Below are 72,089 nucleotides of genomic sequence, written 5' to 3' on the forward strand. Positions count from 1 at the left end.
TAACAGAATGAGAGAGAAGTGGGAGAGAGATTAACAGAATGAGAGAGAGATTAACAGAATGAGAGAGAAGTGGGAGAGAGATTAACAGAATGAGAGAGAGATTAACAGAATGAGAGAGAAGTGGGAGAGAGAACAGAATGAGAGAATGAGAGAGAGATTAACAGAATGAGAGAGAGAAGTGGGAGAGAGATTAACAGAATGAGAGAGAGATTAACAGAATGAGAGAGAAGTGGGAGAGAGATTAACAGAATGAGAGAGAAGTGGGAGAGAGATTAACAGAATGAGAGAGAAGTTTAACAGAATGAGAGAGAAGTGGGAGAGAGATTAACAGAATGAGAGAGATTAACAGAATGAGAGAGAGATTAACAGAATGAGAGAGAAGTGGGAGAGAGATTAACAGAATGAGAGAGAAGTGGGAGAGAGATTAACAGAATGAGAGAGAAGTGGGAGAAGATTAACAGAATGAGAGAGAAGGGAGAGAGATTAACAGAATGAGAGAGAAGTGGGAGAGATTAACAGAATGAGAGAGAAGTGGGAGAGAGATTAACAGAATGAGAGAGAATTAAGAGATTAACAGAATGAGAGAGAAGAATGGGAGAGAGATTAACAGAATGAGAGAGAAGTGGGAGAGAGATTAACAGAATGAGAGAGAAGAGAGAGATTAACAGAATGAGAGAGAAGTGGGAGAGAGATTAACAGAATGAGAGAGAAACAGTGGGAGAGAGATTAACAGAATGAGAGAGAAGTGGAGAGAGATTAACAGAATGAGAGAGAAGTGGGAGAGAGATTAACAGAATGAGAGAGAGAGTAACAGAATGAGAGAGATTAACAGAATGAGAGAGAAATGGGAGAGAGATTAACAGAATGAGAGAGAAATGGGAGAGAGATTAACAGAATGAGAGAGAAGTGGGAGAGAGATTAACAGAATGAGAGAGAAGATGAATGAGAGAGAGATTAACAGAATGAGAGAGAAAAGAGAGATTAACAGGATGAGAGAGAGATTAACAGAATGAGAGAGAAGTGGGAGAGAGATTAACAGGATGAGAGAGAGATTAACAGAATGAGAGAGAAGTGGGAGAGAGATTAACAGGATGAGAGAGAGATTAACAGAATGAGAGAGAAGTGGGAGAGAGATTAACAGGATGAGAGAGAGATTAACAGAATGAGAGAGAAGTGGGAGAGAGATTAACAGAATGAGAGAGAAGTGGGAGAGAGATTAACAGAATGAGAGAGAAGTGGGAGAGGGATTAACAGGATGAGAGAGAAGTGGGAGAGAGATTAACAGAATGAGAGAGAAGTGGGAGAGAGATTAACAGAATGAGAGAGAAGTGGGAGAGAGATTAACAGAATGAGAGAGAAGTGGGAGAGAGATTAACAGAATGAGAGAGAAGTGGGAGAGAGATTAACAGGATGAGAGAGAAGTGGGAGAGAGATTAACAGAATGAGAGAGAAGTGGGAGAGAGATTAACAGAATGAGAGAGAGATTAACAGGATGAGAGAGAAGTGTGAGAGAGATTAACAGAATGAGAGAGAGATTAACAGGATGAGAGAGAAGTGGGAGAGAGATTAACAGAATGAGAGAGAAGTGGGAGAGGGATTAACAGGATGAGAGAGAAGTGGGAGAGAGATTAACAGAATGAGAGAGAGATTAACAGAATGAGAGAGAGATTAACAGGATGAGAGAGAAATGGGAGAGAGATTAACAGAATGAGAGAGAAGTGGGAGAGAGATTAACAGAATGAGAGAGAAGTGGGAGAGAGATTAACAGAATGAGAGAGAGATTAACAGAATGAGAGAGAGATTAACAGAATGAGAGAGAGATTAACAGGATGAGAGAGAAATGGGAGAGAGATTAACAGAATGAGAGAGAAGTGGGAGAGAGATTAACAGAATGAGAGAGAAGTGGGAGAGAGATTAACAGAATGAGAGAGAAGTGGGAGAGAGATTAACAGAATGAGAGAGAAGTGGGAGAGAGATTAACAGAATGAGAGAGAAGTGGGAGAGAGATTAACAGAATGAGAGAGAAGTGGGAGAGAGATTAACAGAATGAGAGAGAAGTGGGAGAGGGATTAACAGAATGAGAGAGAGATTAACAGAATGAGAGAGAAGTGGGAGAGAGATTAACAGAATGAGAGAGAAGTGGGAGAGAGATTAACAGAATGAGAGAGAAGTGGGAGAGAGATTAACAGAATGAGAGAGGGATTAACAGAATGAGAGAGAAGTGGGAGAGAGATTAACAGAATGAGAGAGAGATTAACAGAATGAGAAAGAAGTGGGAGAGAGATTAACAGAATGAGAGAGAGATTAACAGAATGAGAGAGAAGTGGGAGAGAGATTAACAGAATGAGAGAGAGATTAACAGAATGAGAGAGAAGTGGGAGAGAGATTAACAGAATGAGATAGAATTGGGAGAGGGATTAACAGAATGAGAGAGAAGTGGGAGAGAGATTAACAGAATGAGAGAGAGATTAACAGAATGAGAGATAAGTGGGAGAGAGATTAACAGAATGAGAGAGAGATTAACAGAATGAGAGAGAAGTGGGAGAGGGATTAACAGAATGTGAGAGAAGTGGGAGAGAGATTAACAGAATGAGAGAGAAGTGGGAGAGAGATTAACAGAATGAGAGAGAGATTAACAGAATGAGAGAGAAGTGGGAGAGAGATTAACAGAATGAGAGAGAGATTAACAGAATGAGAGAGAAGTGGGAGAGAGATTAACAGAATGAGAGAGAGATTAACAGAATGAGAGAGAAGTGGGAGAGAGATTAACAGAATGAGAGAGAAGTGGGAGAGAGATTAACAGAATGAGAGAGAAGTGGGAGAGAGATTAACAGAATGAGAGAGAGATTAACAGAACGAGAGAGAAGTGGGAGAGAGATTAACAGAATGAGAGAGAGATTAACAGAATGAGAGAGAAGTGGGAGAGGGATTAACAGAATGAGAGAGAAGTGGGAGAGAGATTAACAGAATGAGAGAGAAGTGGGAGAGAGATTAACAGAATGAGAGAGAAGTGGGAGAGGGATTAACAGAATGAGAGAGAAGTGGGAGAGAGATTAACAGAATGAGAGAGAAGTGGGAGAGAGATTAACAGAATGAGAGAGAAGTGGGAGAGAGATTAACAGAATGAGAGAGAAGTGGGAGAGAGATTAACAGAATGAGAGAGAGATTAACAGAATGAGAGAGAGATTAACAGGATGAGAGAGAAATGGGAGAGAGATTAACAGAATGAGAGAGAAGTGGGAGAGAGATTAACAGAATGAGAGAGAAGTGGGAGAGAGATTAACAGAATGAGAGAGAGATTAACAGAATGAGAGAGAGATTAACAGAATGAGAGAGAGATTAACAGAATGAGAGAGAAGTGGGAGAGAGATTAACAGAATGAGAGAGAAGTGGGAGAGAGATTAACAGAATGAGAGAGAAGTGGGAGAGAGATTAACAGAATGAGAGAGAAGTGGGAGAGAGATTAACAGAATGAGAGAGAAGTGGGAGAGAGATTAACAGAATGAGAGAGAAGTGGGAGAGAGATTAACAGAATGAGAGAGAAGTGGGAGAGAGATTAACAGAATGAGAGAGAAGTGGGAGAGGGATTAACAGAATGAGAGAGAGATTAACAGAATGAGAGAGAAGTGGGAGAGGGATTAACAGAATGAGAGAGAAGTGGGAGAGAGATTAACAGAATGAGAGAGAAGTGGGAGAGAGATTAACAGAATGAGAGAGAAGTGGGAGAGAGATTAACAGAATGAGAGAGAGATTAACAGAATGAGAGAGGGATTAACAGAATGAGAGAGAAGTGGGAGAGAGATTAACAGAATGAGAGAGAAGTGGGAGAGAGATTAACAGGATGAGAGAGAGATTAACAGAATGAGAGAGAAGTGGGAGAGAGATTAACAGGATGAGAGAGAGATTAACAGAATGAGAGAGAAGTGGGAGAGAGATTAACAGGATGAGAGAGAGATTAACAGAATGAGAGAGAAGTGGGAGAGAGATTAACAGAATGAGAGAGAGATTAACAGAATGAGAGAGAAGTGGGAGAGAGATTAACAGAATGAGAGAGAAGTGGGAGAGAGATTAACAGAATGAGAGAGGGATTAACAGAATGAGAGAGGGATTAACAGAATGAGAGAGAAGTGGGAGAGAGATTAACAGAATGAGAGAGAAGTGGGAGAGAGATTAACAGAATGAGAGAGAAGTGGGAGAGAGATTAACAGAATGAGAGAGAAATGGGAGAGAGATTAACAGAATGAGAGAGAAATGGGAGAGAGATTAACAGAATGAGAGAGAAGTGGGAGAGAGATTAACAGAATGAGAGAGAAGTGGGAGAGGGATTAACAGAATGAGAGAGAAATGGGAGAGAGATTAACAGAATGAGAGAGAAGTGGGAGAGAGATTAACAGAATGAGAGAGAGATTAACAGAATGAGAGAGAAGTGGGAGAGAGATTAACAGAATGAGAGAGAAGTGGGAGAGAGATTAACAGAATGAGAGAGAAGTGGGAGAGAGATTAACAGAATGAGAGAGAAGTGGGAGAGAGATTAACAGAATGAGAGAGAGATTAACAGAATGAGAGAGAAGTGGGAGAGAGATTAACAGAATGAGAGAGAAGTGGGAGAGAGATTAACAGAATGAGAGAGAGATTAACAGAATGAGAGAGAAGTGGGAGAGAGATTAACAGAATGAGAGAGAAGTGGGAGAGAGATTAACAGAATGAGAGAGAGATTAACAGAATGAGAGAGAAGTGGGAGAGAGATTAACAGAATGAGAGAGAAGTGGGAGAGAGATTAACAGAATGAGAGAGAAGTGGGAGAGAGATTAACAGAATGAGAGAGAAGTGGGAGAGAGATTAACAGAATGAGAGAGAAGTGGGAGAGAGATTAACAGAATGAGAGAGAAATGGGAGAGAGATTAACAGAATGAGAGAGAAGTGGGAGAGAGATTAACAGAATGAGAGAGAAGTGGGAGAGAGATTAACAGAATGAGAGAGAAGTGGGAGAGAGATTAACAGGATGAGAGAGAAGTGGGAGAGAGATTAACAGAATGAGAGAGAAGTGGGAGAGAGATTAACAGAATGAGAGAGAAGTGGGAGAGAGATTAACAGAATGAGAGAGAGATTAACAGAATGAGAGAGAAGTGGGAGAGAGATTAACAGAATGAGAGAGAAATGGGAGAGGGATTAACAGAATGAGAGAGAGATTAACAGAATGAGAGAGAAGTGGGAGAGAGATTAACAGAATGAGAGAGAAATGGGAGAGGGATTAACAGAATGAGAGAGAAGTGGGAGAGAGATTAACAGAATGAGAGAGAGATTAACAGAATGAGAGAGAAGTGGGAGAGGGATTAACAGAATGAGAGAGAAGTGGGAGAGAGATTAACAGAATGAGAGAGAAGTGGGAGAGAGATTAACAGAATGAGAGAGAGATTAACAGAATGAGAGAGAAGTGGGAGAGAGATTAACAGAATGAGAGAGAAGTGGGAGAGAGATTAACAGAATGAGAGAGAAGTGGGAGAGAGATTAACAGAATGAGAGAGAAGTGGGAGAGAGATTAACAGAATGAGAGAGAGATTAACAGAATGAGAGAGAAGTGGGAGAGAGATTAACAGAATGAGAGAGAAATGGGAGAGGGATTAACAGAATGAGAGAGAAGTGGGAGAGGGATTAACAGAATGAGAGAGAGATTAACAGAATGAGAGAGAAGTGGGAGAGAGATTAACAGAATGAGAGAGAGTTTAACAGAATGAGAGAGAAATGGGAGAGAGATTAACAGAATGAGAGAGAAGTGGGAGAGAGATTAACAGAATGAGAGAGAAGTGGGAGAGAGATTAACAGAATGAGAGAGAGATTAACAGAATGAGAGAGAAGTGGGAGAGAGATTAACAGAATGAGAGAGAAGTGGGAGAGAGATTAACAGAATGAGAGAGAAGTGGGAGAGAGATTAACAGAATGAGAGAGAAGTGGGAGAGAGATTAACAGAATGAGAGAGAAGTGGGAGAGAGATTAACAGAATGAGAGAGAAATGGGAGAGAGATTAACAGAATGAGAGAGAAGTGGGAGAGAGATTAACAGAATGAGAGAGAAGTGGGAGAGAGATTAACAGAATGAGAGAGAAATGGGAGAGAGATTAACAGAATGAGAGAGAAGTGGGAGAGAGATTAACAGGATGAGAGAGAGATTAACAGAATGAGAGAGAAGTGGGAGAGAGATTAACAGAATGAGAGAGAAGTGGGAGAGAGATTATTATACCCCTGCGGATGGCAGGATCCTGACATACTCTCTGTGCAATATACACTCCCCGGAGTTCTGTTTGTGTGCACGTGTAGGCGTGTGTGCTCAAACCAGTTTTGATTGCACCTTCCATTCCTTAAAGAATGTTCACCTACTTTTCACCACCCAGTTCAAAACTCTTCCCCATTTGTCTAATGCAGCATCAGTGAAATTTCAATCAAATTGTTTGTCTACTGGGATATGGAGAGGTCACTAAAAAAGAGAATAAGAAAAACTCCATGAGCCCTCGGCAGTGCTAGCGCTGTTATTTACTCATTCTCTATAGATATAATTCAGATATAGGCCATTGTCAACACATGATTTCATTCCTGATTTAAACTGATCATTCTCTCTCTTCTCTGTCTCCATACAGTATCAAGCTATGCATCACTCAGTACTGGCATCACTAAGTACTGGCATCATTCAGTACTGCCATCACTAAGTACTGGCATCATTCAGTACTGCCATCACTAAGTACTGGCATCATTCAGTACTGGCATCACTCATCCGTTTATGTTCTCTCTGTTTTCCCTGTGACTGACTGTCTGTCTGTTTGTCGGTCGCTCTGTCTGTTTGTCTGTTTGTCTGTCTGTCTGTCTGTCTGTCTGTCTGTCTGTCTGTCTGTCTGTCTGTCTGTCTGTCTGTCTGTCTGTCTGTCGCTCTGTCTGTCTGTCTGTCTGTCGGTCTGTCTGTCTGCCTGTCTGTCGCTCTGTCTGTTTGTCGCTCTGTCTGTCTGTCTGTCTGTCTGTCTGTCTGTCTGTCTGTCTGTCTGTCTGTCTGTCTGTCTGTCTGTCTGTCTGTCTGTCTGTCTGTCTGTCTGTCTGTCGCTCTGTCTGTCTGTCTGTCTGTCTGTCTGTCTGCCTGTCTGTCGCTCTGTCTGTTTGTCGCTCTGTCTGTCTGTCTGTCGCTCTGTCCATCTGTTTCTCTGTCGGTCGCTCTGTCTGTTTGTCACTCTGTCTATTTGTCTGTCTGTCTGTCTGTCTGTCTGTCTGTCTGTCTGTCTGTCTGTCTGTCTGTCTGTCTGTCTGTCTGTCTGTCTGTCTGTCTGTCTGTCTGTCTGTCTGTCTGTCTGTCTGTCTGTCGCTCTGTCTATCTGTTTCTCTGTCGCTCTGCCTGTCTGTTTGTCACTCGGTGTGTCTGTCTGTCTGTCTGCCAAATACATCAGTGTCTGTTCTATTTGGGTTATTTTGCAGCTTCAAATAACACCCCCCCCCCCCTCTCTCTCTGTCCTTCTGGTTCACTCTGTCTCTCTCTCTCTCTCTCTGTCCTGGTTCACTCTGTCTCTCTCTCTCTCTCTCTCTCTCTCTCTCTGTCCTTCTGGTTCACTCTGTCTCTCTCTCTCTCTCTCTCTCTCTCTCTCTCTCTGTCCTTCTGGTTGGTCTCTCTCTCTCTCTCTCTCTCTCTCTCTCTCACTCTCTCTTTCTCTGTCCTTAATGTTCACTCTCTCTCTCGCTCTCTCTTTCTCTCTTTCTGTCCTTCTGGTTCTCTCTCTCTCTCTCTCTCTCTCTCTCTCTCTCTCTCTGTGTCCTTCTGGTTCTCTCTCTCTCTCTCTCTCTCTGTCTCACTCTGTGTCCTTCTGGTTCACTCTCTCTCTCTCTCTGCCTCTCTCTCTCTCTCACTCTCTCTTTCTCTGTCCTTCTGGTTCACTCACTCTCTCTTTCTGTCCTTCTGGTTCACTCTCTCTCTCTCTGTCCTTCTGGTTCACTCTCTCTCTCTCTCTCTCTCTCACTCTCTCTGTCTCTCTCTCACTCTCGCTTTCTCTCTCTCTGTCCTTCTGGTTCACTCTCTCTCTCTCTGTCCTTCTGGTTCACTCTCTCTCTCTCTCTGCCCTTCTGGTTCACTCTCTATCTCTCTCGCTCTCTCTCTCTCTGTCCTGGTTCTATCTCTCTCTCTCTCCCTCTCTCTGTCCTTCTGGTTCACTCTCTCTCTCTCTCTCTCTGTCCTTCTGGTTCACTCTCTCTCTCTCTCTCTCTCTCACTCTCTCTGTCTCTCTCTCACTCTCGCTTTCTCTCTCTCTCTGTCCTTCTGGTTCACTCTCTCTCTCTCTCTGTCCTTCTGGTTCACTCTCTCTCTCTCTCTCTCTCTGTCCTTCTGGTTCACTCTCTATCTCTCTCGCTCTCTCTCACTCTGTCCTGGTTCTATCTCTCTCTCTCTCCCTCTCTCTGTCCTTCTGGTTCAGTCTCTCTTATTTTATATATTTTCTCTCTCTTTGCATATTTCTCCCTGTGTATTTCACTCGCTTTCTCTCCTTTTCAAGAGACTAGAAAAACATGTCTGCTTGTATGCCTCCCAGCCATGTTGGAGACATCTCTCTCCCTCCCGCCCGCCCTCCCCTCCCTCCCCCTCTCCCCTCTAACTGAGTTGTTCTGTGGTTATGTAAGTCTTCAGATCAGTGTGTCACCATGGTTGTCAAGGGAGACAGAGAACAGAGGGGCTATGGAAGAGGGTTAGGAGAGAAGTGAGAGAGAGAATGAGAGCTGGAGGATAGAGAGAAACGAATGAAGGATACAGATGAGTGAAAAGAGAGATGTATGATTATGCTATAAAAGTTGGAACAATATACATGATGTAATATCAGTAACTGAAATGAAACATCTAAAGGAGATAGAAGACAGAAAGATGAGATAAGGACAAGAGTTGCATAGAAGAGAAGATCAGAGATATTAAATAAACATGAAACAATCTTTTTTTTAAATGCAGAAGGGATATATAGAGGAAGGAAATAGAGGGAGGTGGAGAATAACTACCTGTTGGTGTAGGGAAAACAGAGAGAGTGGAGGAGAAAGTCACATATAGAGAGAGTGGGAAAAGGACGAGAGAAAGACACAGGTATAGATAGGGCTGAGGGTTGTGTGGCTGCAGGCTCCACGCACTCCAGTGTTGCTCCTCTAACCTACTTTGATTTATCTGCCTTTGCCCTGTTTCATAACTAAGCTGCCAGAACCTTGCATCACATAGCACAATCCCCACTCAGCTCTAACACTGTGAATGGCACCGAATCAGAAGGAATCATCACAACATAATGTTTTTCTTATCATAACGCTGCCCATTTTACCGTAATGTTGTGCGTGTGATACACGTGCAGAACAAACTGCCTTGCAAAAACAAATGCTGATTTATGAAAAACGAAGGTAAAAAAAAACTGTTTTTAAAACCCACATGACTAAATGAGTTAAAGTGTTAATTGTTGTCGTTCTTTACAGTGGATCATAGATACATCGTTATGTTCGCACCATTCTGAAAAGTTCCCATCTCCAATCCTCCTTAAAACTCGATCCCGCGTGCGCGCGGCCGCGAGAACTACAAGGGGACCTCCGGAGTGAGTTCGTCCACGCTTTGAGAAGTAGGTTAGCAGGGTAGACTGGGAACCTTGCAAGAACCTTGGAACCTTGCAAGCCAAGCTAAACCACCGTGGGAGTATTCTGTCAAGAAGTTACCGAAATAGTGCATCGAGACAAACGGGAAAACATGCAATTTGAATTGTCGAATTTCTTTGCATTTAATTAACTGTCGTAAGACTCTCCTCGCTGATTTTTGCCTTATTTTCTGAAAAAATATTTTCTAGTTCATTAGGCTAAAGAAGTTTTTTTTTACGTGCCAGCAAATGCTGGTCTTTCAACAGTTTTACAGATATTTGTATTCAATTTACAACCCACATGAAGTCAAATTCATTGATCCAGAAACGATAAATATTCAACATGAGAGGTAAATGAATTACTATCATTCATATTCAAATGACCATACTTTGTAGACTTTTCAATGTCACATATATCCTATGTTCATTTTGCCGAGAAACAATGCATCGAAAGCTATTGAAATGTAAATTACTTTAGCTAAAAGTGCAACTGCTTTCCTTTTCAAGTGCGTAGGCTCTCACCTTAATCTCTCATGTTGCTTCAACCTGTCTGGATAATCTGGCTACTCTTGCCAGGTGCACCACTGCCTCCGAATATTATAGGAATTCCTTGGCTGTAGGCTGGAGAGTTTTCTGTAACTAATGAAAATGCTATAATGCTATATATATATATATATATATATATATATTATAGGTTAAATGTGTGAACAATGTTGGAAAGGGTTGTAAAGTCTGATTAATTAGGCTGTTATACACAATTTATTGGTATACAGCCTGAAACATGTTTGTGCAAAATCGTTTAAATGTTCCTTACAAGCCTGAATGTTGAATAAAATTACATTTGAACTTACATCTCATGCTTAATACGGGCAAAACTAAATATATGTTGTTTTCAAATTGTCATAAAATTGTCTCAAATTGATTACAATTTCACTCATTGGATAGTTATATAATTGAACCAGCCCTGCATACAAATACCTTGGTATTTGGATTGACGATGATTTAACATTTAAAAAACATATGAATGAGCTTGTTAAGAAGCTAAGATTTAAATTGAGCTTTTTTTCTTTTACAGAAACAAAGCTTACCTCTCTAGTCAACAGGAAGCAGATTTACAAATGAACCCTGCACAAAGAGACCTTAGTCTCAATATGACTTCTCTGTTGAAATAAAGGTAAATCAACTATACTGGTTGTCTATGCGGGCTGTCTTTCAGCTGCTCGAAATTTGAGACAAAATATCCACAGGAAAGTATTGTTTACTTGACTTTTTGGGGGGGATCTTTGGTTTTCTGTCATTAATAGCAATTGAACCAAGCATAACATGACAATGAAAATGGAATATTCTGAATCAGGCAAGGGTTGATTTAAAAAAAAATTCTTACTTTTTTTTGAAGATTGAAATCTGAATCAAATTTTTCTTTAACACTAACAAAAAATGCTCTCCATCCTCCCCCTGATTCAGAATATACAATTTTCATTATCATAGAATGCTTGATTCAATAGCTTTTAACAAGAGAAAACCGAATACCCAATAAAACATTTTTTTTAAACTTTACATTAGTGCCTAACCAACAAAATACCTACCAGCTCACTAAAAAGTCAGGTTAACAATACTTTTCTGTTGATATTTTGTCTCAACTTTTGAGCAGCTGAAGGACAAGCTGCACATACAACTGGTAAAGTAAGTTCAATGTAATTTTATTCTTCACATGCTTTGTAAACAACAGGTGTAGACTAACAATGAATTACTTACATAGGGGCCCTTCCCAAAAAATGCAAAAAGAGAAAGAAATAATAGAAAAGTGAAACACGTAATAATAGATACACAATGAGTAACGATAACTTGGCTATACACAAGGGGTACCATTTATATAACTAGAAGTAAAGTGACAGATCGTAAACGGCAGCAGCAGCGTATGTGATGAGTTACAAACTTTATTGCACAAAGGGTCAATGCAGATCCGGGAAGCTATTTGGTTAGCTATTTAACTAACTAGCAGTCTTATGGCTTGGGGCAGAAGCTGTTCAGGGTCCTGTTGGTTCTAGACTTGGTGCATCGGTACCGCTTGCAAAGCTGTCATCAAGGCAAAGGGTGGCTACTTTGAAGAATCTGAAATATGAAGTATATTTTGATTTGTTTAACACTTTTTTGGTTACAACATGATTCCGTATGTGTTATTTCATAGTTTTGATGTCTTCACTATTATTGTGCAATGTAGAAAATAGTAAAAATGATGAAAAACCCTGGAATGAGTAGGTGTGTCCGAACTTTTGACTGATACTGTATATATCGTGAATCACCCATAGACCATATTGCCCTCCTCTCTATTGGCTGTCTCATTGTCATCAGTGATTATTTTTTTTGTATTAAACTTTATTTAACTTTATTTAACTAGGCAAGTCAGTTAAGAACAAATAACTTATTTACAATGAAGGACTAGGAACAGTGGGTTAACTGCCTTGTTCAGGGGCAGAACGAAAGATTTTTACCTTGTCAGCTCAGGGATTTGATCTAGCAACCTTTCGGTTACTGTCCTGCTTCCGGCGCCGACAGAGATGGCCGCCTCGCTTCGCGTTCCTAGGAAACTATGCAGTTTTTTGTTTTTTTACGTGTTATTTCTTACATTAGTACCCCAGGTCATCTTAGGTTTCATTAGATACAGTCGAGAAGAACTACTGAATATAAGATCAGCATCAACTCACCATCAGTACGACCAAGAATATGTTTTTCGCGACGCGGATCCTGTGTTCTGCCTTACAAACAGGACAACGGAGTGGATTCCATGCAGCGACCCAAAAAAAAACGACTCCGAAAAAGAGGGAAACGAGGCGGTCTTCTGGTCAGACTCCGGACACGGGCACACCGTGCACCACTCCCTGGCATTCTTCTTGCCAATGTCCAGTCTCTTGACAACAAGGTTGATGAAATCCGAGCAAGGGTAGCATTCCAGAGGGACATCAGAGACTGTAACGTTCTTTGCTTCACGGAAACATGGCTCACTGGAGAGACGCTATCCGAGGAGGTGCAGCCAACGGGTTTCTCCACGCATCGCGCCGACAGAAACAAACATCTTTCTGGTAAGAAAAGGGGCGGGGGCGTATGCCTTATGGCTAACGTGACATGGTGTGATGAAAGAAACATACAGGAACTCAAATCCTTCTGTTCACCTGATTTAGAATTCCTCACAATCAAATGTAGACCGCATTATCTACCAAGAGAATTCTCTTCGATTATAATCACAGCCGTATATATCCCCCCCCCCCAAGCAGACACATCAATGGCTCTGAACGAACTTTATTTAACTCTCTGCAAACTGGAAACCATTTATCCGGAGGCTGCATTCATTGTAGCTGGGGATTTTAACAAGGCTAATCTGAAAACAAGACTCCCTAAATTTTATCAGCATATCGATTGCCCAACCAGGGGTGGAAAGACCTTGGATCATTGTTACTCTAACTTCCGCGACGCATATAAGGCCCTGCCCTGCCCCCCTTTCGGAAAAGCTGACCACGACTCCATTTTGTTGATCCCTGCCTACAGACAGAAACTAAAACAAGAGGCTCCCACGCTGAAGTCTGTCCAACGCTGGTCCGACCAAGCTGACTCCACACTCCAAGACTTCTTCCATCAAGTGGACTGGGATATGTTTCGTATTGCGTCAGATAACAATATTGACGAATACGCTGATTCGGTGTGCGAGTTCATTAGAACGTGCGTTGAAGATGTTGTTCCCATAGCAACGATTAAAACATTCCCTAACCAGAAACTGTGGATTGATGGCAGCATTCGCGTGAAACTGAAAGCGCGAACCACTGCTTTTAATCAGGGCAAGGTGTCTGGTAACATGACCGAATACAAACAGTGCAGCTATTCCCTCCGCAAGGCTATCAAACAAGCTAAGCGTCAGTACAGAGACAAAGTAGAATCTCAATTCAACGGCTCAGACACAAGAGGCATGTGGCAGGGTCTACAGTCAATCACGGACTACAGGAAGAAATCCAGCCCAGTCACGGACCAGGATGTCTTGCTCCCAGGCAGACTAAATAACTTTTTGCCCGCTTTGAGGACAATACAGTGCCACTGACACGGCCTGCAACGAAAACATGCGGTCTCTCCTTCACTGCAGCCGAGGTGAGTAAGACATTTAAACGTGTTAACCCTCGCAAGGCTGCAGGCCGAGACGGCATCCCCAGCCGCGCCCTCAGAGCATGCACAGACCAGCTGGCCGGTGTGTTTACGGACATATTCAATCAATCCCTATACCAGTCTGCTGTTCCCACATGCTTCAAGAGGGCCACCATTGTTCCTGTTCCCAAGAAAGCTAAGGTAACTGAGCTAAACGACTACCGCCCGTAGCACTCACTTCCGTCATCATGAAGTGCTTTGAGAGACTAGTCAAGGACCATATCACCTCCACCCTACCTGACACCCTAGACCCACTCCAATTTGCTTAACGCCCAAATAGGTCCACAGACGATGCAATCTCAACCACACTGCACACTGCCCTAACCCATCTGGACAAGAGGAATACCTATGTGAGAATGCTGTTCATCGACTACAGCTCGGCATTCAACACCATAGTACCCTCCAAGCTCGTCATCAAGCTCAAGTCCCTGGGTCTCGACCCCGCCCTGTGCAACTGGGTACTGGACTTCCTGACGGGCCGCCCCCAGGTGGTGAGGGTAGGCAACAACATCTCCTCCCCGCTGATCCTCAACACTGGGGCCCCACAAGGGTGCGTTCTGAGCCCTCTCCTGTACTCCCTGTTCACCCACGACTGCGTGGCCACGCACGCCTCCAACTCAATCATCAAGTTTGCGGACGACACAACAGTGGTAGGCTTGATTACCAACAACGACGAGACGGCCTACAGGGAGGAGGTGAGGGCCCTCGGAGTGTGGTGTCAGGAAAATAACCTCACACTCAACGTCAACAAAACTAAGGAGATGATTGTGGACTTCAGGAAACAGCAGAGGGAACACCCCCTATCCACATCGATGGAACAGTAGTGGAGGGTAGCAAGTTTTAAGTTCCTCGGCATACACATCACAGACAAACTGAATTGGTCCACTCACACAGACAGCATCGTGAAGAAGGCGCAGCAGCGCCTCTTCAACCTCGGGAGGCTGAAGAAATTCGGCTTGTCACCAAAAGCACTCACAAACTTCTACAGATGCACAATCGAGAGCATCCTGGCGGGCTGTATCACCGCCTGGTATGGCAACTGCACCGCCCTCAACCGTAAGGCTCTCCAGAGGGTAGTGAGGTCTGCACAACGCATCACCGGGGCAAACTACCTGCCCTCCAGGACACCTACACCACCCGATGCTACAGGAAGGCCATAAAGATCATCAAGGACATCAACCAACCGAGCCACTGCCTGTTCACCCCGCTGTCATCCAGAAGGCGAGGTCAGTACAGGTGCATCAAAGCTGGGACCGAGAGACTGAAAAACAGCTTCTATCTCAAGGCCATCAGACTGTTAAACAGCCACCACTAACATTGAGTGGCTACTGCCAACACACTGTCAATGACACTGACTCTACTCCAGCCACTTTAATCACGGGAATTGATGGGAAATTATGTAAATATATCACTAGCCACTTTAAACAATGCTACCTTATATAATGTTACTTACCCTACATTGTTCATCTCATATGCATACGTTGATACTGTACTCTATATCATCGACTGCATCCTTATGTAATACATGTATCACTAGCCACTTTAACTATGCCACTTGGTTTACATACTTATCTCATATGTATATACTGTACTCGATATCATCTACTGTATCTTGCCTATGCTGCTCTGTACCATCACTCATTCATATATCCTTATGTACATATTCTTTATCCCCTTACACTGTGTATAAGACAGTAGTTTTTTTTTTTTGGAATTGTTAGTTAGATTACTTGCTCGTTATTACTGCATTGTCGGAACTAGAAGCACAAGCATTTCGCTACACTCGCATTAACATCTGCTAACCATGTGTATGTGACAAATAAAATTTGATTTGATTTGATTTGATTTTTCAATGGACAGCATTCTCGCGTAGGTGTTCCTTTTGTCCACACGGGAAGGAGCAGTGTGGATGCAATCGAGATTGCGTCATCTGTGGATCTATTGGGGCGGTAGATGAATTCAAGTGGGTCCAGGGTGTCTGGGAGGATGGTGTTGATGTGAGCCATGACTATCCTTTTAAAGCATTTCTTGGCTACATATGTGAGTGCTACAGGGTGATAGTCATTTAGACAGGTTACATTGGCGTTCTTGGGCACAGGGACTATGATGGTTTGCTTGAAACATGTAGGCATTACAGACTGGGTTCGGGAGAGGTTGAAAATGTCAGTGAAGACACTTGTTGGCTGGTCAGTGCATGCTCTGAGTATGCACCCTGGTAATCTGTCTGGCTCTGCGGCCTTGTGAATGTTAACCTGTTTTGCAGCTAACCCCCTACTTTTTTCAATTTCCGCCTGAAGACATACCCAAATCTAACTGCCTGTAGCTCAGGCCCAGAACAAAGGACATGCATATTCTTGGTTTCATTTGAAAGAAAACACTCTGAAGTTTGTGTAAATGTGAATTGAATTGTAGGAGAATAAAACACAATAGATCTGGTTTAGATAATACAATGAAAAAAACATACGTTTTTAATTTTTATTGTTGTATCATCATCTTTAAAATGAACAAGACAAAACAAACATTCAGATAGGATGATGGGGACAATTTCAGTGAAAAACGTAAGAGGGCAACAGTACTTGTGCAAAGTTTCAGAATGATAACTTCCAAAATGTGTGTGCTACATGACATTTATCATGACATCACCCAGGTGTCCCACATAAGTAGCACAAATGTACCCAAGTGGCCAAATTGGTGAAGTTATACATTTTGAATGGAACAACTATATACAAAATACCAAAATGGTATTCAAACACACACCCCCCCAAAAAAAATGGAGAAAAAACATGAAAAAATATATATATACATTTACAAACACTTTCAATATTTGGAAGACCATCAGTCCTCTACACAATATTGTGCTGCTGATGCCAGGTGCCATAGCAGTCTCTTTCTGCTGTAAAGCAGAGGGTCACCAAGCATGTGGTGCAGGTGATGGGGGACTTCATTTAGCAAAGAACACAGCGACGCCTCCATGCTGTGGCCTTTTGGCCCTGAGGCACATCCATAATAAATTTGGGCAGATGAACACCACTTGTGGCAGGAGCAGAAGGGACAGAGGTAGAGGGGCCAGAACGTGGTGCAGTGGTGCTGTAGCCAGCAAGCTCCTTGATGAGCAGCTATCTGAAGGCTAGCAGTGAGATGGGGGGCTTTCCACAGCTCTTAGCCATTTCCTTGTGTAGGATGAATGCATTCACCACAGCAATGTCGATGAAATGATAGAAGAAGGTCTTGTACCATTTCATCGTCTTATGGAGAATATTATAATAGCCTATCAGCGCATCTGACAGGTCCACACGTCCCATGCTCTTGTTGTAGTCCTTTATTGCAGTTGGTCCATGCCCCAGTACTGGCTTAAGCAGGGGGACACGTCTGGCACTGCAGGATTTGAGTCCCTGGTGGTGTAGTGTGTTACTGATGGTAGGCTTTGTTACTTTGGTCCCAGCTCTCTGCAGGTCATTCACTAGGTCCCCCCGTGTGGTTCTGGGATTTTTGCTCACCGTTCTTGTGATCATTTTGACCCCACTGGGTGAGATCTTGCGTGGAGACCCAGATCGAGGGAGATTATCAGTGGTCTTGTATGTCTTCCATTTCATAATAATTGCTCCCACAGTTGATTTCTTCAAACCAAGCTGCTTACCTATTGCAGACTCAGTCTTCCCAGCCTGGTGCAAGTCTACAGTTTTGTTTCTGGTGTCCTTTGACAGCTCTTTGGTCTTGGCCATAGTGGAGTTTGGAGTGTGACTGTTTGAGGTTGTGGACAGGTGTCTTTTATACTGATAACAAGTTCAAACAGGTGCCATTAATACAGGTAACGAGTGGAGAACAGAGGAGCCTCTTAAAGAAGAAGTTACAGGTCTGTGAGAGCCAGAAATCTTGCTTGTTTGTAGGTGACCAAATACTTATTTTCCACCATAATTTGCAAATAAATTCATAAAAAATCCTACAATGTGATTTTCTGGATTTTTTTTCTCATTTTGTCTGTCATAGTTGAAGTGTACCTATGATGAAAATTACAGGCCTCTCTCATCTTTTTAAGTGGGAGAACTTGCACAATTGGTGGCTGACTAAATACTTTTTTGCCCCACTGTATATAGAGTACAGGGAACATAAGGTTGGATATATTGTTATAGACCTGCTAGATCTACTGTCTCCATTTCACTTTGGCCATTGTTGTGGGCCTGCCCTCCCCTCAACAGCCTCAATAGGCTATTTCATGTGGGGTGGGTGGGGTGGAGCGGCAGACACACACATCTCGGCCATGCTCCCTCTAATCCACAATATGTATATATACACACACAAACATAGGCTATGGGTCATACACATACATACAAACATACCCCCACCCATAATGTATAGCCAACGTGTACTTTACACATTTCATTACATTTTTATATATTGCTACTAAAATGTAACAAAATCACAAATAATATTTTATATTATTAATTTCAAACACCGGCATTAGCATGAGAAGAACTTACCAGTTCAAACCGATGTCCTCTCCGTTCAAAAAAATATTCCTCCATTTGGGAATCAAAGCTATGCTAGCTAAATGAATCGTCCTCCAACAATCTCTGTCTCACTTTCCCAATCAATTTCTTTTAAAATTGTGTGTACATCTGTATATCTAGACTTAGATTTAGCTTTCCCTGACTTAGTCGCCATACTGATTGATATATAAACAGCTGAAGATGCGCTTTACCAAAATAGTGCTGTGCGTAACATGCGCTCCTTCCAGTACGAATCTTCAATGGTGAATGACCCTCTTTACGCCGGAGTTTACTACATGGGTTGGTCTTCCAACACATAACCATTTCATATTGCCATTTACCTCTACCCATTGGGTTAAAATACAGTCAATCAATGAAACAGCGGTCATATCATTGGTGCACAATGATGTCATTACTTGTTGTCTTCAAATTGGTTTCTTTCAGTCAATACGTCCCGCGAAATGACCCATCACGTTTGGTTGTGTTACAAACAACCAGTTGATTGCAATGAAACCAAACATGACTAGAAAAGTCACGTTTCGTGTGTGTATTTACATCGAATGTGTCGTTGAAAATTGAATGAGACGGAATTCACGACACAAGATGTTTCGTGTTAGGCTACAGAAATTGATTTTATCAAACAAAAGACCATTCATTGTGTAACAATGAGCATTGGGATTGCAAACAGAGGAAGATCATCAAAGGTAAACTATTTATTTTATTGCAATTTGGTTTTACCTTTTTTTAACTAGGCAAGTCAGTTAAGAACAAATTCTTATTTTAAATGACAGCTGAGGAACAGTGGGTTAACTGCCTGTTCAGGGGCAGAACGACAGATATGTACCTTGTCAGCTCGGGGATTTGAACTTGCAACCTTCTGGTTACTAGTCCAACACTCTAACCACTAGGCTGCACGTGTGCTGGTTGAGATAGTTTTTTTATGGGGCTGTGTCCTCAGATAATCACATCGTATTCTTTCGCAGTAAATCCTTTTTTAAATCTGACAACGCAGTTGGATTAGCAAGATTCTAGGCTTCCGAAACATGTGAGACACTTGTATTTTCATTCATATTTAATATGACTATTTATGTAGCGATCACCGTATGTTGACGAATTTAATCCTGCTAACGGGTTCGGTCCGCAGAGATGTTAAAGATCTTACTCACAGCGGCTATGGAGAGCGTGATCACACAGTCTTCCAGAACAGCTGGTGCTCTTATGCATGGTTCAGTGTTTCTTGGCTCGAGGCATTTAGCTTGTCCGGTAGGATTGTGTCACTGGACAGCTCGGGAGTGGGGGAGGGGAGGGAAAGAAGGAGGGATGAGAGCGAGAGGTAGGGAGAGAGACAGCCAAAATAGTTTACATGATTGAAAAAAATTCACAAACAGAAAGATTGTGATTAAAAAGTTCTGATTTGCGGCAATGTTCAGCTATTGCTACTTTTGTTGCTGATTGTCTTCTCACGATGCCGCCTCTAAAATTGCAACACGAGAGGGAGGGAGAGAGAGAGAGAGAGAGAGAGAGAGAGAGAGAGAGAGAGAGAGAGAGAGAGAGAGAGAGAGAGAGAGACTCAGCCAAAATAGTAAACATGATTGAAAAAAATGAACAAACAGAAAGATTGTGATTAAAAGGTTCTGAATTGCGGCAATGTTCAGCTACTGCTACTTTTGTTGGTGATTGTCTTCTCACGATGCCGCCTCTAAAATTGCAACAATATTACTGCAATCAAAAGGCATACCAAGACCTGTTACAGTTACAGTTTGCGGCTGTCACAACAATGTAACAACATAGTAACTGATAGACATATATTGCTACTGTAGCATATAAAATGTATATTTTCTTTTATGAATTATAGTATTTAGTGTTTGTTTGGATTGAGGGCTTTTGGCATAGTGAGGGTACTCTGTTCCTAATCTGTTTGTAGAGCGAGGGAGGGAGGGAGGGAGGGAGATTTTTTGGGCTTATAGAGGGTAGTTCCACTGGCTGGCAGGATATTGAAATGTAAACAAGCCCAGTTCTTTGGCTCACTGGACTGAAGTCTCTTGTTTGCTGAGACCTAAAGAGAATTCCTTTTTGTTTTTTGTTTGTATAGTTTTTTTAACCTTTTGTTTGTCTATGGAATCACTTTGGCAAAGAATTTATTTTGCACCTTTTTTTATTGTTAATAGTTTTGTTGCGTGTTGCTCTTCCTCTTTTTGTGATTAGTGACTAGTTTTTCACTCTTTTACATGTCATTAACAATCTATCACCAGCACAGCTTCACACCTGTGCAGTAACCCCCCTCTAATGGATTTTAGTACTACGTGGTAATATTTCATTCCATGTCAGATCAGAGTTGATTTAAATACTTATTGCACAGCCAAAGTGCAAATAATAATTTGTTTTGTGAGTGGAGAGTGAGTGGTAAACTGACCTCCATTAGGAAAGGATCTGTTACACTGTCCTTCACCTTGTGTGACACAACAGGCAACAACCTCCTAGGGACTTGACTAGAGGGGCCTTGTATGCAGCAATAACTGCTCATTATGTTTCATGTAATGTGATACTGTTTGGTTTGCCTACAGAGGGGTGGTCTAGTAGGCAACACTATCTCTGTTTTCTATGGCCTCCTGCACTGATTTGAAAACACAGGAAATATGCAAGCAATATGAATACCTACTGGGAGTTGGCTTTTACAAGTCCAGTTCTTTCCCATCAGTGTTGGTTGAGGGAAATGGAGAGGAGAAAGGGAAGGAAGCCACTTCAGACAATTGGGACACACCCTAATGTTGAATGATTAATTTGCAATAGAATTCCACTTCCCTCAGATCAAAGCTTTTCACAGGCATTACATAACATTTCATTTAACATGCCCTGCCCAGAACTGTAAAAAGAAAGAAGTAAAAGCACAAAAGTGGTTCAAGATTGTTACTGGAGTTTAATATGTTTATTGAGCGCACTCAGCCTGTCTCAGTTGCCTGTGTGTATTGTACTCATAAGCCTAAGTTAAATGTGTGAGTGTTAAGAGTCAATGAGTATGTCATCTTCTCAGAGTAGACCTTTGGTCGACATAGATTGTATTATCTCGCTCGCTCTGTCTCTGTGTGTGCACTTGCGTGTTACTATGAAAAACAAAGTGAAATGTGGCTGGCTGGGTCAGTCAGGAGGATCAGTCACCAGTGAAAGGGAATTGGTCTGGCAGCCAAAGTTGAGTGATGATGTCACCAGTCTGTCAGTCCCTGATGACACCCAACTCTCACCAGTCATCCAGCTCCGCGTTCAACACCATAGTGCCCACAAAGCTCATCACTACTCTAAGGACCCTGGGGCTAAACACCTCCCTCTGCAACTGAATCCTGGACTTTCTGACGGGTCGGCCCCAGGTAGTAAGGGTAGGCAACAACACGTCTGCCACGCTGATGCTCAACACTGGGGCCCTTCAGGGGTGCGTGCTTAGTCCCCTCCTGTACTCCCTGTTCACCCACGACTGTGTGGCCAAACACGACTCCAACACCATCATTAAGTTTGCTGACGACACAACAGTGGTAGGCCTGATTACCGACAATGATGAGCAAGCCTATAGGGAGGACGTCAGAGACCTGGCAGTGTGGACAACAACCTCTCCCTCAATGTGAGCAAGACAAAGGAGCTGATCGTGGACTACAGGAAAAGGAGGGCCGAACAGGCCCCCATTAACATTGACAGGGCTCTACTGGAGCTGTTCGAGAGTTTCAAGTTCCTTGGTGTCCAAATCACCAACGAACTATCATAGTAAAAACACACCAAGACAGTCGTGAAGAGGGCACGACAACACTTTATCCCTCTCAGGAGACTGAAAATATTTGGCATGGGTCACCAGATCCTATAAAAGTTCTACAGCTGCACCATCAAGATAATCCTGACCGGTTGCATCACCGCCTGGTATGACAACTGCTTATGACAACTGCTCATCATCTGACCGTAGCGCGCTACGGAGGGTAGTGTGTACGAACCCCCCCCATTTGTTTTTACTCTGCTGCTACTCGCTGTTTATTATCTATGCATAGCCACTTTACCCCTACCTACATGTACAAATTACCTCGACTAACCTGTACCCCTGCACATTGACACGGTACCGGTACACCCTGATTATTGTTATTTTATTGTGTTACTTTTTATTTATTTTTTTACTTTAGTTTATTTTAACTCTTTCTTGAACTGCATTGTTGGTTAAGGGCTTGTAAGTAAGCATTTCACAGTAAGGTTTCACCTGTTATATTCGGTGTATGTGACAAATACATTTGATTTGATCTTGTAGTGGTTACCACAGCATTTCTCAGTGCTTTATAATGCAAAACTGATTATTAATTATTTTGCAGAACATGGCATGCTTTAAAACAAGATGCAGTTCTGTAGATAAGGCTTCAGATGGCCATCTTATTTTATCTCTCGAGTCTGAATACATATGCAAATATTTGTTATGGCTGAACTGTTACAAATGGAGGTCTGTGTTATTCTGATCTTCTGACTTGTCTTAAACTGGGGACAAGAACATAATTAGTTGAAGCAGAAGCTCAATTTCAAAGAGAGTTGTCAGATTAGATAGCAGATATGATACTGCCATACAGCTGATAGTGCATAGTCCTACTGGCACCAAGCCAGCTACTGTACCTAGTGGCTTTATGGGTGTGTCCTTCGGTTGTCTTTCATTTCATCCATTACGTAGTGTTTATCAAGTCTTCACTCTTTCACTCATGCTTATCGAGCTGAAGAATATCAGTTTTCATTAGAGCACTTTCGGCAGTGTAGCCTAGTGGTTAGAGCATTGGACTTGTAACCGAAAGGTTGTGAGTTCAAATCCCCGAGCTGACAAGGTACAAAATCTGTCGTTCTGCCCTTGAACAGGCAGTTAACCCACTGTTCCTAGGCCGTCATTGAAAATAAGAATTTGTTCTTAACTGACTTGCCTGGTAAAATAAAGGTAAAAAAAAAAAAAAAATGTTTAGAATTAAGATTTTTATTGTATCATTATTTACATATTTATTTGCTGGATATTAAGTAGACAGCTGTGCATTTCGGAGGCTCAAAGTCTAGTTGAGTTCCACCTTAAAACCTGGGGTAGAGAGCCCTATTCACACAGTGTGAAAGCGCCTGACTACCCCCTGCCTACCCTCCCCTCGGTGAGAAAGTGTGTCAGTAGGACAGAATTGCATGACAGGCTACCGCGCCTGACCGATATCCCACACAACCAACCCCCGACAGGCCCTGCCCGACCCCAGCCAATGGGAGCTGCAGCGGCAGAGAGGAGGCGGGCGGTAGCTAGAGTGACCTCCCTGAATGAGTATGTTTATGAAATGGTCACAGACAAGAGTTATACAACTGAGCGGAGTGTTTATGAAATGCTCGCAGATGAGGGTTATATAACTGAGCGAGTGTGTTTGTGAAATGCTTGCAGACGAGTTATATAACCGAGCGGAAGATTGGAGAGAAAAGAGAGGGCAGAAGGCAGGAGATGCTTTTCCATTACATGCCTGCAGCTAGGGCTGGGCGATATGGCCTAAAAATCATGTCGGACGATTTACATACACACATATATATATATTATATTATATATTGTTTAATGTTTTGTCCAAATAAGCTTTGTTGTACAATTAAAGGTAAAATCACAGCATTTCAAACGGTCAGTAATAATCTAATGAATACAGGACTTGTGAAATTATACATAGGCTAAATTATAAACCTTTCACAACCATAAGACCCACTAATAATGCTATTATTTTATCAACATAGTTTAACCTGCTTTTTTTGCAATAATCGTTGATCTGGCTTTAAAGTCAGTCTATGATAATGCCATTTTTGTTACAAGTTTAACCAGAACCATGCATTATGCAGGCATTATAGAAAATGAACACAGGTGTCTTGAATAATCTCTCAAATACAAACCCACGTGCTAGTGAGTAGCCAGCTAATATTTATATGAAAAGTTTAGTCAAATTGGATTTATTTGCTAGCTAACTTGGCAGAAGTAGCTAACTAGGCCTTTTAATTGTTATGAACACACCCTTTCTACCTGTCTCCAACTGTTTGAGTAGCATGCTAGCCTGTCCACTTTGTTCAGATGTTGAAATCAAATGCCCTACCTTATTTCTCAGAATGCCAAATCAAATTGTATTTGTCACATGCGCAGAATACAACCGGTGTAGACCTTACAGTGAAATGCTTACTTACAAGCCCTTAACCAACAATGCAGTTTTTAGAAAAATAAGTGTTAAGGAAGTATTTACTAAAATAAACAGAAAAAAAAGTTAATTAATTAATTAAAGAGCAACAATGAAATAACAGTTGTGAGACAATATACAGGGGTCACCAGTACAGTCAATGTGCGGAGGCACAGTTTAGTCGAGGTAATTGTGGTAATATGTACATGTGGGTAGAGGTAAAGTGACTAGGCATAATAAACAGAGAGTAGCAGCAGAATAAAAATGAGGGGGGGGTAGCCATTTGATTAGCTGTTCAGGAATCGTATGGCTTGGGGGTAGAAGCTGTTAAGAAGTCTTTTGGACCTAGACTTGGCACTTCTGTACCGCTTGCCTTGCGGTAGCAGAGAGAACAGTCTATGACAACAACGTAGATAATTGTGTTTTAAAACCTGGATTCTTGCAATACAGGTATTTTGAATATCGCGCAAAAACATCCATTCTAATTCATGAAATATATCGCCCAGCCCTACATGCAGCTGGCCCAGTTGCTCTGTGCATTTTCTTCATTACTTAGAGGAGAGAACAGCAGACATTTACCCTTTTTTCATAGAGAGAGTGGGGAAAACAAACAAATTTAAGTGACGTTCTCCAACATGTAATGCCACAACAACAATGCATTAAATCTCTGAGAGGTAAATGAGTTTCCATATGTCTGCCTCTCAGAGGACTACAGATCCCATGGTTTATATGTCTGCCTCTCAGAGGACGACAGATCCCATGGTTCATATGTCTGCCTCTCAGAGGACTACAGATCCCATGGTTCATATGTCTGTCTCTCAGAGCTCTACAGCTCCCATGCGGGACTACATATCCCATACTTCATAAATTACACAGATTCGTTATCTCTGTCTTTGGCACAAACATTAAATAGACTGGCAGATTGAGCAGTGATAGCGTATCACACAAATTAGTTGGTTGTTTCTGTCTCTGTGTAGTACTATGGCTGCTGTGAAGTAAAATAGCCAACCGGCTCCGTCTGTTTAAACGAAAACAAGTTTTTCTTTCTTCACATATGACTGCCCTCCATTTTAGGCCCTTATATGGGCCCCTTGTATGTGAGAGGGAAAGATAGTGTGTGAGGGGACTGGGTTTCTGACACATGACTCTGTCTATTTCTGGCTTTCACCTCACTGGGTCCACAGACAGACTGACAGCATGAGAGACACACGGCCAGGTTCAGTTTCAAAGTCACTTCAATCAAATCATTTCCCCACTCTTTTTTATTGCATACTACGTTTACTTGTATTATTCTCTGTGCTGCGGCAATCTGTGTTAGTATGAAATATGGCACATAGATAAAGCATGATTAAAGTCAATATTTGTCCATTTGAATACCTTTCATTCTGCTGCTATGACACTCAGAGCATGCAAGGCAGAGCCAAACTGACAGCCTGCCTCTCACTTCACAAGATGTTGATCATAGCCACATGCCAGGTGGAAACCTGTTGCAAATGCCAATATTCAATCAATCAAACTGTATTTATAGAGCACATTTCTTACAGGGGATGCATTTCAAACTGCTTAAAAAATAAACTAGAGAAGGTGAGAAAGATAACGCTAAAGGTTTTCTAAATGAGACAAATGAAAATAGTCCTCCCTCCGTCGTATCAGAATCTTCAGGTGCTAGCCCTGCAGTGTGTCTATATAATGTATGTGTGAACGTTGCAACACATTATGCAATGAAATCTGGTCGTGATCTGAGCTCTTGGCCGTGCCCAAGAGAGATTGGCCTCAGCCGGGGTGTTACTCAATAGTGAGAGTTGTTTGTGTGCGGCCATATTAGTCCCAACTCATATCCTTATTTTGAGATCTACTAACTGTAGACTTGGCAGGGCAGTAATATTTTTATGGATTCTCATTAGCTTTTAATACAGGTTTAATAACTCACTTGATGGGTTGAGCTTCACAGCTTTTGTAATATACCCCCCTCTCTCTCTCTCTCTCTCTCTCTCTCTCTCCAGCTCAAATAGAAGTAATACCCTGCAAGATCTGTGGGGACAAGTCCTCAGGTATCCACTATGGGGTCATTACCTGCGAAGGTTGCAAGGTGAGCTAGTAGTAGTTGGGTTTCTTCTTTACCTTCTTCATGTGTTCTTTAACAATATGAAACAAAGACAAGCTGCAATTGAAAATATCCTTAGTTGTGATCTATGAAATAATTATTTCATTTTGTAACATGTAGGTTTATGATAGTGGAATTCTATACATTATGTAATCATTTGACTCATCCTTTGTGTAGGGGTTCTTCCGCCGCAGCCAGCAGAACAACGCCATGTACTCGTGTTCCCGCCAGAGAAACTGTCTTATTGACCGAACCAACCGCAACCGCTGCCAACACTGCAGACTGCAGAAGTGTCTGGCTTTGGGCATGAGCCGGGACGGTGAGTCACACACACACACAGACGTGCGAGGAGCCCAGAGGAAAAGTCATGACAGGTAGTCAACACTTATTTCCACACAGATATACTGTAGATACAGTGCATTCAGAAAGTATTTAGACCCCTTGACTTTTCCCACATTTTGTTACGTTACAGCCTTACTCTAAAATGGATTAAATAAAAATGTCTATATAAGGTCCCACATTTGACAGTGCATGTCAGAGCTAAAACCAAGCCATGAGGTCGAAGGAACTGTCCGTAGAGCGCCGAGACAGGATTGTGTCGAGGCACAGATCTGGGGAAGGGTACCAACAAATGTCTACAGCATTCAAGGTCTTCAAGAACATAGTGTCCTCCAGCATTCTTAAATGGAAGAAGTTTGTAACAACCAAGACTCCTAGAGCTGGCCACCCGGCCAAACTGAGAAATCGGGAGAGAAGGGCCTTGGTCAGGGAGGTGACCAAGAACCTGATGGTCACTCTGACAGAGCTCCAGAGGTCCTCTGTGGAGATGGGAGAACCTTCCAGAAGGACAACCATCTCTGCAGCACTTCACCAATCAGGCCTTTATGGTAGAATGGCCGGACTCAAGCAACTCCTCAGTAAAAGGCAAATGACAGCCCACTTGGAATTTGCCAAAAGGCACCTAAAGGGCTCTCAGACCATGAGAAACAAGATTCTCTGGTCTGATGAAACCAAGATTAAACTCTGGCCTGAATGCCAAGCGTCACGTCTTGAGGAATCTCAAGTTCATCACCTGGCCGGCACCATCCCTACGCTGAAGTATGGTGGTGGCAGCATCATGCTGTGGGGATGACTAGTAAGGGTCGAGGCAAAGATGAACGGAGGAAAGTACAGAGAGATCCTTGATGAAAACCTGCTCCAGTACACTCAGGACCTCAGACTGGGGCGAAGGTTCAGCTTCCAACAGGACAACGACCCTAAGCACACAGCCAAGACAACGCAGGAGTGGCTTTGTGACAAGTCTCTGAATGTCCTTGAGTGGCCCAGCCAGAGCCCGAACTTGAACGCAATTGAACATCTCTGGAGAGACCTGAAAATAGCTGTGCAGCGACGCTCCCCATCCAACCTGACAGAGCTTGAGAGGATCTGCAGAGAAGAATGGGAGAAACTCCCAAAATACAGGTGTGCCAAGCTTGTAGCATCATATCCAAGAAGACTTGTGTCTGTAATCTCTGCCAAAGGTGCTTCAACAAAGTACTGAGTAAAGGGTCTGAATACTTATGTAAATGTGATATTTAGCATAAATGTCTAAAAACCTGTTTTTGCTCTGTCATTATGGACTATTGCGTGTAGATTGCTAAGGGTGGGGGAAAACAATAAGGCTGTAACGTAACAAAATGTGGAAAAAGTGAAGGGGTCTGAATACTTTCCGAATGCACTGTATATAGATAGATATATGTACATTCTGATACTTATCTTGTCTCCCTCCAGCGGTGAAGTTTGGCCGTATGTCTAAGAAGCAGCGAGACAGCCTGTACTCGGAGGTTCAGAAGCACCAGAAGAACCAGGAGCTTCTGAACCAGGAGGTTGTGAACCAGGGGTGTCTGAACCAGGGTTTGTCCCTGACCAGGGAAGATGTGGCAGGGGGAGACAGCGAGGGGGACAGGCACAGGGAGCTCAGTCACTCCTACAGCAGCGGCGGCTCCAGCTCCACACTGAGTGACCTGGATGACATCCCCGACCTGTTTGACCTGCCCTTGACCCCGGAGGAGGCCCACGAGTACTGCAGCCTGGAGCTGCTGGGAGGCCACGGCGGAAGCACCGGGAACACCTCAAACTCTTCATCATCGTCATCATCCTCTAACAATTCGTCCAATCAGAACTCGCCGCAGCAGAATCTGCTGGATGTCACAGACGCCAATGGAATCAAACATGAGTACCAGATGTTGTCGCACACACAAGCTGCGCTGCTGGAGCCACTGGCCAATGACTGCACTCTTATGGATATAGGTACGAAATCTATTACTATCTCTACAACTGACATCACCATCAAAATTGTCCCGTTTCTGTTTCAGAGCGTATCACCCAGAGTGTGCCGTTTCTGTTTCGGGGCGTATCACCCAGAGTGTGTTTCTGTTTCAGGGCGTATCACCCAGAGTGTGTTTCTGTTTCACGGCGTATCACCCAGAGTGTGTTTCTGTTTCAGGGCGTATCACCCAGAGTGTGTTTCTGTTTCAGGGCGTATCACCCAGAGTGTGCCGTTTCTGTTTCAGAGCGTATCACCCAGAGTGTGTTTCTGTTTCAGAGCGTATCACCCAGAGTGTGTTTCTGTTTCAGAGCGTATCACCCAGAGTGTGTTTCTGTTTCAGGGCGTATCACCCAGAGTGTGTTTCTGTTTCAGAGCGTATCACCCAGAGTGTGCCGTTTCTGTTTCAGAGCGTATCACCCACAGTGTGCCGTTTCTGTTTCAGAGCGTATCACCCAGAGTGTGGTCAAGTCCCACTTGGAGACGAGTCAGTACAGTTCTGACGACCTGAAGAGGCTGACATACAGTGGGATTCAGTACTCACCTGAAGAGACCCGCAACTTCCAGTGCAAGGTGATGACACACACACACACACACACATACTGCTACTCACTAATGTCTTGCATTATTGTTGTATTAAATTACGATTTCTCTATTTCTCCCAGTCTGAAGAGTTTATGTGGCAGCAGTGTGCCCACCACATCACCAATGCCATCCAGTACGTGGTGGAGTTTGCCAAACGCATCACTGGCTTCATGGACCTGTGTCAGAACGACCAGATAATTCTGCTCAAAGCAGGTTCGTACCTTTTATACATGCACACATCCAGATTACACGTACCACTCAAACCACTTTAGGACATGCACACACTGATTGTTGTGAATGCTCTTTCTTACACACACATATACAAACAAACATGGATCAAACCCTATAACATTCAAGCACATTCCTGTAGTGAGTGAAGAAATTGCAGAAGTCCTTTATCTTGTCCTTCTTTTTTCCAACCTTCTTCCTTGTGCTCTTTTTGTTTTTTTACAAACCACACATCACTACTCCGACCATTTCAACTAAACCGTCTCTGAAACATCCATTTCACTAAACCGTCTCTGAAACATCCATTTAACTAAACCGTCTCTGAAACATCCATTTCACTAAACCGTCTCTGAAACATCCATTTAACTAAACCGTCTCTGAAACATCCATTTCTAAACTAAATCCATTTCGTAAACCGTCTCTGAAACATCCATTTAACTAAACCGTCTCTGAAACATCCATTTTTCAAAACATCCAAAAACCGAAACATCCATTTAACTAAACCGAAACATCCATTTCACTAAACCGTCTCTGAAACATCCATTTAACTAAACCGTCTCTGAAACATCCATTTCACTAAACCGTCTCTGAAACATCCATTTAACTAAACCGTAAACATCCATTTCACTAAACCGTCTCTGAAACATCCATTTCACTAAACCGTCTCTGAAACATCCATTTCAAAACCGTCTCTGAAACATCCATTTCACTAAACCGTCCATTTCTGAAACATCCATTTCAAACCGTCTCTGAAACATCCATTTAACTAAACCGTCTCTGAAACATCCATTTAACTAAACCGTCTCTGAAACATCCATTTCACTAAACCGTCTCTGAAACATCCATTTAACTAAACCGTCTCTGAAACATCCATTTCATTTCAAACATCCATTTAACTAAACCGTCTCTGAAACATCCATTTCAACTAAACCGTCTCTGAAACATCCATTTCACTAAACTAAACATCCATTTAACTAAACCGTCTCTGAAACATCCATTTCACTAAACCGTCTCTGAAACATCCATTTAACTAAACCGTCTCTGAAACATCCATTTCAAAACTAAATCCATTTAACTAAACCGTCTCTGAAACATCCATTTCACTAAACCGTCTCTGAAACATCCATTTCACTAAACCGTCTCTGAAACATCCATTTAACTAAACCGTCTCTGAAACATCCATTTCACTAAACCGTCTCTGAAACATCCATTTCACTAAACCGTCTCTGAAACATCCATTTAACTAAACCGTCTCTGAAACATCCATTTAAAACCGTCTCTGAAACATCCATTTAACTAAACCGTCTGAAACATCCATTTCAACTAAACCTTCTCTGAAACATCCATTTCACTAAACCGTCTCTGAAACATCCATTTCACTAAACCGAAACATCCATTTAACTAAACCGTCTCTGAAACATCCATTTCAACTAAACCTTCATCCATTTCAAAACCGTCTCTGAAACATCCATTTCACTAAACCGTCTCTGAAACATCCATTTCACTAAACCGTCTCTGAAACATCCATTTCACTAAACCGTCTCTGAAACATCCATTTCACTAAACCGTCTCTGAAACATCCATTTCACTAAACCGTCTCTGAAACATCCATTTCACTAAACCGTCTCTGAAACATCCATTTAACTAAACCGTCTCTGAAACATCCATTTCACTAAACCGTCTCTGAAACTAAACCGTCTCTGAAACATCCATTTCACTAAACCGTCTCTGAAACATCCATTTCACTAAACCGTCTCTGAAACATCCATTTCACTAAACCGTCTCTGAAACATCCATTTTCACTAAACCGTCTCTGAAACATCCATTTCACTAAACCGTCTCTGAAACATCCATTTCACTAAACCGTCTCTGAAACATCCATTTAACTAAACCGTAAACTCTGAAACATCCATTTAACTAAACCGTCTCTGAAACATCCATTTCACTAAACCGTCTCTGAAACATCCATTTAACTAAACCGTCTCTGAAACATCCATTTAACTAAACCGTCTCTGAAACATCCATTTAACTAAACCGTCTCTGAAACATCCATTTCACTAAACCGTCTCTGAAACATCCATTTCACTAAACCGTCTCTGAAACATCCATTTCACTAAACCGTTTCACTCTGAAACATCCATTTCACTAAACCGTCCATTTAACTGAAACATCCATTTCACTAAACCGTCTCTGAAACATCCATTTAAACTAAACCATCTCTGAAACATCCATTTCACTAAACCGTCTCTGAAACATCCATTTCACTAAACCGTCTCTGAAACATCCATTTCACTAAACCGTCTCTGAAACATCCATTTAACTAAACCATCTCTGAAACATCCATTTCACTAAACCGTCTCTGAAACATCCATTTCACTAAACCGTCTCTGAAACTTCCATTTCACTAAACTGTCTCTGAAACATATTTATACCATTCAACAACCATTATATCTGCACACACACGTTGTTTTGACGATAACTCAATTAATGTTTGAAACCCCCTTTTGATAAATTCTTGATAATCCTTATTGCCCTGCTGACTTTCAAATTGTTCAAATGACTTACATCTGCTATCCTCCAATCTGGAATGTTTTACTTTCCGTTGGGTGTTTTTTCTTCTGCATGTCGTAACATCTTCTGTGCTCTCGGTATCCCCCTCTTCCACTCACTCCTCTTTCTCCATTTCTGTGGCTCTCGATGGTTGCCTTTGCAGGCTGTCTGGAGGTGCTGTTGATCAGGATGTGCAGGGCGTTTAACGCTAACACCAACACCATGTTCTTTGATGGCAAGTTTGCCTCCGCCCAGCTCTTCAAAGCCCTCGGTAAGCACCTCAGATAGGTTAGCCTACCCCGTATCTGATACAGTATTTAGAATGTATAGAGCTGATACTGTTAACTACTCCAAATACAATTCATTGGAATATGATGTGTGCATATCTAATATTGGGATGTTTCTCTGCAGGTTGCGATGACCTGGTCAGTGCCGTGTTTGACTTGGCCAAAGGACTCTGCCGCCTGCAGCTAACCGATGAGGAAATGGCTCTGTTCAGCGCCGCTGTCCTTCTGTCCCCAGAGCGACCATGGCTGACCGACAGCCAGAAGGTCCGGAAGCTGCAGGAGAAGCTCTTCCTGGCTCTGCAACACAGTCTGCACATGAGCGGGGCCTCCGACGAGAAACTAGACCAGGTAGAAGGGATCCAGATTTTGTCAAATTAACGTCAGTTTTACTTTTTGTAGCAGGTTTGGGGAACAAATTTAGCAGGCTAAGAGAATTAGGTTAAGTTTAGGAAAAGGGTTAGGGTTAGCCAAAATGCCCCAAAATTCTACTTTTGAGGTTAGATTGATAAAAGCTAGATCCCTTCTAGCCATAAGCGGGAATACTCAGCACACAGCACAATGACAAAACACAGCCCACAGGCTCTAGCCATGACCCAGTTGTCATTGGCTGAGATCCACCATATGGGAATCACTGGTGTAGCATACGTCTCCTCTCCAAGCACTTTATGATACGGTCCTCTACAGAATATTCCAAACAGCTGCATAAGCATATTTTATGGGGCCTTAAGGCCCTGTGCTGTAGAGTAAACCAGTGGTTCCCCAACTCCAGTCCTCCAGTAACCCAAACAGTGCACATTTTTTGTTGTAGAGCCGGACAAGCACACCTGATTCAACTTGTCAACTAATCATCGAGCCCTCGACAAGTTGAATCAGGTGTTTGTCCAGGGCTGCAACTAAAATGTGTACTGTTGGGGTTCTAGAGGACTGGAGCTGGGAAACGCTGCTGTAGACATTCTTTAAATCAAACTAAGACAAACAGTTAAACAGTCTAGTGTTGTAAGCCGGATCTATCCCATGCAGCTTAGCTTACGTCCATACACATTTCATGCGTTCTCTGGATTTCTTCCATCCCACCATGTCCATAGATATTGAGTGTATTTTCCTGACTTGTCCCGGTGTCTTCTTCTCCTGTAGATGGTGTCCAAGCTGTTGATGATGAAGTCCATCTGTAATCTCCACGTCAACAAGCTGGAGTTCTTCCGTCTGGTTCACCCCGAGACCGCATACAGCTTCCCACCACTCTATCGGGAAGTGTTCGGGAGTGAGATCTCTCTACCCGACTCTACAAACAGCTCCTAGAGAGAAATATGGAGTGAATGTGTTCGAGGCAGGTTAAGAAAAGTGTGGAGATATGGAAGCGAAAGGGGAGATTGAGCAAGGGATATAAATATTGAACTCAGAAATAACCAGCAGTTAACTAGACAATCCAGGACTTAAAATACTCTGTTTCCCAGCATGCTGTGGCGTTATTCCTCCACTATCCTAGCAGGCCATGCACCTTACACTACAGACTTCACCTTCAGGGTCCTTTTGTACCGTAGCACTTTTGACAAACTAATGGGCAATATGCATATTCTACAGTGTGAACATAGATCATTTAGCATTAGAACATCGATGCTCCCCAACCCTGTCATGAATGACAACCACCAATGCACCAGCCAGAACCACACACCGAATGTACAGTGGGGCAAAAAAGTATTTAGTCAGCCACCAATTGTGCAAGTTCTCCCACTTAAAAAGATGAGAGAGGCCTGTAATTTTCATCATAGGTACACTTCAACAATGACAGACCAAATGAGGGGAAAAAATCCAGAAAATCACATTGTAGGATTTTTTATGAATTTATTTGCAACTTATGGTGGAAAATAAGTATTTGGTCAATAACAAAAGTTTATCTCAATATTTTGTTATAAACCCTTTGTTGGCAATGACAGAGGTCAAACGTTTTCTGTAAGTCTTCACAAGGTTTTCACACACTGTTGCTGGTATTTTGGCCCATTCCTCCATGCAGATCTCCTCTAGAGCAGTGATGTTTTGGGGCTGTCGCTGGGCAACACGGACTTTCAACTCCCTCCAAAGATTTTCTATGGGGTTGAGATCTGGAGAATGGTTAGGCCACTCCAGGACCTTGAAATGCTTCTTACGAAGCCACTCCTCCTCCACACTCCTCCGCGGTGTGTTTGGGATCATTGTCATGCTGAAAGACCCAGCCACGTTTCATCTTCAATGCCCTTGCTGATGGAAGGAGGTTTTCACTCAAAATATCACGATACATGGCCCCATTCATTCTTTCCTTTACACAGATCAGTCTTCCTGGTCCCTTTGCAGAAAAACAGCCCCAAAGCATGATGTTTCCATCCCCATGCTTCACAGTAGGTATGGTGTTCTTTGGATGCAACTCAGCATTCTTTGTCCTCCAAAGACGACGAGTTGAGTTTTTACCAAAAAGTTATATTTTGGTTTCATCTGACCATATGACATTCTCCCAATCTTCTTCTGGATCATCCAAATGCTCTCTAGCAAACTTCAGACGGGCCTGGACATGTACTGGCTTAAGCAGGGGGACACGTCTGGCACTGCAGGATTTGAGTCCCTGGCGGTGTAGTGTGTTACTGATGGTAGGCTTTGTTACTTTGATTTCTTCAAACCAAGCTGCTTACCTATTGCAGATTCAGTCTTCCCAGCCTGGTGCAGGTCTACAATTTTGTTTCTGGTGTCCTTTGACAGCTCTTTGGTCTTGGCCATAGTGGAGTTTGGAGTGTGACTGTTTGAGGCTGTGGACAGGTGTCTTTTATACTGATAACAAGTTCAAACAGGTGCCATTAATACAGGTAACGAGTAGAGGACAGAGGAGCCTCTTAAAGAAGAAGTTACAGGTCTGTGAGCCAGAAATCTTGCTTGTTTGTAGGTGACCAAATACTTATTTTCCACCATAATTTGCAAATAAATTCATTAAAAATCCTACAATGTGATTTTCTGGATTTCTTTTTTCATTTTGTCTGTCATAGTTGAAGTGTACCTATGATGAAAATTACAGGCCTCTCTCATCTTTTTAAGTGGGAGAACTTGCACAATTGGTGGCTGACTACTGGCTGACTACTGGCTGACTACTTTTACTGTACGTATTAACACTCTGGGACAGTTTGACTGGTTGAATTAGAATCATTGTAATGCTATGATTCTACTCAACAGACCCGGGGTTCTTTAATTTATAGTCGCAAAGACACAGTTCTCAGTGGTACCCATATGTAGATTGCATGTATGTTGGACATGTATGTACTCACCAGCCCTAAGAGACCAAGATTATCATTCAGTTATTCCTCTGTTACAAATGAGGATATAAACAGGTATGACATGCCACACTACTTGGTCATGGCCTTATTGGTCAATTATTCTTTATTGATCGTCTCCCTACAGGTTTATAGCAAACTCACAGAATGGTCACACACTTACAGACATAGGCACTTGTTCTGACAGTGTTTGGTGCTGCCCTTTGTAGACTTAAAAAATGCAATGAGAAACCTCAGTCGCTCACCTTCTTCCCATGAGAGAGAGAGAGAGAGAGAGTCAGGTTTCCATGGCAACACCCACCCCCATAGCAACCCAATGGGGTTACGCAATGTATGTCATTTGACCATTCGGGAGGCTGAACACTCTTTGCATAGTGAACACTGCCAAGGTAGGCAGCCCAATCACACGAATGCAAAGGAGGGTCTCTAGTAGAATGGCCCAACATTGTCAATGAAACGGATTCTTGCCTCATGAGACCACGCTGGGTGAAAGAAACAGCAGAAGACAGAACATAAGAAGAGACGAGGATACTTTATGAACTCTGAATAACAAAGAGACTTGAGGAGAACAGCTCCTCTGTGAGAGTCCCTAACCAGCAACATCCAGCCAATAGGAATAGTCTCCCATTCACTAATGCCTTGTCTTTGGGTTACAGTTAAATTGTCTGTGTGTAAACTCTCTTTACTGGTTGGATCAACTGTATTATTTTTGTACATTGCTGTTTCCGTGTCATCTACTCCTCACCAAATGTCAAAGATCTTTCCTATCCAGGATCCCACTGGGCGAGCACAAGTCTAAGGCTGGACCCAGCTACCAGCTACCCGCCTGAGTTAGACATAATTTGTATAAGGTTTATGAGTCAGACAGGGCATCTCTTAACCCTTTGAGGAGCATGGACAGACAACATATCCTGATTCTATTTGTTCTTATTGAACTGTAAAGTTCCACAACAGAATACAGAGAATAAGGTTATATGAACTCACTCCACAAAGGGCTAAAAGTGACTCGTAGCCACTCAGGGAGCTAGCTCTGTTCTGTCATTCTCTCTCTACTAGCAGTGTCTTCTACTATTAGTGTTTTCCTCTCACCTTGCAGCTAAGACAAGACCCATAACCTTGATCACTGTGTTCGTTAATCTTTGTTTTCATGTTACTCACACAGTGTCAGAGATCTTTCCCCTTTATTCTCAATATTATAACACAATCTGAATTTTACAAGACACAATCTAAAAAATATACATATTTTTAGAACATGTTATTCTTGGGATTTAATGTTGCTTTTGTTGTGAGTGTTATTTCTGTTGGTCTTTGATCTTTTTCCTCCTGTTATGTCATCACATTTTTGTCTTGTAAAATAAGTGATCTATTTTTTTAAAGAAAACCTTTTTTTTTTTAAAGAAACTTTTTTTCCTCTCTATTCCCCTTAAGACAAAATGTACAAAATATACCACAGGTATATTGTCAGTCAAAGAGTAAATAAGTTACTCAGCTCAATGTATATTCTTGTATGTTGGGATACTTTACATGTGCTTTAAAGAATATAATAAAAGTATTTCTTTTTCTTTTGAATATGTGAAGTGTCTGTCTAAAAATGTTAACTCTCTCATCACACACTTGGTTTATTTCCATAAAAAAGGATAATACCACTTACAGCATACAGAATAGTATGGAAACATTATTTGCCTAGATACCCCTTCATTTCATAATCATATACTTGTTTCTGGGTAATAAACCACATACAGTGCATTCGGAAATTATTCAGAACCCTTAATTTTCCCACATTTTGTTACGTTACAGCCTTATTCTAAAATGGATTTAAAATATAATCGCCTCATCAATCTGCACATAATACCCCATAATGACAAAGCAAAAGCTTCTTTTTTAATTTTTTAAATGTAGTAAAAATAGAAAACTGAAATATCACATTTACATCAGTATTCAGATCCTTTACTCAGTACTTTGTTGAAGCACCTTTGGTAACGATTACAGCATCAAGTCAGGGTGGCAGGTAGCCTAGTAGTTGGGCCAGTAACCAAAGGGTTGCTGGATCAAATCCCTGAATCTGTTGTTCTGCCTGTTAGGCCGTCATTGTAAATAATCATTTGTTCTTAACTGACTTGCCTAGTTTCTTTTTTTTTTTTTTTTACTATTCATGGGTATGACCCTACAAGCTTGGCACACCTGTATTTGGTGAGTTTCCCAAATGTAATCCATTTTAGAATAAGGCTGCAATGTAACAAAATGTGGAAAAAGTCAAGGGGTCTGAATACCTTCCAAATGTACAGTACATTGTGCATAACCATAGCTACAAGAACAATATCTGAAAGGAACAGATAGACGGCAGTATTATTGTGATGGCTCCCCCTAGCTTTCCAATAAGCTAAGCGGAGTTTCTGCCATATTTCTCTCATGGATCCAGTCCATCCAGATCTGTGAACACCACTGAAGTGGTAGGAGCAGGATGATAGGGCTAGAGACCAAATGGAACCGTGCCTAAAATCGAATCAAATGTATTTGTCACATACACAGTTTACAGCAAGTATAAAAGGTGCAGCCAAATGGTTATGTGCTAGCTCTCTCAACAATGCAGTACGCTAATCAATAATCAACAATCAATAATAACAATGAAAAGAGTTGAGAGTCTCATGTATAACACAGTAGCCTGGTCCCAGATCTGTTTGTGTTTTTTCAAACTCCATTGTCATTGTTTTGGCATGACATTTCCATAAGGAGTTGGCTAGAGAGCAGAGTCAGACTGGGACCAGGTTAAGAACACGCCACACTCCGAACTGCAGAGTGGGACCTGGATCATTCAGGATGGCACCACATTGTAAAATGTATCGCGCTGAACAGACATGATTCTCTGCAATTAGAAAAGGTATGACATCAGCACCATACATTTTTGTATATATTCTGCAGCATTGTAAATATTGTACCTCTCTGAATAAGGCTCTAATGTTGCCAAAAACATTCACGCCTTGGGAAAGAAAAAGGAGCCGACTGGGAAAAATCCATTGTCTTCAGCAGAGCTGTCACTGACTGCCACCCCTGTGGCCCACAGCTAGTCCCTTCCCCGGTGTCTCCTTTCCTTCTCCGGCAATGCTGTAGGGGGAGGGGACTGGGTAAAGGTGAAAGAAGATTCCTGGTGGCATCCACCTTTTATTTGAAAATACCGGTCCTCTCACAGATCTGCAGATAAAGAAGATAAGATTAGGAGAGAAATCGAATGCCTCTGAAATACAATAAGGTCCAGTTTCCTGGACACAGATAGTCCTGGACTAAAAATGCAATTTCAATAGAGATTTTCAGTCCATGACTAGGTTTAGCCTCATCTGTGTCTGGGAAACTGTCCAGATGTCTTCAAAAATAAATGGCCTGTCATCACATGGGGACATCACTGAAAATCAATCAGAGCAAATCAATTCAGATAGAATACCTTATCCCCTGACTGTCTATAGGCAAGCAGGCATGCAGGCAGGCCTACAAAATCTGTTTCCAATCTATAACTTATTTTCCCCATTATGCCTCACTTAATCTGCTTGAAAAATAGCAGGAACTGCAAATCCAGTTTATATACACTGAACAATAATATAAATGCAACATGTAGAGTGTTGGTCACTTGTTTCATGAGCTGAAAAAAAAATAGCAGGAACTTTCCATACATACAAAAAGCTTCTTTCTCTCAACTTTTGTGCACACAATTGTTCATATCCCTGTTAGTGAGCATTTCTCCTTTGCAAAGATAATACATCACCTGACAGGTGTTGCATATCAAGAAGCTGATTAAACAGCATAATAATGATTACACAGGTGCATCTTGTGCTGGGGACAATAAAAGGCCACTTTAAAATGTGCAGTTTTGTAGCACAACACAATGTCACAAGTTTTGAGGGAGCGTGCAGTTGTGGCATGCTGACTGCAGGAATGTCCACCAGAGCTGTTGCCAGTGAATTGAATGTTAATTTCTGTACAATAAACTGCTTCCAACATCGTTTTAGAGATTTTGGCAGTACCTTCAGCTTCACAACCACAGACCACTTGTAACCACGCAATTCATGGGGGGGTGCTGAGGAGTATTTTTTGTCTATAATAAAGCCTTTTTGTGGGGAAAAACTCTATCTGATTGGCTGGGCCTGGCTCCCCAGTGGGTGGGCCTATGCCCTCCCAGGCCAATTTATGGTTGCACCCCTGCCCAGCCAAGTGAATTCGATAGATTAGGGCCTTATGAATTTATCTCAATTGACTGATTTCCTTATATGAACTGTAACTCAGTAAAATCTTTTAAATTGTTGCGTTTATATTTTTGTTCAGTATAGCAGAAGCTACTATGCCTTGCAGGAAGTAGACTGGTTGCCAGGCAAGTTCCCCTCGCAAAGGAAAACTAGCTTGAAGGAGAGTATGATCCACTGTTGAGGACTAAACTCCACGGTGAAGGAAGTTTAGTCCGCTACGGAGAAAACGACGCAGAAGAGAAACTTCAGCAATTATTTAAAAGTAACTTGCAAGAAGCTTATATCCTGCATCAAAAATGTCAGTCGCAGGCTTCAAGAAACAATTTTACAAAGCAAGCCAGGTCAGTGAACAACTTTTTACTTCGGCAAATGTTGTTGTATGTTAGCTAGCTAAATTCGCTGGAAAGCTAGCGACGTTAGCATTACTTGTGCAATATAGCTAACTAGTTAAATGTGCCTTTTGTCAAGGAAATATCTGACCCAAATGTTTTATTTATTAGCTAAATTATTTAACTTTTACATTTGTCTAATGGCTAACTTCAGTGGCCTGAAAAGTCCTCGTAAAGTTAAATCTGCATAGCTCCAGTGAGTTGGCTATGCTAGTAGCTGTCAGTTCAGCACATAACGTTACTTTGTCGTGTCGTAATGAGATTGACACATTGTTTCAATTTACTATAAAAACAGTGTTTGAAAACAGCACCATTGTTTAAACAAACTAACGTTAATGGGTTTCGTATCAGAACGTTTACATGATTCACTTTAAATACTTCCCCCCTCTTTCTGAGTTTAGCAAAACATTTTCTTCCTTGGAGGAACGGATAAATCGGTGTAGACTAGAGGGGAATTAATCTAGCTGTATGTGATAAACCCTTTTCATTTGAGCTCAGGATGATCTCATTTCATGGACATTGTATTACGATAACACATAGTACCAGTCAAAAGTTTGGACAACTACTCTTTCCAGGGTTTTTATTTTTTATTTATTTTAACATTGTAGAATAACAGTGAAGACATCAAAACTATGAAAAAACACACATGGAATCATGTAGTAACCAGAAAAGTATTAAACAAATCAAAATATAGTTCTGATTCTTCAAAGTAGCCACCCTTTGCCTTGATGACAGCTTTGCACACTCTTGGCATTCTCTCAACCAGCTTCATGAGATCTCCTGGAATAGATGTCAATTAACAGGTGTGCCTTGTTAAATTCATTTGTGGAATTTCTTTCCTCCTTAATGTGTTTGAGCTAATCAGTTGTGTTGTAACAAGGTAGGGGTGGTATACAGATGATAACCCTATTTGGTAAAAGACTGAGTCCATATTATGGTAAGAACAGGTCAAATACGCAAAGAGAAATGACAGTCCATCATTACTTTAAGACTTGAAAGTAAGTCAATCTGGAAAATTAAGAACTTTGAAAGTTTCTTCAAGTGCAGTTGCAAAAACCATCAAGCACTATAATGAAACTGGCTCTCATGAGGACTGCCACAGGAAAGGAAGACCCAGAGTTACAGCTGCTGCAGAGGATAAGTTCATTAGTTACCAGCCTCAGAAATTGCAGCCCAAATAAATGCTTCACGGAGTTTAAGTAACAGACACATCTCAATTATCGACTGCATTAATTAGGCCTTCATGGTCGAATTGCTGCAAAGAAACCACTACTAAAGGACACCAATAAGAGACTTTCTTGGGCCAAGAAACACAAGCAATGGACATTAGACCGGTGGAAATCTCTCTCTTGGTCTGATGAGTCCAAATTGAGATTTTTGGTTTCAACTGCTGTGTCTTTGTGAGACGCAGAGTATGTGAATAGATTATCTCCGCATGTCTAGTTCCCAACGTGAAGCATGGAGGAGGTGTGGGGATGCTTTGCTGGAGATGCTCTCAGGGATTTATTTAGAATTCAAGGCACACTTAACCAGCATGGCTACCACAGCATTCTGCAGTGATACACCATCCCATCTGATTTGTGCTTAGTCCCACTATAATTTTGTTTTTCAACAGTACAATGACCCAATACGCATCCAGTCTGTGTAAGTGCTATTTGACCAAGAAGGATAGGGATTGGGTGCTGCATCAGATGACCTGGCTTCCACAATCCCCTGACCTCAACCCAATTGAGTTGGTTTGGGATGAGTTTGACCACAGAGTGAAGGAAAAGCAGCCAACAAGTGCTCAACATATGTGGGAACTCTTTCAAGACTGTTGGAAAAGCATTCCAGGTGAAGCTGGTTGAGAGAATGCCAAGAGTGTGCAAAGCTGTCATCAAGGCAAAGGGTGGCTACTTTGAAGAATCTAATATCTATATATATATATATATATCACTTTTGGTTAATACATGATTCCATATGTTTTGATGTCTTCACTATTATTCTACTTTGTAGAAATTTGTTTAAAAAAAATAGTAACTATTGAATGAGTAGGTGTGTCAACTTTGGACAGGTACTGTATATAAGTATCTGTAGTTTGACCTATCTGTACCGCCTTCATTGTCATATCAATGTCATGAATAACAACATAGAATGCACCTCTGAAGTTACTCTCACTTGGCCGTTTTATTAGGAGGGATGCAGGGAAGGTTTGGTGTTTCTGGGAGGGAGATGGACATTCCATTCCCTCCAGTGCCACCACACTGGTCTCTTCCTTTCCCCCTCTCCCATTCCCTTCACCTGTCCATCTTCATGAGAAGTGAAATGTGTTTGGAGTGATTGTGCCAATTTGCAGATGAGTCCATGATTGATGGTTCCATAGCTAGGCCTACCAGCCATGGCAGGTGTATTCCTCACTCGCACACTGATTAGCACCTACTCGCCAGATACAAACATGCTTATTACCTTTATGTGGAATGTATCACCTGTTTCGGAAGTACTTAACGGGTGTAAAAGAAACACATGAAACTAGATTCCTTACATACTGGTCTTGGGGGAAAAAACTGTTGGGAGGTTCTCTTCTCTGCAATGTTCAACCAATCCAGTAAATGTGGAGGAGGAGTTAAGATAAGTGTCGCCTTGTTAACGTCCAAATGCGGATGTTTCGTCACAGGCTCTATTTTTTTTCATATCCCCTTGAAAACCGGAGGCTAGGAAGTACTAGTGGTGTAACACAAATAAAAGGGTTGTTATTGCATTGGATGGATCTGAGATACATTATAGCCTTTGCAGATACTACTACAATCCGCATTTGGCCACAAGTGAAGTAGTTACAGAACCGGTTGTAAGTAGTCCTAAGGAAGTCATCTGACAGCTTTGAGAGGCCAATTTGAACCGTTTCTATTTGATCTTTAGTAGTAAATACTCTCGAGGCCTCCATAATTAGTGATGTAACACAATGTGTTGTGTGTGTGAACTGGAATGGCCTGACTGTCCCACTCACCTCACTACTATAAAATAGTCTGACTGGTTTTTGGGTAAATGAGCACGAAGGCACCTAGTAGGCAAGGCCTAGTCACTCTCAAACCCCTGTCATTAAATATCTCTGGGAGAAATCAGGGTGTGGGTGTCTGAGTGTACTGACCCTTATTATGAGGCCATCTGTTATGTTATAGGGGCCTGTTTTGGAAATAGGTCAGTCTATTGGTGTGTTGCTCACACAGCTGTGAGTGATTGTTGGGTGAGTTGTTCTCCTGGCTCTGGTGTGCTTTGGAATCCTGGCAATGTTGCAGTAGTGCCCAAACCGGATTCCTGGGTTGTTATTAAGCCAGGAGAACAGACTCGGTCAACAGCCTGCCGGTAAACACACACTCACTTCCTCACATGGGATTATCTAATGGGATGTTCCACTAATTTGGGGCCTTTTTTGAGAAGTGTTAAAAAAGAGCACATGTTCAACTTCATAAACACATTTTCCCATCTCGAGGTTAAAAAATAAATACAAATAGGGATGCACGATATATCGGCGAACATATCGGAATCGGCCGATATTATCTTAAAAATGCCTAAATCGGTATCGGCCCGATGTATAGTTTAACGCCGATTTGCAAAATCGATGTCAAAGCTGACATGCATAACTCTAGGTACATGATGCAACGTAAAATTTTGCACTACACTTGCAACACAGTATTCCTAACCTAGCCCACAATGTCTGCTGTGTGGATCAAGCAGTCATTTGGAAAGTAAGAACATCTCAGCGAGACAACTCAAAAGGTGAAAATCCATTAATGGCAGGATAATGGAATTCATTGCCCTTGACAATCAACCGTTCTCTGTCGTGGGTGATGTTGGCTTTCGCGACTGATCGAGCACCGGTACACACTAACGTTACCAAGTGCGCCATTTTCAGATGTTGCCCTACTAGACTTACACAGTAATAGCGTCACTGCCACTAGCTTCACGACATTCTATGGAACGTTGTTTAGGTCGTGTCAAAGATGCACGTCAAATAACACTATCTGACGCGTTAAATAACAGTTCTATTACAGAATGTTGTGTTCTAAATTTGCTCTTGCAAGCCAAGTGCCACCGCTACTATCAGTAGCTCTATCAAAGCTGTACAAAAGTCTGCAAACACTGGCCACGAACAATGTGTTTACAATACAGCGTTGGTAATAGAGCATTATTTGTTTGGCCGCAACTTCTGGGGTAGCTAGCTAGCACCAATACAATCAGCCTGAAAACAATGACCAGTAGAAATTGCAGTCATTTTCATTATTCTTAGCAATGATTTAGGAGTCCTTGTGTTTAAGTATTAGCTAGATAGTCACTTGTTGTTCACCTATTGAAATTGAACTTCAGTTCATGAAAATAAATAGCTATGCTGCTACTTAACCCTGTTGCCCAAAGCTAACGTTATAAGCAGCCAGCTAGCTTCATCTGGCTTGTGAGGCTCGACCAGAACGGGTTATGTGTTGTGAAGCTAGCCACAATAAGGATTAGACACAATAGTGGAATTTGAGTTTTGTCTTCAAAATAAAAGTACCTCTTAGAAAGTAATGTAGAAGGTTACAATTGGTGGAATCATATTTAGACTAGATCATGTTAAACAAGGTTGGAATGCGAAGCAATGAACTGGGGTATCAGTCTACTCGGTGACACCCACAGAACACAACTGTGAAGAGTTTACACAAATATTTGTGTTGTAGTTTTTATCACGGGACTGTGACTGTGTGAAATCACCTCTCCAGTCAGCCTATTGTGTGTATTGACCTTCATGTTGCACTGTACAGCTTGCCCTGGGGTACAATGAAATGGGGTATTGGTCTAGTCAATACCCAAGCTATTTTTTTCCCAACGTCCTCCTCAGTTATCAGACTCCAACATCCATGCAGTATTGTTTTTCCTCAGGAATAGTGTTCAATACACATAGGTAGACAGTAAATGTGGCTCAATTCAGTTGTTTCAGAGTCCCGCAATAAGAGCTACAACGCTAATGTTATCTGGGTGTCACTGAGTAGACTGATACCCCGTGTCATTGATCCATAGTTAAGGCTGGTCAGTGAAATAAGTATGCCCCCAATGCAATTCTAAAGTATAATACATCCAGTGTGATTTGAACAGATTAACAAATAGTCTTTTGTTGATTTTATATAACATTCCAACCTTGTTTAGCATAATCTATTCAATTGTGCCATAATTCTACTATTTGTATTCATTTGCATCACTGTCAATTGCATACTTTTATTTTGAAGGCTAACTGCAAAGTCCGCTATTGTGGCTAATCCTTATTGTGGCTAGCTTCACATAGATGGGTCCGACCAGCATTAATCAAATAAGAACTGTCTTATAAATGAGGGTTATTTTAGATGACACCTAGCTATATAGTTACTGAAACAGATTGTTTTGCTATGTTTTGGGGGAAGAACATTGTTTGCATCCATGAGCTTAGCTAGCTTTTTTTTATGACCAGGACTGTAGGTGCGCGGGACAACTTTACCAGCGTCATAGCATACGTATCAACAAATCATTATGACGTATGAAATACGAGTGATAGTGTAATCAATGTGTAATAACTACGTAAAAAATTATGAACTCGTTAAATTATGTGACGTGCTGTCATATTCAGGTCCTGATTGGTCAACCAGCTTATTTGACACGTCAAATAGTGTTATTTGACATGTATCTTTTTTGACACGCAAAGACCCAAACTGCGTTCCATAGAAATCCTGGTTGTGACGACTGAACAAATGAACAACGAAACAGCACAGCAGGTAAGTGAAAGGAATAGGTTTTGATCATGTTTTACTGGTAATGGGGACATGCATAAATGCCAACAAAATAACTTTTTGTGTGTGTGTGTGTGTGTGTGTGTGTGTGTGTGTGTGTGTGTGTGTGTGTGTGTGACTTTAACTAGGCAAGTCAGTTAAGAACAAATTCTTATTTCCAATGACGGCCAAACCCAGACGACACTGGGCCAATTGTGTGCCGCCCTATGGGACTCCCAATAACCGCCCGGTGTGATGCAGCTTGGATTGAAACCAGGGACTGTAGTGATGCCTTCTGCGCTGAGATGCAGTACCTTAGACCTGCGCCCGCGTGTGTGTGTGAACACTTTAACTGTACTAGAATGCTTAAAAGGCCGCTAAAATGTTAAATATCGCTATTGTTTTTTTTGGGCAAGGAAAATATTGGTCTCTGCTAAAAATGTAATATCGGTGCATCACAAAGAAAAAATGGCTGTCGTAATTGCCAAATAAAGAGTGTTGAAGATTTATTGTTAAAACAGCCATGAATCCCCTTGTAACAGGGGGAATGGAAGCATGTTGTGTGCAACCGGGAGTGGCAATTGAATGCAAGCTTCACCCAAAAAATGAAATGAACATTTTGAGCCTGTCTAACAGGTTGACGTGTTATGTTTGACCCACTCAGTATTCCACCAGAAAATTGCCAAAAAGAGTAGAACCATCTGAACTGATTTTACTCTGATTTGGCTCTTTTTTTTTATTTTAATTTTTTTTTTATCATAAGGAATAGTTTTAACATATTGAAACAAGTTCAGTTGACGTAACAGGGTTGACCTTAAAATGAGGGACAGATGTCAAATGAATCCCTAATCACAAGAAATAAAAGAGAAATCACAAGAAATCACTGTCAAAGCAACAAAATAACTAGGACTTTACAGTAACCAGGTTTCCATCCAACCTTTTTATGTGAGTAAAATACATGACAGCCCTAATGGGAACAGCAAATTTGTCGGTAATCTTTCCAAATGTTGACAAAACATAACGCTAGACAAGGTAGGATCTTTTTGTATTCTTTATAATAACCATATGTTGGGGCGGCAGGGTAGCCTAGTGGTTAGAGTGTTGGACTAGTAACCGAAAGGTTGCAAGTTCGAATCCCCGAGCTGACAAGGTACAAATCTGTCGTTCTGCCCCTGAACAGGCAGTTAATCCACTGTTCCTAGGCCGTCATTGAAAATAAGAATTTGTTCTTAACTGACTTGCCTAGTAAAATAAATGTTCAAAAAAACATGCAGTTTATTAGGCTACAGATTACATGTTATGATGAACTTCACAGCGTGCTGAAAGTGCACGGTGATGAGCTTGATGCTGCTTTACATTAAATGTTGAGGGTAGTTTTCTGGTGACATGATGAGCGATGCTTGGCTGCTGTTTGACAAATAAAAAGGATGTTTTGTCTGTAATAGGAATCTCATCATGTAGCCAGCACTGTGTCTGCCAGCTGTTGGTTAGAGCGCACGCGCAAAGACCAGAGTGGGCTCATTCGCTATACATAAAATGAATAATTTATACGTGACAAAACAAGTTGAAAATGCGATTAAAAACCCATTTAACTTGTATTCAATGATTCGGTACATGGGAATTTAACCGCAAAACGTATTATGTGCACCACGTCATGCTCTGCGTTTTATCCACAAACAAGTCGATTTGATAAACTCATCTCTGGTGGGAAAAGGAGGCATGAGGACTGCAACACGTGTTGTTCATCTTGCTACTCGGGCATTAAAATCAGTGGCCTTTTCAATTGCTACATTTTGAACCGCTGAGGGGATACGGCCACATTTGAATGAACCGCTGAGGGGATACGGCCACATTTGAATGAACCGCTGAGGGGATACGGACACATTTTGATGAACCGCTGAGGGTATACGGCCACATTTTAATGAACCGCTGACGGGATACGGCCACATTTTAATGAACCGCTGACGGGATACGGCCACATTTGAATGAACCGCTGAGGGATACGGCCACATTTGAATGAACCGCTGAGGGGATACGGACACATTTTGATGAACCGCTGAGGGTATACGGACACATTTTGATGAACCGCTGACGGGATACGGCCACATTTTAATGAACCGCTGACGGGATACGGCCACATTTTAATGAACCGCTGACGGGATACGGCCACATTTTAATGAACCGCTGACGGGATACGGCCACATTTTAATGAACCGCTACGACATTTTAATGAACCGCTGAGGGTATACGGCCACATTTTAATGAACCGCTGAATACGGCCACATTTTAATGAACCGCTGAGGGGATACGGACACATTTTGATGAACCGCTGAGGGGATACGGCCACATTTTAATGAACCGCTGAGGGGATACGGCCACATTTTGATGAACCGCTGAGGGGATACGGCCACATTTTGATGAACCGCTGAGGGGATACGGCCACATTTTGATGAACCGCTGAGGGGATACGGCCACATTTTGATGAACCGCTGAGGGGATACGGCCACATTTTGATGAACCGCTGAGGGGATACGGCCACATTTTGATGAACCGCTGAGGGGATACGGCCACATTTTGATGAACCGCTGAGGGGATACGGCCACATTTTGATGAACCGCTGAGGGGATACGGCCACATTTTGATGAACCGCTGAGGGGATACGGCCACATTTTGATGAACCGCTGAGGGGATACGGCCACATTTTAATGAACAGAAAGGAAAAACTCTGAAGCCGCTGAACTGAGTCGTATGAACACACACACCAGAGAGACATGTTGATTACATGAAAACAAATACCACAAATATATTCCCACTCCCAGGCAGGCCCACCTCCTAGTTATGTCATGTAGCATAATGAGGACGACAGCTGTCAGTAGCTGGTCCTCATCTTGTACCTCTTTATAGAATATCTCCTGCACCCAAAATGTAAACAGTACCAGCACCCAAAATGAGTACCGGAACTTATTTGAGTCCAAGTCGAGCACTGACAAGAAGTAATCGGGTAGGCTTATTTTATGTTTCCACAAGATCAGAGCATGACATTTCTCCCTTTCATGTGTGTGGTTATTGAAAGGAAGAGCGCTGGAAAGATTTTTCAAATACATTGAGGAACTATTTATCTTTTTCAATGGAAGTAAAAACAGACCTTTTGTTTCCTGTTTTGAGGTGAAAACATTTATTTTGAGATGCTCCACATGTCATTAGTGGTGGTGCGTTAAGCCAATCAGAAATACTATCAGATCCCCAAAATGGGCAAATTTATATGCCCACCACATTAGAGAGCAGACCAGGTAGCCTATAAGTTTAATCAACATTGACAGGAGCGCTCCAAACAAAAGACAATGACTAAATTGAATTGACAAAACTCCTAAATGGTATGAAATAAACTAAAACTTGTTTCTAACAGGTGTTGCATTTGGCGCTATGCACAATGAGAACGGTAAAAGGAATAATAATATATTGAATGCATTAACAGAAAATATCTTAACCAAACAAACATTGTAGATGACAAATTATAAGAATTAACGGTAAATGTACGACTGGTGATATATGTAATGGGGAGTTGATCTACACGAACAATCAAATGCAAACAATTCACACAATGAAGTTATGAAACAATGAATGAGCACCAATTGGCGGGAGAGAAGGCATTCTGGAGAGAGAAGTGCATTGTGAATCTGGGCGCTGCATGGTCAATCCGACATCTGCATTGGCCATGCAGCATTTATGGTGATACGGCCTCTGCAGAAGTCAGGGCATTCATACTTCTTGCGCTCCATGGAGCAGCGCAGAGCTGTTGTGAAGGAAGTTTTCATGGAAATTAATTTGTGTTTATACAGGATGATTTGAACTCTGCATGCCTCAAGAGGCTCCACAATTGGTCATACCCTCCATATGGATCCACTGGTCACATTTTCACATCAAGCATAAATTGACTTTTAGTCTAGGCCTCCGCAATGGATTAGTTCACTGAGATAGGTAGGTGTGTGTGTGTATATATCTCACACACTACCGTTCAAAAGTTTGGGGTGACTTAGAAATGTCCTTGTTTTTGAAAGAAAATGTATTTTTTTGTCCCTTGTCCCACTCCCTTCACAGTGCAAACTGGCTCTAACGAGAATGGAAAGAGGGGTGGGAGGCCCTGGTGCACAACTGAGCAAAGGGACAAGTACATTAGAAGACCAGCATCCCAGAGTCGCCTCTTCACTGTTTACATTGAGACTGGTGTTTTGCGGGGTACTATTTAATGAAGCTGCCAGTTGATGACTTGTGAGGTGTCTGTTTCTTAAACTAGATACTAATGTACTTGTTCTCTTGCTCAGTTGTGCACCGGGGCCTCCCACTCTTTATATTCTGGTTAGAGCCAGTTTGCACTGTTCAGTGAGGGAGTAGTACACAGCGTTGTACGAGATCTTCAGTTTCCTGGGAATTTCTCGCATGGAATAGCCTTAATTTCTTTGAACAAGAGTAGACTGACGAGTTTCAGTAGACATTTCTGTGTTTCTGGCCATTTTCAGCCTGTAATCGAACTCACAAATGCTGATGCTCCAGAAACTCAACTAGTCTGAAGAAGGCCAGTTTTATCGCTTTAAACAGCACAACAGTTTTCAGCTTTTCTAATGATCAATTAGCCATTTTAAAGTAATAAACTTGAATTAGCTAACACAACGTGCCCTTGGAACACAGGACTGACGGTTGCTGATAATGGGACTCTGTATGCCTATGTAGATATTCCATTAAAAATCAGCCGTTTCCAGCTACAATCGTCATTTACAACGTTAACAATGTCTACACTGTATTTCTGATCAATTTGATGTTATTTTAATGGTAAAAAATGTGATTTTTCTTTCAAAAACGGACATTTCTAAGTGACCCCAAACGTTTGAACGGTAATTTATATTAACGCTGCAAAAAAAAGAAACGTCCACACAGTCAACTGGGTTTATTTTCAGCAAACGTAACGTGCACATATTTGTATGGACATAACAAGATTTAACATCTGAGAAATAAACTGAACAAGTTACACAGACATCTGACTAACAGAAATGGCATAATGTGTCCCTGAACAAAGGGGGGGGGGATCAAAAGTAACAGTATCTGGTGTGGCCATCAGCTGCATTAAGTACTGCAGTGCATCTCCTCATGGACTGCACCAGATTTGCCCGTTCTTGCTGTGAGGAGATACCCCACTTCCACCAAGGCACCTGCAAGTTCCCGGACATTTCTAAGGGGAATGGCCCTAACCCTCATCCTCCAATCCAACATGTCCCAGATGTGCTCATAACACTAACATTCCTGTATTGCAGAAAATCATGCACAGAACGAGCAGTATGGCTGGTGGCATTGTCATGCTGGAGGGTCATGTCAGGATGAGCCTGCAGGAAGGGTACCACATGAGGGAGGAAGATGTCTTTCCTGTAACGCAGGTCCCGCAGGTGTGGAGTTCAGATGTACCGATCCTGTGCAGGTGTTGTTACACGTGGTCTGCCAATGCGAGGCCGATCAGCTGTCCGTCCTGTCTCCCTGTAGTGCGCTCTTATGCGTCTCACAGTACGAACATTGCAATTTTTTGCCCTGGCCACATCTGCAGTCCTCATGCCTCCTTGCAGCATGCCTAAGGCACTTTCAAGGGGATGAGCAGGGACCCTGGGCTTCTCTCTTTTGGTGTTTTTCAGAGTCGGTAGAAAGGCCTCTTTAGTGTCCTAAGTTTTCATAACTGTGACCTTAATTGCCTACTGTCTGTGACCTGTTAGTGTCTTAACGACTGTTCCACAGGTGCATGTTCATTAACTGTTTGGTTCATTGAACAAGCATGGGAAAACGGTGTTTAAACCCTTTACAATGAAGATCTGTGAAGTTATTTGGATTTGTATGAGGTATCTTTGAAAGACAAGGTCCTGAAAAAGGAATGTTTATTTATTTTTTGCTGAGTTTATTCTACTGCTCGACTACAAAAAAAAAGCTTGGTCGACCAAGAGCCTATCGACCGAACAATCGACCTGCCGACTAATTGGGGTCAGCCCTAACAAAATCGCAATAAAATAAAATCGTTCTCCATCACGAGGTCCATGCATCATTTCACTTCTATATGCTACTGTTCTGTTTAAATTAGGAACGGCTTTGTTGTCCTGTGCAGAATGCATGTAAAAGACTTGAACTTATTATTCTCCTTTTGTAGATGGTCAGTGAGAAGGTCGGAGGTGCAGAGGGAACCAAGCTGGATGAAGACTTCAAAGATCTGGAGAAGGTAAGTGATCTCTCCCCAACACAAAAAACATACACTCCTATTAACTTAAGATTGGATTTTCCTATCGATCCATTTTGTCAGAGTAGATTGTACATTCGCGGTCTCTCCTTCTTCCCTTCCCCACAGAGGGCAGATGTGACCAGTAAAGCAGTGGTGGATGTCATCTCTAAAACATCGGAGTACCTGCAGCCCAACCCAGCGTCCAGGGCCAAGCTGACCATGCTGAACACGGTGTCTAAGATGCGGGGCCAGGTGAAGAGCCCTGGCTATCCCCAGGCTGAGGGGCTGCTGGGGGAGAGCATGGCCAAGTTCGGACGAGAGATGGGAGAGGACACCAACTTTGGTAAGAAAGAGTGATTTCATAAACTACCATAAGCTTTATTTTACCTTTGTGCCCTAGCCTTTGGCTCTCAGAATACTGAATTCCAGGTGCGTTTGTGTGTGAAGTAGGGACCACGTACTCGACAGAAGAACCTTGTCCTTTATTGTGGCCGGTGAGGGGATTGTGTGCTCACTCTCATGTAACTGTCTTTGTCCTGTAGGTGGCGCCCTGGTGGATGTGGGCGAGTCCATGAAGAGGCTTGCAGAGGTCAAAGATTCCCTGGACATCGATGTCAAACAGAACTTTATCGATCCACTGCAGGCTGTCGTCGACAAGGACATCAAAGACATCCAGGTAGAGACCTAGAATGAGATGAATAAGGGATTCTCAACTCTCCCTCAACGTTACACATTTTATTTTCTAACCTTTCACAATCAACTAATGGAGGACTCTCTCCTCCCTCCTCAGCACCATCTGAAGAAGTTGGAAGGCAGGCGTCTGGACTACGATTATAAGAAGAAACGCCAGGGGAAGATCCCAGACGAGGAGCTGAGATCAGCCCTGGAGAAGTTCCACGAGTCCAAAGAGATGGCAGAGAGCTCCATGCACAACCTGCTGGAGACTGATGTGAGACTTATCTCAGGGGTCAAGGGTTAGAGTTGAGGGATCTGGGGAATAATGCCAGAGATGGACAGCAACAATCAATCTCTTTTTATTCGTATGGTGCTTCTTGCAAATTAGTTAGTCGCAAAGTGCTTACTTTCACAGCAACAAATGGGCTTCATCGAACGCAAGTAGAAACAACAGAAGCAAGGAAAATCTGTTTAATTAAGAAGAAAGAGGCTATTTTCCATTGGTTGGCTGGGTAGAAGTTCAGAATTCAGGCTTCATACTCCCAAACCATAATACCCAGTAGGGGCGTCAACATCTGGCATTGGCATTGGCATTAGCAGTAGCACTGGCTCTAGCATTGGCAACAATGTTAGCATTAGCGTTGATGAGTATTTCAGGACCAATATGCAGTCAGCTTGCCACAACTCCATAGCTAGTGAGTGGAACAGTTATGTAATATCACAGCAATGCGTATTAGGTGACGATTCTAGTTTTCCACTTTGACTCTGCAACCTAAGAACGTGCCAAACCTGTCTTAGATGACCTTTTATTTCATCAGATGAGGAGACTGAGTACAACGTGTTAGTACCATGTAAGTGGCGTGTTAATCTGAAACAAAGCAGTTTCGAGAGTCGGAAAATTGACCTCGGGGTGGTGGGGGGGGAGAACAAAAGTGTAAATAGTAATGGCGTTTCTAGTCCAGCCTCCCTGGTAATGGCGTTTCTAGTCCAGCCCCCCGGTAATGGCGTTTCTAGTCCAGTCCCCCGGTAATGGCGTTTCTAGTCCAGTCCCCCTCGCCGGTAATGGCGTTTCTAGTCCAGTCCCCCCGGTAATGGCATTTCTAGTCCAGTCCCCCCTCGCCGGTAATGGCATTTCTAGTCCAGTCCCCAGTCCCCCGGTAATGGCGTTTCTAGTCCAGCCCCCGGTAATGGCGTTTCTAGTCCAGCCCCCGGTCGCTAGTCCAGTCCCCCCGGTAATGGCGTTTCTAGTCCAGCCTCGCCGGTAATGGCGTTTCTAGTCCAGCCTCGCCGGTAATGGCGTTTCTAGTCCAGCCTCGCCGGTAATGGCGTTTCTAGTCCAGCCTCGCCGGTAATGGCGTTTCTAGTCCAGCCTCGCCGGTAATGGCGTTTCTAGTCCAGCCTCCCTGGTAATGGCGTTTCTAGTCCAGCCTCCTGTATTGATGAATCTGACTGGTTTCTGTGCTTGTGTCTAGGTAGAGCAGGTGAGTCAGATGGCTTCTCTGGTCGAGTCACAACTGCAGTATCACAAACAGGCTGTGCAGATTCTGGAGGAGCTGACTGACAAACTCCGAGACAGGTAGGTCAGCTGTGTGTGTGTGTGTGGACTTCTACAATTCAGTTGAAGCTGTTTGTGTTGGTTGTCGTTGTGTGTATCTGTGTGTATTTACATGTGACTGATTCATCCCCTCTGCTGTGTGTATCAGGGTGAACGAGGCCCAGTCTCGCCCCAGGCGTGAGTACACTCCTAAACCCAAAGCCTCCTTTGACTACGAAGAGCAGGAGCATTCAAATGGAGAGTACTCCCCCTCTGCCAACCCCCCTTCATACTCCTCAGGTAAGACTGGCCCTTAGCTGTGTGTGTGTTTCTGTATGTATCTATCTATTGTAGTCTTGTCTCACCAGCCCAAAGCTGATCTTTCTCTATGTATAACCCCCCCTCCCCGTAGACGTCACGTCCTTCCACAGAACACGGTCCATGAAGAACAGTCGACACTGTGAGTGTGAGAGAGTCTGTGATTGAGGTTGAAAGAGTGGCAATTAACATGGTACTTAATCGACTCACTTCATTTCAGGAGAGTTTTACTAACATGGAAGGGTGTGTGTGGGAAGCTTTAACCCCTTACTGCAGCCAACTCACTTCACTTCATTGTTGCAGCAATTCTGACATTTTTTGGTATCCAATTGGTAGTTAGTCTTGTCCCATCGCTGCAACTCCCGTACGATTCGGGAGAGGTTGACGATCGAGATCCATGCGTCCTCCAAAACACGACCCTGCCAAGCCGCATTGCTTCTTGACTCAAGCCAGCCGCACCAATGTGTCGGAGGAAACACTGTACACCTGGCGACCGTGTCAACATGCAGGCGCCCGGCCCGCCACAGGAGTTGCTAGAGCGCGATAGGACAAGGACATCCCGGCCGGCCAAACCCTCCCCTAACCTGGACGACGCTGGGCCAATTGTGCTCCGCCGAATGGGTCTCACGGTTGCAGCCGGCTGCGACACAGCCTGGTATCAAACTTGGGTCTGTAGTGACGCTTCTAGCACTGCGATGCAGTACCTTAGACTGCTGCGCCCCACGGGAGGCAATTCTGCATGGCAAAATGTGAATATTTTTTTCTAATTACTTGCGAAAATACGCTGACGAGCAAAAACGTTTGTTGACTTATGGCTTGATTGAACCATAAATTGCAGTAAATGTGCAGTAATTGGTTGATTTTTGCAAGCCCTCTTTTTGTACTGTTGATGATGGGTCAGTTTTGTGTGAAAATATTGCTGTGGTTTGACTGTTTAATTGCGGAACTAGTGCAGTGATTGGTCAACAGAATCCTGGAGGGACTAAACTAACCCCGCACACTTGATCTGGTAACGGGTAAGGGTCTCCCTTCAACCCTGTGAGCGCAGCAGTTTGGACGTTTATGACGTGTTCTGGTCCCTTTCCTGCCTCTCACTTTGAAAAGCAAAGCTGCTGAATCCGTTTCAAAAGAATGTCAAATTAAAGTTTATTTTCTCTCTTTCCCTCTTCAACACATTCCTCCCCTTTCCTTCTCTCCAGCCTCTGAGCCGTGCGCTAAGGCCCTTTATGACTTTGAGCCAGAGAACGAGGGTGAGCTGGGCTTCTGCGAGGGCGACATCATCATGCTGACCAACCGCATCGACGAGAACTGGTTGGAGGGCACTATCCGTGGCCAATCAGGATTCTTCCCCAACAACTATGTGGAAGTGGTGGTGCCCCTGTAACACTGACAGAACAATAGGAGGGATGAGGAGCGGGAGGGAGGGGGAAGGGAGAGATGAGGGAGGGGAAGGGAGAGATGAGGGAGGGGGAAGGGAGAGATGAGGGAGGGGAAGGGATGAGGGAGGGGGAAGGGAGGATGAGGGGGGGGAAGGGAGAGATGAGGGAGGGGAAGGGAGAGATGAGGGAGGGGGAAGGGAGAGAGGAGGGTGGACAGCGGTAGATGATGGGGGGCATCTCAAAAGTCTAAAATGACTTCCTCCTGTTGATGATCACTGATCTAAATAAAGCAGGACAAGGAAATATCGGTGTAAGAAAATAAAATGAGAGAGGTCACCTTAGATTGAGATTCACCTAAAGATGGATGGATAGAAAAAGTGGGAGGAAGATGTTGATGGAGAGAAAGGTTAGCACAAGGAATGTGTATCTTTGTTTTCATTCTCTGTACACTACACCTATCTTACCGGGACATATGGAGATGGGGTTACTAGAGATGTTTGTCATTATGGGTGACCTGTACCCATGAACACTACCAGAGGTGTGCTTTAAGCACACCTAGAAAAAAACCTGCAACAAAATTGCCTTGAAATTGTTACCTTTAATCACCTATTTACTTTATAGCCCCTTAATTCTAGGGAAAATGGTTAAATATGTTTTGTTCTTCCACAATTGGGAATCTTTGCATGAAAATCTGGTTCATTTTAATGCACACTCTTTTTCTTATATAAAAACACAAAATCCATACACACCTATTATTTTCCTCCCTGGCATGGAGAGTTAGATCTTGGCTTTAGCTGTCCTATGCTGCCCTCTGGTGGTCTAAGCCTGTTATACCTTCAGGAGTAGGATGTAGTTGCCCTGAGACTGATCTAAGTTCAGTTTAGTATGTTTCCCACTTATGGTAAAGGTTAGGATGTACGGACTGTAAGCTGATCCTAGAAATGTGCCCATGGGCTAGTCCTGCATGGACCTCAGTGCTGATTTTTGTTTATTTTATGGTCCTTTTTCTAATTCATCCCATACCTGGTAAATGTGATTGTTCAGCCTTTCTCTGGGTCTAAACTTACGTGGAGAGTTGGCCTGTTTGCTAACCTATTTCTACTAAAGCCAACGTCGCCATTTCCTTGGCAAGGCAAATATATGGTGTTATTGGAAACAGTTGGGCACCTAGGCTAGTAAATAACTGTAGTGAATGGTCATTGTCTGTTGGCATACACACAGCTCTGCAGGCCAGGTATACTATGTCTCTAAACACTATAACACTATCTCCGTTTAGTACTGTTATGGCTGCATGGCTGCCTTTCATTGACTGGGAAGATGTCAATTGCTTTCTCCTCGTCTCCTGCTCAAACCCATTGGATGAGAAAGCCAGCCGGTCTGTCCCCTCTGACCTTTTCTTCCAATGGGTTTCGAGAAAAAGGAGTATGCAATTGAGATCTTCCTTTTGTCTGCTATACCCCTTTGCCTCCCTCTTCTGTCTGTCTCTTATTTTTGCTAACTTTTATATGGTCAAAAGATGAAAAGGGGAAACGTTCCATTGCCCACCCAAGTGCTTTGTTCTGTTTGTGTTGTGTTCTAACTTAGATTTGAAGCCATCTGCGCCTTCTGGCTTAACCCTGTGTGCCTGAGGGCTGAAGCCAAAGTAACAGTGTAGAGTGACCACCTATTATTCACTTGCTACAGTCAGTTTGCATACAGTGTGTTAGTGGTGCTTGGATCAGCTGTTTTAACACCCGCAATTGCTAATAACCCATCCGCAACCGCCTGACTGTGATAAAGTGAACGTCCGAGGCCCGACCCTAAACCGCAAATATAGAAAATGCACTATAGGCTAGTCAGACTGCAGGAATATTTTTTTGGACCGAGGGTGCAGGGATTTGTTTTTGGACCGAGGGTGCAGGGACTTGCCTTATTTAGACATGTTTCTGCTTGTGATTTCTGACATTTTGGAAGGCTATTTGTTAGTCAACTTGTCTATAATTATATGACAGAAGAGAAGCTGTATATATATGTTGCCCTAGAATACTAACTAAACCCTTGCTTTCTAGAATGTCATAAATCAATAGAATGAATGCTTCAATCTAGTTAACATCGGTAAAGTTTCACAGAGCAAAGACGTTTAGCGATTGGAGAGAAAATGCAATAAAACATTTTATATTTTTTACAGTTTTATGTGCAAGATTCCCAAATGACATCAGTTTGAACGACCTAACATGTTTTTGATAAGGTTTCAGTTTGGCTTGGATGCAAATTATGTGGTTTGAAATTGTAGCATTCACATTCTCTCAAGATGCTAAAAAAAAAAAAAATTCTCCAGTCCTGTTCCCAAGTCTACATATTTCCTACATTTAGTGTATAATTTTACTGCAAGACATGCTTAATTCTGCAGGAGTTATATTAAGTATGAGGTTATAGACCTGCACACAGTCAGTGTCCAGATTTCAGTTTCCATCTAACCCATCTGAACAGCAGGCTACAGTTCCCTTGACATGCCATAGGCCTATTTGAAGGCCGTCTTGGCTGACAATTTTTTTTAGTGCCTCACAATCATCACATGTATAAACTACCAGCAAATTAATGGGTATTTACCAACGTTTCAGGAATCACTGTGCCTTCCTCCTACCCTCCTACCCTGAGGAAGGCACAGTGATGCCGAAATGTTGGTAAATACCCATTAAATTGCTGGGAGTTTATACATGGAGTGCGCAACTTTATTTTGATAGTTTATTCGCCGTTAGTCAGCACCTCCACACAAACTATTTTTTTCTGGGTGTTCGCCAGCTCATGTTTTTTAATTCACAATCATCACATAACATAGCTGGCACTATCATCCTCTTTTACCTCCTCACCACATCTTTCCCAAACACTACTTTTCTGGCCCTCCCTTCTCTTTATTTTCAACTCTCCTTTTGTAGCTTTTCTCTTATTGAAACTCCAACATTGTCCTTTTTGCCTCCATGGATTGATTTTTTTTCTGCCTGTTCCTAAAAGTGATTGGTGTATAGGCTAGTTCCGTGCGTACAGGTAGGCCCTAAAGTTTAGGCTTAATGCACTAATGCTAGATAGCCTAATATAATGAAAGAAATACCTCAATGTAGCCTGAATATATAAATTGCACAAGAATTATACATTTATGGATTTTTTTTTAAGGTATTATTTTCTCTTTATTCAACCCACCCGCCTACAACCTGCCCTTCATCCACACAATATTTAATGGCCCTAAACCCATCTCTTCAGAGGATATAACCACAGGGACTGTTCCATCCAACCCACTGCCAAAAGGGGATTTGAAAGAAGGGTTGTTTTTGTATTTACACGTGTCACCCCATGGTGTGGATGGGTGGGAGAGACAGGAAATAGTACTGTATATGACCATGGACTTTATTAGTCTTTCTGGGTGTTTCAATTCAAGCTACGCCTTTTTTTACCCAGAGCCTCAGAACTGTGATGAGCCCTACCCACAGCCGATAACTGTCTACCCTCGTTATCTAGTTGCTACACTCCTTCACGGCACCCATGGAATTGTAAGCGGAACATACGCATTGTTTTTATGTTGAAATAGGCACAGGACAGCTTATACCCTACCCCCACTCACTGGCTATCTGCCCCCATTCCGCTGCCCTCTCGCCTCCTACCCTTCTCACACCTGCCCCGTTCTCCCATTTTCATCCCTAAACCCCCTTCAGACATCTCTTAATCCACCCCCTCAAACACTGTCTCTCAAAGGTCACGACATAAACCCCCCCCATCTCCCTCTCCACTACTACCTTCCACTCCTTCCCTAGAACATGCAGCTCTACCAAAAAAAACGACTATCCTATGTGCATAAACTAAACACGTTCCTCCTGACTTAATGTTTACATGTCTCTTGGGCTATATTTGTTGTGTTAACATGGGTTTTAGTGCCTCTGTAGGTGATTAATGTTCAGGTGTGGGTTACCACATCCCATTAGCCTAAATAAAAGGAACTAGGCAGGCAGGGGGGGAAGGAGCTCCAGTTGTCTAAGTACCTTGTTTACCGGTGTCTATGAGTAATGTAACAAAGGGCTCAGATCAAGCATGTCCGTTTTTGCGGACTGGTGTCGTTGTCTTCAACTATTCTAATGCAGTTGGTGACAATCTATTTATGTTTTTCACACTACATTCGAAGATGGGTATTTCTACCAAATCCCACAGGAGTATCATATTTTGATATTACGAGTATTATCTTAATAGCAGCTTTATTTTAATATACAGAGTCATTTTGTGAAGTGTCCATTGTAAATTGCTCGTTGCCTGCATGTGTCTATAGGTTATGTGTCTTGCTTCAGCGATGATGCCTTATTTTGAGGCTCTGTGTTTTTGGTAATTTACGCTCTCCGTGGATCGAGGTTTGAACCAAGGCAGGATTATCTTTATGTGGATTCTTTTATTATCTTTGTATTGTCATTTATTGTATATTTTTGCAACGATGTAAATGGGGAATGTTGTCCGATCGCTTCTTAAATAAATATGAAGGAAAATGAAGTGGCCCTCCGTCTGCTGGATGTGTCTTCAGGGGGATGTGAATGATACCTTCATTTACATATAAATGACAATTTCCAGAAAAGTCTCTCTTCATATTCTTTCGTTGTAGTTGTCTATTGTACATCCATTTTCATTTACATGCTCCTGTAGGTAGCTAAAATTAATAGGACTATCTAATCAGTGGTTTAAAAAACAAGTCAGTTGTGAAAAATACATTGGTCTGTCAGGCTTTGAAATACATTTCCAAGCAGGTGTGTTATAATATTCAAGCAATAGATGTCACAACCAATCGCTCAACCTACTGAAGAAGCCTAACCGAATCAATCAATGCAAACTGCACAATAAACCACATGACATCTCCTATACCGACTGACACGTCCTATTCTGACTGACATGTCCATTAAAAGGACATGCACGACAGTCAGTTTTTGGCAGATATCCATGGCGTTCTCATAAAAGGAAGGCGTGCCCTTGGCTGCTACACCTAAGAAACAGCGCTAGGGGTCGGAGGGAACCAGGGCGCAGCTCCCGACCTGCTACTACGAAGGATACTTGGAAAAACGGGCCGGAACGAAAAGGTTGGTGCGTTGCATTGCATGCTGTGTTAAGGTGTCGCCCATTAGTGAGGTCGGCACTGATGTTGGGAGATTAGGCCTGGCTAGCAGTTTCGGTGTTCCAATTCACCCCAATGGTGTTGAGGTCAGGGCTCTGTACGGGCCAGTCAAGTTCTTCCACACCAATCTCGACAAACCATTCTTTATGGACCTCGCTTTGTGCACGGGGGCATTGACATGCTGAAACAGGAAAGGGCATTCCCCAAACTGTTGCCACAAAGTTGGAAGCACAGAATCATCTAGAATGCAATTGTATGCTGTAACATTAAGATTTCCCTTCACTGTAACTAAGGGGCCTAGCCAGAACCATGACAAACAGCCCCAGACTATTACTCCTCCTCCTCCAAACCTTACAGTTGGCACTGTGCATTGCGGCAGGTAGCGTTCTCCTGGCATACACCAAACCCAGATTTGTCTATCGGACTGCCAGATGGTGAAGCATGATTCATCACTCCAGAGAACGTGTTTCCAGAGTCCAATGGTGGCGAGCTTTACACCACTCCAGCCAACACCTAGCATTACTCATGGTGATCTTAGGCTTGTGTGCGGCTGCTTGGCCATGGAAACCCATTTCTTGATGCTACTGACGAAGAATTCTTGTGCTGACATTGCTTCCAGCGGCAGTTTAGAAATCCGTACTGAGTGTTGCAACTGAGGACGCTTTAGCACTCGGCTGTCCCGTTCACAATAATAGCACTTACAGTTAACCTGGGCAGCAATTCAATGAACTGACTTCTCGGAAAGGTGGCATCCTATGAAGGTGCCAGATTGAAAGTTACTGAGCTCTTCAGTAAGGCCATTCTACTGTCAATGCTTGTTTATGGAAATTGCATGAATGTGTGCTCAATTTTATACACCTGTCAGCAATGGGTGTGGCTGAAATAGCCGAATCCATTCATTTGAAGAGGTGTCCACATACTGTGGTGTACTTCACTTGCTTCTTACTCAGAAGTGATTGTTATTAAAGTAGACTGAACTGGAGTCTGAATTAATTAAGCGCCTAAGCATACCACTATTACCCTAGGGTTGGACCAATGACTGTACAGTTGGACACTGAACTAGATTGGATAACACTGCAGAAATGGCCCAGTGATTGTAGCCGAGTCAAGGCAGGACCTGTCATTATGTCAATAACAACAAAGAATGTACAGGCAGGCCTATTATATAGACCAGGGATGGGCAACTTTGATGGGGGTAGGGGCCACAAAAAATGTCAACTCATCAGGAGGGGGCCCATTTGCTCGCTGGCCTGTGTACCCACATTACTTTTTTAAATTTTAGAGTTAATTTTGTGCAATTACATTTTTTTTGCCATGGGGCTAGAGAAAATGTTGCTGTTTTTAAAGCAAGTTTGCTGCAATTCAACACATTTTGCCATGGGGCGGCGAGAAGATTTAGCCATTTTATAACTCCTTTCCTGCAATTATACTCATTTTGCCATGGGTCGGAGAGGTTATTGAGCTGTTTTACAGATAATTTCCTTCAATTGTACACATTTTGCCTTAGGGTGTAGAGAAATGTTAGTCAGTCTCACTCAGATATATTAAAAACTGCTAACAAGATCAATGAGGTTCCCCAGGCTGGTAATTAAACATGATTACTAACTTAGTCTAGCGGCCAGATAACTTACCAATCTAAAAAAAAAATGACAGCTGTCAATGTTTAGCTCACAATTCTGACTGAATGTCACAAGCATTCCTAACCTTTGAACTGTCATTAAAAAGGCAATGAGGAGGATCTGTCACTTCTGGTTGCCTATGCTTGAATATAACTGTCCCTTCGGCATTGTCATTTTTAGTCTATTCATCCTTTTTTCCTAGAATCCAAGAGCCTTTTCCTTTACACAGTAGCGAGTCTAAATGACCATACTAGTGAATTGATTGTAGAAATGCTTTTAATGCTTTTCATCCCCTGGGATCATTATAGATCCCCAGATTGGAGGTGTCATAATACCCATAAAACCTAGCGGTCAAACAGGGAATGGTTCAAATCGTTTTTCCGCCATTCATTTTTCCAACAGGGGATTAAAGAAACACTTAAAATACGGGCTGTGTTTTGTGTAGGCTTACCCTGGCGTGACGTTTTGATAACCATGTAAATCTCTCGCGGACAAGATGGCTTTCATTAATATGTTCAGCTCTATTTACTCTCAGATATGCAAATGCTAATTAGCACCAAAGAAGACATCATGCAAGACCATAAATCCCTGCAAGCTCCTGCATGTCATCTCTAGCTGACTCCTTTGCTAACAGTTACATTTAAGAAAAGTAGCCTATTCATTGATTACTACATTTAGCTAACATTAGGTAGTTAATCCAGAGATTCTTACCTTTGCCTTGATTCGACGGTCTCGTCTAGAAAATCATGGTGTAGTTCTTTATGATAGCCACATTAGCAGCCAATTAGCATTTCATTTGTTGGCGGTAAATACATGCGAATATATTGATAAGTCACCTTGTACGAGAGAGATTTACACGGTTGTCAAAACGTTACACCAGGATAAGCTACACGAAAGACCGCTCTGATTTGAAGGGTTTCTAAAATCCCCTATGGCGGAAAAACAAGGTTTTATGGGTGAGAGAGACTGAGTATGAGGTAACAATGTACGATAATGTTAAGATTTTTCAGTGAAAAACTGGTATGCAGCTCCAATATGTCTCTGATTTCCTCTGAATCTCTCTGCGTATCTCGGTCTGTCTGTGTGTACAGATCTCTCAGCGGCTGTGGACCTGTCTGTGTGGGAACACTATTCTTCTTCAATAATGCCAAGGACACTCACGTAACTGTTACACACTAAGTCTGATATGTCATTGCGTTTGTACTGTTGATCTGTTGCAGTATGTGGAGAAGATGGACCTCAGTGGCTTTGTCTCACTGAAAGACGACTGCAGCCGAGACAGAAACCTGGAAGCAGCTACAATCATCCTACGCATGACGGATGGAGAGAACTCACAGTAAGAAAACACAGGCACGCACAAACAGTGCCTTCGGAAAGTATTCAGACCCCTTGACTTTTTCCACATTTTGTTACGTTACAGCCTTATTCTAAAATGGATTAAATAGTTTTTTTTCCCCTCATCAATCAAAACACAATTCCCCACAATCACCCCCCAAAAAAGGTGAATCACATTTACATAAGTACTTAGACCCTTTACTCAGTACTTTGTTGAAGCACCTTTGGCAGCAACTACAGCCTTCTTGGGTATGACGCTACAAGCTTGGCACACCTGTATTTGGGGAGTTTTTCCCATTTTTCTCTGAAGATCAAACTCTCAGGTTGGATGGGGAGCGTTGCTGCACAGCTATTTTCAGGTCTCTCCATAAATGTTAGATCGGGTTCAAGTCCGGGCTCTGGCTCGGAAACTTAAGGACATTCAGAGACTTGTCACGAAGCCACTCCTGCATTGTCTTGGCTGTGTGCTTACGGTTGTTGTCCTGTTAGAAGGTGAACCTTTGCCCCAGTCTGAGGTCCTGAGCACTCTGGAGCAGGTTTTCATCAAGGCTCTCTCTAGACTTTGCTCCGTTCATCTTTGCTTCGATTCTGGCTAATCTCACAGTCCCTGCTGCTGAAAAACATCCCCACAGCATGATGCTGCTACCACCATGCCTCACCGTAGGGATGGTGCCAGGTTTCCTCCAGACGTGACGCTTGGCATTCATGTCAAATAATTCAATCTTGCTTTCGTCAGACCAGAGAATCTTGTTTCTCATGTTCTGAGAGTCCTTTAGGTGCCTTTTGGCAAATTCCAAGTGGGCTGTCCATGTGCCTTTTACTGAGGAGTGGCTTCTGTCTGGCCACTCTACCATAAAGGCCTGATTGGTGGAGTGCTGCAGAGATGGTTGTCCTTCTGGAAGGTTCTCCAATCTCAAAAGAGGAACTCTAGAGCTCTGTTAGAGTTACCATCGGGTTCTTGGTCACCTCCCTGACCAAGGCCCTTCTTCCCCGATTGTTCAGTTTGGCTGGGTGTCCAGCTCTAGGAAGAGTCTTGGTGGTTCCAAACTTCTTCCATTTAAGACTGATGGAGGGCACTGTGTTCTTGGGGACCTTCAATGCTGCAGAAATGTTTTGGTACCTTTCCCCAGATCTGTTCCTTGACATAATTCTGCCTTGGCACTTTACAGACAATTCCTTCGATCTCATGGCTTGGTTTTTGCTCTGACATGCACTGTCAACTGTGGGATCTTATATAGACAGGTGTGTGCCTTTCCAAATCATGTCCAATGAATTTAATTTACCACAGGTGGACTCCAATCAAGTTGTAGAAACATCTCAAGGATGATCATTGGAAACAGGATGCACCTGAGCTCAATTTTGAGTTTCATAGCAAAGGGTCTGAAAACGTATTGTGGCAAAGAAGGGGGTCGAGTGATAAATGGCAGATATGTGAGAGCAGAACTAATAAACGGGCTCTGCCCGATCACTAAAATGGAACTACAGATCACAAAATGGCCGACCGCCAAAACTACAAGTCCCAGAAGCAAGGGGAACCCTCAGAAGGTGGAGCCGACCCACAGATAAAGGGTCAAGAAAAACCAGGAAGAGGAAGAGAGAGTGCTGGAAGAATCTATGAACAATAGAGAAAGAGACAATAGAGATTGGCGGGATTTACCGTGTATGACCTGGATTGTTTTGGATTTACCTGTTGGCGTTTGAACCTGGACCTACCGAGAACCCGATTCGTGTACCGAACCCTGCTATCCTTGACCTCGCCTACGGCCTGGGTGGACCAGGACGGAGAAACATACAAACAGGTACTGTCCTGTTCGCAAGAACTCTCATTCTTGGGTGATTTGGTGACAGTTTACCATTTAATTTGTGACAAACGCTCCTAACCTTGAAGAGGTTTGCCACACGTGGTGGAGAATGCGGGCATGGACTAACATACCACTGGTTAGGTAGAAGGAAAAATTAAATAAATGTTCAGTTAGCACTCCAAAGGGGAGTCAGGTTTTTTTTTTTTTTGGCTTTGTTTGGTTAGGACAGTTTTTCAGGAAAATGAGTATGGAGGGAGCCATACAGGCCCTGTTACAAGCGGCGGCCGCCCAACAAGAGGCAACTAGAGCTCAACAAATAGTTCATCAGGATGCAATGCGAATGTATCAGGACACGTTACAGATCCAGCACCGCACCAACCAGCTGCTCACAGAAGAGCAAGAGAGAAACACCCGGGAGTTAAGAGAAGGCCTAAAGGGGCTAGCAGACCAAATTGGGGCTCAATTACCAGCTGCAAATACCCAGAGGAGGGCCAATCATTTTCTTCAAAAAATGACAGCGCAGGATGATGTGGAAGCATATCTTACCACCTTCGAAAGGACGGCAGAGAGGGAGAAGTGGCCGAAAGAAGAATGGGCAGGGCTTCTGGCACCATAACTGGCAGGGGACGCTCAAAAAGCGTATTTCGACCTGGAGTTGAAAGATGCACAGGATTACGATAAACTAAAGGGAGAGATCCTGACTAGACTGGGAGTGACCGATACCGTGAGGGCACACCGCTTCCACCATTGGTCCTACCGACCGGGACAACCCCCACGAACACAGATGTTCGACTTGATTCACCTGGCACGGAAATGGTTGCGACCAGAGACCCGGTCATCCGCCGAGATTGTCGAGACCATCGTACTCAACCAGTTTCAGCGAGGTCTACCCCAAGAAGTGAGACGATGGGTTGGCCAGAACGAGGTACTTTCCGCCGACCATCTCGTGGGCCTGGTTGAACGGTATTGTACGGCAGGAACAGCTGAGCAGGCACAGGAGGAAAGATTCCCGTTCCCCAGGCATGGGCGAACCAGCGGACAGGGTAAGGCTGTCCCAACATATAGAGGGGTAAGAGAGCAGCGTGGGGCCATGAGGAAAGAATCAGAATCAGGCTAAGACACTAAGGGAAAAAACGGAAACCGGGACTGGGTGTCGGGGGGTCTCCCCCCCGAACCCCTATTATCTGTTACAATTGTTTTCAACCAGGACATATTGCAGCCTACTGCCCTATTAAAGAGCCAATGCAATGTAACCTTGGTGAAAATGAAGATGATATACGGTATGCATGTCCTGTTGTAACCACTGTACTTGAAAGATCAAGAAACGAACATATGTGCAGGTTGAAGGGAAAGAGGTTGAAGCACTGCTGGATTCCGGCAGTATGCTAACCCTGGTCGTTGCAGGCCTAGTGCCGACTCATAAACTGGATACAAGACAGAATATCAGTGTTACATGCATTCATGGGGATACCCGTCTGTACCCCACGGCCTTAGTGAGCATACAAACAGAGGACAGTCTGCTGGATTTTGAGGTCGGTGTGGTCCCAAAGATGCCATATGATGTAATATTGGGAAGAGACTTTCCTAACTTTGCGAAGTTAGGCCACAAGAATGGCATATTTGAGAAGCCAACAACTCCGACCAAGCAGGAAGAAGCATGGGGCCTTCAACCAAAGCCAAGAAAAGAGGTCTCCCAGGGGACAACATCACAGGTGCTAGTAGGGGAGGAGGAGGATGAAGTGGCAAACCTCGCTGATAACGAACAGCCCGGTACTAGTGGGGCTGGGGTAGATCTGAATCCAGAGGACGACGATCTAGAACCAGCAGACCTGGCAGGGTCCTTGACTAATTTTGGGACGGCCCAAAACCAGGATCCAACCCTGCAGCAAGCCAGAGCAGACGTGCAGGTCGTAGATGGTACTCCCATAAATGTTGGGATGATGCCTAATAGTTTTCCCCACTTCATCATGAAAAAGGGTTTGGTGTACAGAGTCTCGAAAATAGGGGTTGATGTGGTGGAACAGTTGTTGGTTCCCACTCGGTACCGGAGGACAGTACTGGATCTAGCTCATGGGCACATTCTGGGTGGACACCTTGGTATCGCTAAAACCCGAGACCGGATTGTAAGGAGGTTTTACTGGCCAGGAATTCAAGCTGAAGTGGCTCGGCATTGTGGAGAGTGCCCGGAGTGCCAGTTAACAGCTCCCCAACCAGCTTTTAGAAGCCCGTTAGTGCCACTCCCCATAATCGAAACGCCATTTGAGAGGATAGCGATGGATTTAGTGGGCCCACTACCCAAATCCGCCAGAGGGCACCAATACATTCTGGTCATTCTAGATTATGCCACTCGCTACCCAGAAGCCATTCCCCTTCGGACGATGACTTCCAAAAATATCGCAAAGGAATTAGTGCTCTTGTTCACCAGGGTAGGGGTTCCAAAGGAGATCCTTACCGACCAGGGGACCCCTTTATGTCCCGCCTTATGGCGGACCTTTGTAAACTGTGGCAGGTGAAACAGTTGAGGACATCGGTTTACCATCCTCAGACGGATGGGCTGGTTGAGAGATTCAACCGAACCCTGAAGTCAATGCTCAGGAAGGTAATCGAAAAGGATGGGAAAACTGGGATTGCATGTTGCCGTATCTGATGTTTGCCATTAGAGAGGTTCCTCAAGCCTCGCTGGGGTTTTCTCCCTTTGAGCTGGTATATGGGAGGCATCCCCGGGAATCTTAGACATCGCCCGGGAAACCTGGGAGCACCAATCCACCCCGTATACTACTGTCATAGAGCACGTCACGGCAATGCAAGACAGGATAGCCACAGTCATGCCCATCGTCAGAGAGCACATGAGACAAACACAAGAACACCAGCGGCACACTTATAACCGGCAGGCTACCCTGAGGGAATTTCAACCGGGAGATAAGATGTTAGTGCTGATCCCCCACGGTAGAGTGTAAACTACTAGCCACATGGAAAGGACCATATGAAGTACTGGAGAGAATAGGAGAAGTCAATTATCGGATCCGACAGCCAGGTCGACGGCACCAGGAACAGATTTATCACATAAACCTGTTAAAAGCATGGAGAGAGAGAGAAACACTAATGGTCACATACCCCACACACATTCAGGAGACAGCCAAAGTAAATATTTCACCCACTCTGTCCCCAGCGCAAGTACAGGAAGTAAAGACCCTGATCCAGAAAAACAGATGTGTTTTCAGAGGTACCTGGCCGAACTGAGGTTACGGCTCATGATATCGTTTCCCTACCAGGGAGAAAAGTGAGTATGAGGCCATATCGGGTACCCGAAGCTCGACGGGCCGCGATTAGAGCAGAGACTGAGAAAATGTTGACAGCTGGAGTGGTCGAAGAGTCACATAGTGAGTGGTCTAGCCCAATTGTGATGTTCTCCAAGCCCGATGGGTCTTTGCGGTTCTGTAATGACTTTCGGAAGGTAAATGAAATCTCGAAGTTTGATGCCTACCCCATGCCCCGAGTAGATGAACTACTGGAGAAAATTGGTCATGCTCGGTACATTACGACCCTTGATCTGACAAAAGGGTACTGGCAAATTCCTCTGACCCACAGGGCCAAAGACAGCCTTTGCAACACCTGACGGTTTGTTTCAATACACCGTCATGCCATTCGGCTTACACGGGGCCCCAGCCACCTTTCAACGGCTCATGGACAAAGTCCTAAAACCGCACAAAGCATACGCCGCAGCTTATTTAGATGACGTGGGGATCTACAGCCCAGATTGGGAATCCCACTTACCCCGGGTACAGGCAGTGTTAGACGCCCTTAGAAAGGCAGGGCTCACGGCAAACCCTGCCAAGTGTTATGTGGGGTTAGAGGAAACAGAGTATCTGGGATACACTGTGGGAAGAGGGTTAATAAAACCCCAACATAAGAAGGTGAAGGCAATTGGAGAATGGCCGAAACCAGTAAATAAGAAGCAGGTTCGAGCCTTCCTAGGGCTGACAGGTTACTACCGGAAGTTCATCCTAAGTTATGCCACAGTGGCCGCCCCACTTACCGACATGACTAGAGCCAGAGGGCCAAACATGGTCAAATGGGATGAAAGGGCCACCAAAGCATTTAGGACATTACAGGAGGCTCTCTGCTGTAACCCAGTGCTGGTGGTACCAGACTTTGAGAAAGAGTTTGTGGTTCAGATGGATGCCTCAGAGGTCGGCTTGGGAGCAGTGCTATCCCAAGAGGTAGAAGGGGTGGAACACCCCATCCTGTTTTTAAGCAGGAAGCTGGAACCACGGGAAACCAACTACTCAGTCGTTGAGAAAGAGGCGCTGGCAGTAAAGTGGGCTCTAGAAAGCCTGAAATACTACCTGCTGGGGCGCCACTTCACTCTCATCAGTGACCATGCCCCACTCACCTGGATGCATAGGGCTAAAGAGAAGAACGCTCGGGTGATGCGGTGGTTTTTGAGTCTCCAACCGTTTCATTTTGACTTGAAACACAGAGCAGGGAAGGAAATGGGAAACGTGGATGGGTTATCCCGCATGCACGCATATTTTTCTGCGGTAGCCCGACCCAGGGGGTCGGATCTAGGGGGAGAGATGTGTGGCAAAGAAGGGGGTCGAGTGAGAAATGGCAGATATGTGAGAGCAGAACTAATAAACGGGCTCTGCCCGATCACTAAAATGGCCACCCCTGTCAGAACTACAGATCACAAAATGGCCGACCGCCAAAACTACAAGTCCCAGAAGCAAGGGGAACCCTCAGAAGGTGGAGCCGACCCACAGATAAAGGGTCAAGAAAAACCAGGAAGAGGAAGAGAGAGTGCTGGAAGAATCTATGAACAATAGAGAAAGAGACAATAGAGATTGGCGGGATTTACCGTGTATGACCTGGATTGTTTTGGACTTACCTGTTGGCGTTTGGACCTGGACCTACCGAGAACCCGATTCGTGTACCGAACCCTGCTATCCTTGACCTCACCTACGGCCTGGGTGGACCAGGACGGAGAAACAAACAAACAGGTACTGTCCTGTTCGCAAGAACTCTCATTCTTGGGTGATTTGGTGACAGTTTACCATTTAATTTGTCACAAACGCTCCTAACCTTGAAGAGGTTTGCCACAGTATGTATATAAGGTATTTCTGCTTTTTAGTTTGTATAAGTTAGCAAACATTTCTACAACTGTTTTCGCTTTGTCATTATGGGGTATTGTGTGTAGATTGAGGATTTTAAAAAATGTAATACATTTTGGAATAAGGCTGTAACGTAACATTTGGAAAAAGTCAAGTCTCCTCTTTTCCAGGTTGCCAATCTGGAGGCTCGAGAGCTGTGGAAAGGTTTCATCTACTCTGTCATAGATATAAGTCAGACACCCTACATCACAGTATAACCCTGTCTGATTGGCAGTTGCTCCCTGACCTCACAGTACCCCCCTGCGTGATTGGTTATTGTAGGTGAGTGTGCCCAGCTGTCTGATGTTGCTGCCGGGGCAGATACTGAGAGAGGTGGTGGACAGAGAGCGGAACAGACGCAGAGTAACATGCCCCCCACCATGAGAAATCATGAGGGTCTCTGAACCTTCAGTAGACCTCTAAACAGCAGGAAAATAGTCTAAAACAGTCAATTGAAAGCCTTGCGACTTCTCTGTTTCTTCCACAGAGTTGTTCACAGTGAAGAGTGTTGGTTAAAGTCTGGGCTGAGGAAATATATCTCACATATACAGTGCCTTCAGAAACTATTCACACCCCTTGACTTTTACCAAATGTTGTTGTGTTACAGCTTGAATGTAAAATGGATAAAACATTGATTTGTCACTGGCCAACACACAATACCCCATATTGTTTAAGTGGACTTATGTTTTTAGACATTTTTACAAGTTCATTAAAAAGCTGAAATGTCTTA

At 43.1% G+C, this 72,089-nt stretch overlaps 2 protein-coding genes across 4 annotated transcripts; both read left to right on the forward strand.

Annotated features, from left to right (window-relative positions):
- Positions 1-9,558: 9,558 nt before the first annotated feature.
- LOC112259646 (nuclear receptor ROR-beta-like) lies at positions 9,559-34,289 on the forward strand. 2 transcript variants are annotated; one of them, XM_042328971.1, is made up of 10 exons: positions 9,559-9,963; positions 10,689-10,787; positions 26,468-26,553; positions 26,746-26,887; positions 28,339-28,857; positions 29,319-29,446; positions 29,539-29,671; positions 32,400-32,507; positions 32,648-32,871; positions 33,658-34,289. In XM_042328971.1, exons 4-10 carry the CDS (start codon positions 26,779-26,781, stop codon positions 33,820-33,822), a joined length of 1,386 nt encoding a protein of 461 aa, XP_042184905.1. In that variant the 5' UTR covers positions 9,559-9,963; positions 10,689-10,787; positions 26,468-26,553; positions 26,746-26,778; the 3' UTR covers positions 33,823-34,289. The 2 variants fall into 2 exon arrangements, with proteins under 2 accessions (XP_042184905.1, XP_042184904.1); XM_042328970.1 differs by lacking the exon at positions 10,689-10,787.
- Positions 34,290-40,004: 5,715 nt separating this feature from the next.
- On the forward strand, positions 40,005-56,391 carry LOC112260826 (endophilin-A2). 2 transcript variants are annotated; one of them, XM_042328972.1, is made up of 9 exons: positions 40,005-40,386; positions 52,360-52,428; positions 52,555-52,771; positions 52,971-53,104; positions 53,219-53,377; positions 54,576-54,679; positions 54,807-54,937; positions 55,050-55,097; positions 56,155-56,391. In XM_042328972.1, exons 1-9 carry the CDS (start codon positions 40,342-40,344, stop codon positions 56,337-56,339), a joined length of 1,092 nt encoding a protein of 363 aa, XP_042184906.1. In that variant the 5' UTR covers positions 40,005-40,341; the 3' UTR covers positions 56,340-56,391. The 2 variants fall into 2 exon arrangements, with proteins under 2 accessions (XP_042184906.1, XP_042184907.1); XM_042328973.1 differs by lacking the exon at positions 55,050-55,097.
- The last annotated feature ends 15,698 nt before the right edge of the window (positions 56,392-72,089 follow it).

Source organism: Oncorhynchus tshawytscha, linkage group LG10, assembly GCF_018296145.1.
Source record: "Oncorhynchus tshawytscha isolate Ot180627B linkage group LG10, Otsh_v2.0, whole genome shotgun sequence".
NCBI classification, from domain to species: Eukaryota; Metazoa; Chordata; class Actinopteri; order Salmoniformes; family Salmonidae; genus Oncorhynchus; species Oncorhynchus tshawytscha.

Bases quoted from the DNA above. Each gene is read 5' to 3' on its own strand.
- LOC112259646 (XM_042328970.1), top strand. The intron at 26,554-26,745 runs GTGAGCTAGTAG...TCCTTTGTGTAG, and splicing joins TTACCTGCGAAGGTTGCAAG to GGGTTCTTCCGCCGCAGCCA. The intron at 32,872-33,657 runs GTAGAAGGGATC...CTTCTCCTGTAG, and splicing joins CCGACGAGAAACTAGACCAG to ATGGTGTCCAAGCTGTTGAT.
- LOC112260826 (XM_042328972.1), top strand. From the start codon at position 40,342: ATGTCAGTCGCAGGCTTCAAGAAACAATTTTACAAAGCAAGCCAG. The intron at 52,772-52,970 runs GTAAGAAAGAGT...TTTGTCCTGTAG, and splicing joins GGGAGAGGACACCAACTTTG to GTGGCGCCCTGGTGGATGTG. The intron at 54,938-55,049 runs GTAAGACTGGCC...CCCTCCCCGTAG, and splicing joins CCCCCCTTCATACTCCTCAG to ACGTCACGTCCTTCCACAGA.